The sequence below is a fragment of the Solanum dulcamara genome, chromosome 6 (genome assembly GCF_947179165.1).
Source record: "Solanum dulcamara chromosome 6, daSolDulc1.2, whole genome shotgun sequence".
In the NCBI taxonomy this organism is placed as follows: domain Eukaryota; kingdom Viridiplantae; phylum Streptophyta; class Magnoliopsida; order Solanales; family Solanaceae; genus Solanum; species Solanum dulcamara.
Genome location: NC_077242.1, coordinates 52273934 through 52346022, shown reverse-complemented (window position 1 = coordinate 52346022; position 72089 = coordinate 52273934). Strand labels below are relative to the sequence as shown.

Genomic DNA, 72089 nt, shown 5'->3' with positions numbered 1-72089 from the left:
TGAACCTTTTTAAGAGTGGAATATCAAGCCAACGGGAAAGTTTAATTAGGCTTTGGCTTGCTTTTCAATAAATTAAATTATTCATGCGTGTTATAAAGAGTTGAGTTTGTTTATATCTAAAACAATTATATCATAAACGATATAAGAAAATGATTTAAAGATTTTAGAGAGATTTGATCAATTTAAGGGAGAGTTCAGTGTTGTAGAACTTATAGATTTCAGGTCTAACATTCTTCACTTTGGTGTCCAATGGGTCTTTTGATTACTGATTTATAGGGTTGATTTTACAAATATGATCTTTCGATATCTAATTGCCTACTTTTATTGACAGCGTAACTACATCATTGAGCGGGGATAAACATGAACCAATAAAAATGTATTAAACTTATCATCCTGTTTAGTAACCTAAAATGGTGTATAGGTATATGTCACGGGCATCTTATACACGAATTATCCTAGGTAATTCTAGAACAAACATGCTCCCTATATTTTAGTGTTCTATCTTGTTTCTGTCTTTTGAGTTTTGGGTAGACAATAATTTGTTCTAATGGTGATCAAGCATTAAAACAATAAAAAAATAAGAATATAGGAGTAATCACATACAAAAACCCACTTTCAACAAAAGAAAATAAGATTTAAACCTTCATCTTATGGCTACAACCCAAGAACAAAGGGATTTAGCCACTCATAGTTTGTCATAATTACATAAACCATTAATGACATAAAACATGAATTTAATTAAAAGAAAAGAAGAAATATCACCAAAAAGTAGTTCTTCCTTCGTCTTCTTCCATCCAAATCCGACAATCTGATCTAGATCTATAATAAAATATGTAAAGGTGCTATTTATAGCATCTAAAAATGCAGAGTTAAAGTAATCGCACTAAAGTCCAAGATGCGGAATTGTTTTAGTTCAGTACAATTTTTCATTAACTTTGTCGGCGAAATTTGTTCTATCTAGAACCAGGTCCACGTGTCGCAGACCTGGCATACACCATCCTATTACGTCAAATAAATTCTAATTGTTGGAATTAAATCACTGAAGCTCAGTGCGTGATATGGACACACCCCAAGATGATGTATTTTCTCCGCATTTGTTCCCAACTTCTCCTTTGAGCTCCACTTTCTATCCGATCATGTTTTGAATGTCCATTCTTTCTCAATTAGCCTTGAAATGTCTAATCATGTTGGTTGGTTAAACAACACACAAATATGCTAAAATATGAACTAAACTCTAGGAATTTTGCTCTCAACTTGACTATGGATTATGGGTTTGATTTACTATTGGGCACATAAATGCACCCAGGATTACCGTGCATACAAATGAGATATGCTACCCTACCAAATTCGACATTTTAGACATAATGGCTCATTTGAAATTCTTATACGAGGTCATTTTAACAAAAATTGGGTCCCACACCCAAGTGTCATTTTGAGCCTATTTCCACAATGGACCTCGAGATTAGACCAGAAGCCTCGAGAAGTGAACGAAGAGTCATTCTAGACCAAACTCAACATTTTGGAGCTTACTGTGTTGTCAGAATTTTTATTCAAGTGCGTTTTCCAAGAATTTTGACAAGAGTCAACCATAGGCCAAGTTTCAAAGGCAAAAGCACCGATCTGCCTCAAGCTCGTACCGATTGTCTTGGTACTCATCCCAACCATGCCACTAGCCTTCATTCCGAAGTTGATGGAAATGTTAGAATTCTGTTGTAAAATCTTTTTCCTGAAGTTATGACCGAATTCTACTTTTCAAGTTATGAAAGCTCAAAAATAGGAAAATAGGGCTAAAACCCAAACGAACAACTAGCGACCGAACAGTATGTGCCAGTAAGTCATAAATGACTCGGGGTCATAAATGATCTAAACAAAAACACGAATACTTTAATTCATAAATGACCCAAAGAGTCATTACAACATCCACTACTAAAAGAACTTTAATCCTCAAAAGTAAGAGTCAAGAAGTACCTGAAGGCTCAAATAAGTCGGGGAACTGTGCCCGCATCTTATTCCTCTACCTCCCAGGTAGCCTCCTCAACTAGACGATGACTCCAATAGACCTTAACCAGAGGAATGGCTCTGGATCACAACTGCTTGATATCTCTGGCCAAAATAGCAACTAGCTCCTCAATATAGCTCAAATGATCATCCAAGTCAACCGCATCATACTGATGCACATGGGACTCATTTGGAAAATATCGGTGCAACATTGAAACATGAAAGAACAGGTGAATACCAAAAAAGGCTAGAGGAAAGGCTAACTCATATGCAACCTCACTGACCGCCCTCAATACCTCAAAATGGCCAATATACTTGGGTTAAGCTTACCCCACCTCTCAAATCTCATCATTCCCTTCATGGGCGATACACGGAGGAATACTTTGTCATCAAAGGCAAATCTCAATGGCTGACGGCTATGATCCGCCTAACTCTAGTGTCTACTTTGAGCTATGTGAACCTATCCTGAATCACACTCACATGATCTAAGACCTCCTGCATCAAATCTGTACCGCGCGGCCTAAACCAACCAATTGGAGATCGACAACGCCTATCATATAAGGCCTCAAATGGGGCCATCTGAATACTAGAGTGGTAGTTTTATTGTATGCAAACTCTACCAAGGGCAAAACTTGGTCCCATTGACCCCCAAAATCTATAACACAAGCCCGTAACATATCCTTGAGAACTTGAACCATGCACTCTGACTGGCCATCAATTTGCTGGTGGAAAGCTTTGCTAAGGTTCTCCTCCTGAAAAGTCCTCCAAAAGCTAGATGTGAACTGTGAGCCCTATTCTGAAATGATAGAAACCGGTACACTAAGAAGGCGAACCACCTCCCGAATGTAGATACAGGCCAACCTTTCAACACTGTAAAAAGTGTGAATAGGAAGGAAGTGTGCTGACTTCGTCAAGCAATCCACGATGAACCAAATACTATCAAGACCACAGGAAGTGTGAGGAAACCCCACAAGGAAATCCATGGTGATTTGGTCCCACTTCCACTCTGGAATGGGTAATCTTTGAAGCTCGCCACCAGACCTCAATTTCTCAGGCCTAACCTATTGACAACTCAATCAATGTGACATTAACCCACGATGTCTTTCCTCATGTCACTTCACCAGTAATGTTGTCTGAAGTTAAAATATATCTTAGAGGTGTCCGAATGGATAGAATATCTGGAATCATGGACCTCGCTAAGGATCACTGAATAAAACCCCCAACTCTTGAAACATAGAGATGACCACCAAATCTCAAAACCCAATCTAAATATAAAGTAGTAGGACAGCGTTGCCTCCAAAAACTAGATCTCTAAGTGTAACTACCTCCTCATCCTAAAACTTATGGATACAAATTCGATCCAACAGAGATGATTGAGCTCCTACATAAGATAACACATACTGAGTCGGAGATGTCGAGTCGAATCATCCGGCTAGCTAAGGACTGGATGTCCAAAGCTAATGATCTATCCATAATAGGAAGGAAGACTAGACTACCCATACTCACTGCCTTCCGGCTCAAGGTATTCGCTACTATATTTACCTTGCTCGAATAATAGATAATAAAAAGGTCGTAGTCCTTTAGAAGCTCAATCTAGCAGCACTGCCTCTAATAAAAGATCCCTCTAGCTCATAATGTACTGAAGACTCCTGTGATCAGTGTAAATCTCGCATAAACTCCATACAAATAGTTCCTCCAAATCCTTAGCATATAAACTACTGCCGCAAAATCCAAGTCGTAAGTGGTGTAGTTGCACTTTTGCAGCTTAAGTTGCCTCGATGCATAAGAAATAACCCGGCCCTGCTGTATTAGTACACAACACAACCAATGCCGGATGCATCATAATAAATGGTGAACTCCTCACCCTCAACTAGAAGAGTAAATATAGGAGTGGTGGTAAGCAATTATTTGAGCCTCAGAAAACTCCTCTCACACTCCTTCGACCATACAAACGGGACATCTTTGTAAGTCAACTGAATCATAGGTGCCACTATAATATAAAACCCCTCAAAAAATTGCCTGTAGTGCCCTACTAATCCGACAAAGCTATGAATCTCAGTCGCAGAGGTAGGCCTGGGCCAATCACAAATATCCTTAATCTTCGTCGGATCTACTATAATGCTATCCTTGGACACTACATGCCCCAAGAATTCCATGGATTCAAGATAAAACTTGCACTTTGAGAACTTAGCATAAAGCCTCTAGTCTCTCAAAGTCTGGAGCACTACGGTCTTAGGGACGTCCTCTTCCCTAATCCTCAACTAGTGGTAGCCAAATTTCAAATCAATCTTAGAAAACACTATGACAACTTGAAGCTGGTTAAATAGGTCAATGATCCTAGGCATGGGTAAAGGTTCTTCATTGTCACCTTGTTTAACTGCTACCTGTAATCGATACACATCCGCATAGTATTATCCTTCTTCTTAAGGATCAGGACTGGTTCACCCCAAGGCGATACATTAGACCGAATGAATCCCTTATCTAAGAGATCCTAAAGCTAAACACTAACCTCTTTGAGCTCTGCAGGGGCCATATGGTATGGTGCGATGGAGATAGGATGGGTACCCAACTCTATATCAATGGCAAAGTCAATATCCCAGTCAGGAAGGAGGCCAGGAAGATCAGTAGGAACACATTAGCAAACTCTTAAACTGTAGGTAATGAATCAAAAGTAGGGCCCTCCCTACTACGATATATAACACAAGCTAAGTATGCCAAACACCCGCTAGCCACTAGCCTCTGAGCCCGAACAAACAAAATCTTCCCAATCGGCGTGCGACTATGAGATTCTTGCCACACCATAGGCAGAATACCAGTCATGGCTAAGGTAATGGTCTGGGCATAGTAATCCAAGACCGCAAGGAGAGGAAATAACTAGTCCACACTGAGAATCAAATCAAAATCCACCATATAAAGGAAAATCAGATTAATGCTAGCATCACACCCCTGAATAGTCACCAAGCAAGATCTAAAGACCTGATTCACTACTAAAGAATCACCTAAAGGGGTCAAAACACACAACGACTCAACTAGGGGCTCCGAGCTCATACTCAGTTGAGGGAAAAATATATAGATATATAAGAATATGTGGAGCTTGGATAAAATACAGCGAAAGTAAGCTGATGACATAATAAAACTGTACATATGAGCACATAGTTCGAGGCCTCAGCCTCTACCCTAGCTGGCACTATATAGAATTGGGCCTGGGCTCCTCTACCCTATGCATCTACTCTTCTTTCTGACTTGCCTCTTCGAGGACCTCCTTATGCACCCTGATGACCACCTCTACGTTCCTGTACCCAACCTCTGCCTCTAACTAGAGGTGCTGGTTCTGGCAGAGTTCTAGCTGCCTATGGAGCTGGTAAGGCTAGCATATGGTGAGGGCACTCACGGGACCAGTAATCTAGCTCCCTGCACTCATATCACCCCTAGGACTATCGACTTAAAGATAGAGGTCGACCACCTTAATCGGAAAAACCTTTTGTGAACCACTTCAGCCCTGCCTCGGATCGGCACTAGAGCCACCCTAATGGTGCTGATCACCCTCTGAATTCTGAAAAGAGGCCTAGAAGGGGTGAATGGACCGACCCGGCTAAAATCTCTAGCGAGATCTTCTATAGGACTCTCGGGGTCTAAAGCGGCGCTCACCCTGACTATTATCCTGTTTAGCTCTCTTGTCACTTACCCCTTGGGCCTCGCAATGGAGCTGCTCAAGCATGTGGGCGTGGTCTACCACCTCTTGAAATGAGCAACCCACTGAGACTAAGGATTGAGTCTTGATCTGCAACTAGAGTCTTAATCCACTGTTGAAGCACCGAATACTCTCCTCCTCTATACGTAAGATCATAGTGTCATATCTGGAAAGCTCATGGAATTGGGCCTTGTACTATGACATTCATGGAGCCCCGCTCTAATAGGGAAAATTGATCTCAGAGCTGATCTCTAATGCCCTTAGGAACAAACTGGGCTAGAAAGGCCTTTAAAAACTCAACCCACATCATTGGTGAAGACCCAGTTGGCCTGGTCTCTAAGTATGAATGCCACAACTGTCGGGTGGGACCGTCTAGCTGATAAAAAGTGAAGTCGGCTAGTCTCGACTCCACTATACCCAAGTTGTGCAGTCTCTCTCAAAAAGTAAGTAGAAACTCGCGGTCATCCTAACCCATAGCCTCAAAAAATCTCGGCGATGATAGTCTAAGGAACACTTCGAGCATATTTTGTTCCCGAAGCAGTATGACACCCTCCAAACAATCCAGTAGAGCGACAGGTGCCGGTGTCTGTTGAACAACTAGTGCCTCTGGCGTAAGCTAGTCCTACGCACTAGAGTGGTGGGAGCTAAATGAACATTGCTTATAAGTAAGGAGATGTGACTGGCTCGAGCGGTGGCTGGGCTAGTCTCAGGCCCACTGGCTACTAATGTACTAGAACTACTAGTGGCTCCACCTATGGCTTTAAAGTCTACACTCGATCTTGGGCTAGTGCTACAGCCCTAGAATAACCCCGAGGTCGGCCTCTACCTTCAGTGTGTGTGCAAGCCATTCTGTAAAAGAGTGGAACAAGTGAGATTTCAAGAATCCAATAAGACACACACTGCACGACAGGATAATAAGAAGACACATTTCTAAAGATATCCTTTAGCCTCCCGAAGATAAGTCATAGATATGTCTGTGCCGATCTGCAAGACTCCACTAGATGTTAGCTCTGTATAAGTGAGACCAGTGAACCTAGGGATCTGATACCAACATGTCACAAACTGATATCTATGATCATAATAGAGCCTATTATGACCCAACAGTTGGCTAGCCGAACCATATCTCGGAACTACAAGTAATAGGATGTCAGGATAAAAGACCAATAATTAAATCTAAAACAGTAATGAAATAAGAGGGACATACATGAATGGGCGGAAGCAAACCTACATGTATACAACCAAAAAGATCCCTCCCAAAAGCTGGAAGTCACGTGTACAGATCTACTATCAAAAAGAGTACAAGTCCCAAAAGTAAACTACAGAAACAAAGTTGTCTCAAAAAGCAAAAGACTGGTAAAATATATCTACAGAGGAAGATGGGTAATTCTAGAATGCTATGTGCTCACTCTCTCCTCCGATCAAGACAGTTGCTGGCTTGAATCAACACCGATAGCTAGTACTCGTACCTGCATCACGAAAATAGATGTAGAGTGTATTATGTGTACCAAAACAACAGGTACCCAGTAGGCATCATAAGCCGACTGAGCAAGATAACAAAAGTAAACTGAAATGTGAGAAAGTAACCACAATCACATTTAGGTCAAGAAGTAAATATAGGTATGTACAAGAGCATACTAAACAAACAAAGAGAAAGAGTGTAGCTAAATCTATCGGGATCCCATAAATCCAATGGGTACGCTCATGCACAAGTCTAAGTTCACAACCTAACGGACACCCATAAGCCCAATAGGAGCAAGGATAGCTGAAGAAAAAAAATTATAGTCAATAGAATTCCAACAATACTACCATTTCTTGGAGTTGAACCTAACCATCCCCTAACTCTGAAACTTTAACCCAAAGCTGAGAGTAGATGAAGACTTAAATCAAAGATTTATCAGGAAATTAGATATTGAACAACTGTAGTCTAGAACACAAACTTCAATTGGGTAACCGCATCTAATGAGTCGACACGAGTAACCTACACCACGGACTTTAACTAGGTAACTATAGCTAAAGGTCGAACAAAGATAAGTTGGACCATGGACTTTCACTGGGTAACTTTAGCCAAGTGTCGGGCATAGGTAAGCTAGACCACGAAATTCAACTGGGTAACTGTATCCAAGGGTAGAACATAGGTAAGCTAGACCACAGAATTCAACTGGGTAATTATAGCCAAGGGACGGACACAGGTAAGCTAGACCACAGACTTCAACCGGGTAACTGTAGCTAAGAAGCCCAACACGATTAAGCTAGACCACAGACTTTAATCGGGTAATTGTAGCTTAAGATATCGGACCAAATTAGAATTAGGGACCAACCGGCCACCATGGGGAGTACCCCTAAATCGAGTGCCATCAATACCTCACTCTAGCCCAAACCACATACTACCAAAATTTTTGTGAAGAACCCAGAATCCATAACCAAGCGATACAGTACTGATAGGAGAATAGGATATTATAGAGGTAAGGTTACAAGATGGGTTACTACCTAGCTAAAGCTCAGACTATCAGACTTAAGTCAGCTACATCAGTCTTAGGGAGCTAACCATTTGTAATGACGTCAGAGAAGTTCTAAGGCCCAATGGCGCCAAAATCGCGCAAGTCTAAGGCAACACTAGTCTAATCCTAGACTAAGGCCAAATATTCTTCCAAACATATAACCACAGGCACAACATACATCACAAGGCATGGACGATCAATAATAACATGAGTCATGCTTAAGCATTCCAACAATTTCCCTAAGTAATGCCTAGGGTATGAATTCCAGGAATTTAGCATGCTCTACACCCCAACCCCTCTAACTCATACAATTCAATTTATAATTGCCTAAACATGCTTATTCTCACAATGGAAAAACTATAACCTATCTGTAGGCCGACCACGTGTGCTCTAACTCACATAACCGGAGCTTTTCCCTTTTGAATGGCCTTCGAATGCTGCCACGCTATCAATAATAGAGTAAAGTTTAACATATAGAAAGTTTGGAAAGTAAGTCAAATCTCCCCTCTTTTCTCTTTTTTCCCTTTTTAGAATAAGGGAGGAAAGAGAAAGAATAAAAAATGGATTTAACATTTGAGCTCTCTATTTTTCAGGCTTTTTCTCATTCTTCTTTGGCACCTATGGTAGAGATCGGAGGTATTTGGCCATTAGTAGAGTCATTTTGACACTAAAATTATCAAATCCAGGGATGGGCCAATTTTGGAGTCAAAAATCGGGAATTATGGGACCTGCTCCATAACTCATGAAATTGACTCCGAGAATAAGCCCCAACTACTACCTCAATCTCATCTTCCAAAAAGGAACACAATTCACACCCTAAAAACAGACTCAAACCATTCATGCATTCAGGATCAACTACGAAGCCCAAGAATACTAGAAACGCAGAAAAAAGGGGAAATTACCTCAAAGCCTCAACTTCTAATTCTGAACACACCACTAAGTTCCCCACAAAAATCTACACAGTTTAGCCTTTTGATCACCCAAATCGCCTAAGAATTGAAGAAGAAAACGAATTCTGAAGTTGGAGAGAAAATATGGAAATTTTGGACTTAACTTGCCTCACGTATTGCAAAAGCGAACACCCACTAGTCACTTAAGAGACCACCCCGAAGAGGCGGGCATCGCTTTAGAGACACCTAGTCACTTAAGCGACCAATCTCTTTAGAGATAGGTGTGTCTCTTAAGCGACACCTGCCCAAGAGGGCTGGTCGCTTTAGCGACGGCACCAAACTCAGCTAGTACAAAATGGACTTAGCATGTCAATTCCTCCGACAGGGTGCTTGGGATTCGTTTAGAACCCCGTACATTCAAACGAGATATGCTACCCCACAAATTTTATTTTTCCAGACTCAATGGCGCATTCAAAATTCCCATACGAGGTTATTTTAATAAAAAGTGTGTCCCATAACCAAGTGCCATTTTGAGACTACTTCCACACTAGGCCTCGAGATTAGACCAGAAGCCTCAGAAAAGAAAACGAAGAGTTGTTCTAGACCAAACTCAATATTTTAGAGCTAACTACACTGTCAGAATTTTCATCCGAGTTCATTTTCCAAGACTGTTGTCCAGAGTCAACCAGAAGTAAAGTTTCAAAGGCAAAAGCTCCAATCGGCCTCAAACTCATATTGATTGCATTGTTACTCATGCCGACCATGCCACTAGCCTAATTTGGCAATTCGTAGTTGATGGAACCATCAAAATTTCGTTCTGAGGTTATTTTTCTGAATTTATGACCAAAGTCAATTTTTAAAGTTATAAAAGCTCCAAAATAGAGAAACGGACTTAAAACCCAAATGAACGTCCAGGAAACCAAACAGTCAGTGTGAGTAAGTCATAAATGACTTCGAGTCACTTCAGAAATGCTCTATGCAATGAAACAAATAATTTAATTCAAAATGACCCAAAGGGTCATTACATTGTTAACCTGCAAAATATGGTAGGTTGACTGGTCACAACAAGTAAAAATATATCGATTGTTTAAAAATTCATATACACAATCGATATATATATATATATTAAAATAAATTACCCTCTTCGTCTTGAATGTGATATGGTTTGACTTGACATAAAATTTAAGAAACAAATAAATACTTTAAAATTTGTAGTCTTAAATATCATTGACTATTTGTGTGACTATAAATCATTTTACTGAGAGTAAAAAGAGATTTTTAAAGTTAATGTGTTTGTCAATAAAGAAAATTCATATTATAAAAGAATGAACAAAAGAAAAAAATTGATTATGGTATTAATTGAAAAGTATATGAAATGAGTCTTGTAAATTGAAAATTGCATGGACTATGGAGACGACCGCGCTACAGTAGGTGATGGGTTCGCTACTTTTTATATATATCATGCATTCCCTAAAACTAATTTTATAATGGAATAAAAACAACGTTTATCTTACTTCACCCTCTTTGTGTTTTGTACACAATAAAATTTCTACTTCCTCTACCTTTTATTTTTTTTATTCTCTATTGGAAGTAGATGTGATTTCTGTAGCAGGATAAGAAAGGAAGAAAAAAAAAATGTATAGTGAGCGGAAGATGGATAACATATGGGTCTTTATGGCTAAAATATCTTCATAAATCAATTTTTTCATCTAGATAATTGTTTATGTTCCTACTAAAATAATATCCATTTTCCAACAAAAGTTTCATATTAATGGACTCCTGCGACTCCTAAATGCCTTCACAAATCTTTCTGTCCAAGGCATTTTGAAATAATTAATTATTGTGTACGTATTGCAAGTGTGTATTATGTACATATACTCAAAAACAATTATTTAACAATATTAATTAATGTTGAAAAATACAATATTTATTTAAATCATGAAAATAAATTTTATTACATCTTCATAATAAATAAATTCAATATTTTCTAAACATGCGAAGATGATGACAATAGTTAAATTAGTTGTACAAATATTTGTAACTTGACACATTTGATCATATGAGACATTAATATGTTATGTTGTATCGAATGACATTTTTATACAAACGATATTATTGTACTTTAGTATGTTTGGATTATTACAAAGTGATTTGGCAAAACTAAGTGAGCTGCATTAAATGTATAATAAACATGAAACAATCATGTTATATCAAATGAACTAGGTAAACAATTTCATGGTCTATTCTAGAAGCCAGCTTGGAGTAAGACTTGAAATGAAGGACTCTCTTGATGTTGGAGTCTATAGTGTGCTTATTTTTTGATAAGCTATACAGAAAATTAGATTTCCTTAATGCATATTTATAACTGTGTGACTGCAAAGGAGTTGTCTCTGTCTTAAACACTATCATATTTTCTAGTCCTTCCCATAGTCTTTGTAAATAATTCATTTGTCTTAGTCGTTTGCTTTATATGGGTCTTTCATTGAAGTGACTCACACTGTTAAAAAGCACAAATCAAGCAAAGAAGCAAAATTATATTTGAGAGGAGTTTGTTTAGCTTTCCAAGTGAACCTTGATATGTCTTATATTTGAGAGAATTTTGTCTAGATTGAAGAATACCTTTCATATTTATGTCTTATAGTTTAAGTTTAGATAATTTTTATTAAGATTGTGATTGTTGTACCTATTTTTAGATTTCTTAAAAACATTATTTTAGGTAAAAGGTTAGAGATTTTCAATGCCAAATTAAGGATAACTCGGAGGGGACTCAACAGTCTAAGTAGATTGTTGTAAGTGGGATTAAAGTTGATTAGTTTTTAGATTGTATTTGTTTTAATCTGAGTTTTATTCAACAAATTTAGTAGATTATTGTAAGAGCGAATCGATTTAGTTCCTACGTTGCATTTCTTGTAATCTGAATTTTGTTTAGGCTCACAATTTTAGTTAAGTTGGGGATAAAATCAAAAAACAGTGTAGACCGTGATTTTTAATCCTTGTGAGTTGGGTTATTTTCATGTAAAAAATTATTTTTATTAATTTATTATTTATTACATTTTGCAAATTAATCTTAAGAAACAGATAAAGTAACATGGTCAAACACTTGCGAGAAAATAAGCAATAACTCAATTCACCCTCTCTTGTGTTATTAGTCCATGAAAATATATCAATTAGTATCAAAGAGAATTATCTTTTTAGAGACTAACACCTTAAAAAATGATCACGATGAATACTGCACCACAAACTAGATACATTGAAGGTCAATCTATCAATAGACTTTCATTGTTCAATGGAAAGTACTATGATGTGTCGCCAAGTTATGACACTTTTGACACTCAAAATATTGTATTAGCGTAGGTTCCAAGCATGTTTTTATAAATATGATATGTGTTTGTGTTTATTTTACAGGAAAATTCAGTTGCGCACGAGGATGGGCTGAGTGTTGAATTTTACTGAAGCCCTCCACGAGTCATGAAGGCTTATACGGCGCGTGGAGTTGGCCGTAAAAAGAGGCCATGTGAAAGAAAGTGCAAGAAATTTTATCCAAGTGAATTCTCACGAAACCCTTCATAGGACGTGGAAGATATCACATATCGTGAACCTTTATTGTGAAGGTGATGATTTGAAGTACCTGCAAGAAGTTAAAGTAAATCTCCATGAGCCTCACCACGGGACATTCAAAGTGCAACGGGTCGTTGATAATGCCCGTGAAGAAGGTGATGAGGATGACAGGAACTGCCCGAGTAAATCTTCAAAATATTCAGAACAGATCATTGTGTCCTGAATGGTCCGTGAAGCTTATCTGTGGATTGGTAAATAAAATATTGTGAATCCAAGTCAAAGACTATAGTGTACTTCTATGAGGCATGAATGTTATTACAGGATGTGAACTGTGAGCGTGGACTTGAGCGACTTAGTTTTTCTACTTTATTTAGGATCTGACATTGTTTTCCATAAGTAATCTACATAGGATTTATGTTTATGTTACTCACTTTACCAATTAATGAGCATAGAACATTGTGTGAGAGTACTTTGTGAATGACTTTTGGAGATTAAATTGTAATAAAAATTTTCGTTCTCTTTTTAATTCAATGTTCATCTATTAATTCAAGATTAAATACTTAATAAACATAGGAATTGTTACATGAATTCTACACCAATTCTGAACACTTTTCTTATGAGTATGAGTAGCTAAACTCCACAAATAGGGTTGTGAGAACCATGACAGAATAATGAAGTAGGCAAATGTATAGGTAATTATTTATCATTATCCTAGCATGAATTCTTGTTATCTTAAGTTTTTTTTCCTTTTAACTAGTGCACACGTCAAAACTTGCATGTATTCATTACTTTCTCGAGAGAGGGGTAGTGATTAAAAAAAGATAACTACAACGGGGTTTCAAAGTTACAAGATTTTGTCTAAGAACTTGAGCTCGGGATGGAATAGTTTTAGATCTGAAGTCAAAAGGAAGGGTTAGATAGACATACATTCTTAGACTAGAAGGTAAGGAGTGAAATTCACCTAATAGGACCGGAAGATGTTTAGATGTCCATAAGTTTCTAGATTTTGCATACGATGCATAAAAACAGAATCCTTAATACGAGATTTCTACTGAGTTACATGTCATGGGGAACACAGTCCTAGCTACATTCTCATACTGTTCAAAAATCTAAGTTTATTAAATTTATTACTGCAAAGCTTCTTACTCTTTACGCAATTGAAACAATAAACCCCAATTTACTTTATGTATTTTTACTTTCGGGAAATAATGACTACAACTGAACATAAGTTTTAGTAGACTTATTTCTTCTGCATTCCCTATGAGTTTGTCCCCAATCTAGTTGGGTTATATTCTTGACAATGACCACTTTATACTTCTTAATTAGAGTGTAAGTTTGGGCATATCAAATATTTACACCGTTACCAAGGAAAAGGAATTTGAAATAATATATTAGTAGTTATTTTGGTTTTTATCTTATTTCATAATTTTATTTTTGTTTTTTATTTTTGTTTGTGTAGGGTAAAGGTTTGTGCATGCCCAATACCCATAAGAAGGGTGAAACGCTGATCCCTTACGATCCTAAGCTACAACAGTCAATTCAAAAGATGAATGCACAAGAGCATGGAACACATAGGGTGAGAGAACTTACTGAGGCTCAAGCCAGATATAAAAATGATAATTTGGGGGATGATCAGAAAGATGTGGAAAATGAGTTGGAACCTCAAGATCGTAAGTCAGTGCCAAGAGGTATGGGGAAATAGTAGCCCATTGACTTTGCTTTGGATGATGATGATCCAAGTATGGATGGAGTCGGAGCCACTGGTGTTATAGTTCTCCCACTACTATCACTAGGCGTTAAGTTCACCATATCTAGAACTATGCTTCAACTTCTGAATTTGAGAGGACTATTTAGAGGACTGATTGGAGATGAGGCAAACTAGCATTTTATGATCTTCATCTCTACATGGAAGTCTTCTGAGATCCTTGGAGTTAGTCAAACAATGATTTGTCTAAGATTATTTCCATTGTCTCTTTATGGGGAGGCAATGAAGTGGTTGAATGAGCTCCTGCATGATTCGATCACTAACTGGAGAGAATTGAAAGAATCATTTTTGGAGCAATTATTTCTACCTTCAAAGAAGTTGTAGATCAAAGATGAGATCAATGGTCACAAGCAGATGCCTCATGAAACACTACGTGAATATTGGTTAAGATTTAGCAAAAAGTTGAAGTAGTGCTCGAATCATAATCTCATAGATGATCACTTGATGGAGTTATTCTACAGATCACGCTATTTTGTAACCAAGCCGATTGTTGATCAAGTTTGTGCTAGATTTTTCATGTCTGAGACTTTTGTTGAAGCTTCGGCTATCTTGGACAAGGTTTTAAAGAACAACAGGGCATAAAACACAAGATATTCTGGGTAGGAGGTCTGTATTACACACTTGAGATGTCAGAAGATCATAGAAAGAGATAAGAAGAGCGAGACCAGGACATGGCCCACATCAAAACTCAAATGGATTTTCTGACCAAGTGCTTACTATCTGGAGGTTTTGAGAAGTTAAATGCAGTTTGGGGTGCAAATCGATATGACTATCTAGAGCTCGACTATGATAAGGAAGAAAAGTATCCGGACAACCAAAGGTGTTTCAAGACTTACAACTCTAGAAACCAAGGTCAAAACTTTCAAAAGGATAGATATTATGACTGGACAGGAAACCGCGATGAAGGGAAGAATAAAGAAAACTTTAAGAATGATTAAAGCAGTATGTATGTACCTCCTGGTAACAGAGATCGAGTTTAGAATGGGTTAGGTAGTTCAATAATTGAAGAGATATTGGTTAAGGTACTGTAAAAGGTGGAGTCGATTGAAGCTAGTATCAAAAATCTTAAAGGGGACATGTCCAACATGAGTTAGTTGGTGAATTCACACTCCACTTCTATTAAATAGTTGGAGTATCAAATAGGGAAATTATCAATGATACTAAATCAAAGGAAAGACGGTACACTTCCTAGAGATATTGTACAAAACCTGAGGAAAGATAAGAAATGTATGGCAATGATGACTAGGAGCGGTAAAATGCTTTTGGGTGTAGCATCCACAAGTATTGAGCAGGAAAAGGATGTTAAGTCCGAAACTGATGAACATGTTTAGAGTGGAGCCAATTGTAAAGTTTTTTTTTGATGGTGATGAGACAGAGGATGTGATAGTAGATCCAAAGCCTGCTGACAAGGTAAAGGCAAAGAGTAATCTGACGTAGAGGTAGTACAACCATTGCCACAAATTCACAAACCACCTTCTCCATTCCCTCAGAGGTTGAAAAGGAAGGATGAGGATGGCTAGTACTTAAAATTCATTGTTATGTTGAAGGAACTATCTGTGAATATTTCGTTGGTTTAAGCATTGGAGAAAATGTCAGTCTATGCTATATTCATGAAGGACTTGGTTACTAAGAAGAGGACAATCACTTTCGAGCCAGCAGATAACTTACATCATTGTAGTTCTATTGCTCCAAAGTCTTTAGTTGAGAAAAAAGAGGATCCAGGTGCGTTCACCATTCCATGCACAATTAGTGCATTCAACTTTTCAAGGTCTTTGTGCAACTTGAGAGCTAGTATCAATCTCATGCCGCTAGTGATCTACAGATAGTTGGGCTTGGGATCCCCCAAATCGACTACAATGAGGTTGTCGATGGTTGAAGAATTAGTAAAGAGGCCCGTAGGAATTCTTTGTGATGTGTTGGTGCAAGTTGACCATTTCATCTTCCCTACTGATTATGTCATCTTAGACTTTAAGGTAGATTTTGAGGTTCTGATAATTTTGGAAAGGTTATTTTTGGCCACAGGTAGAACTTTGGTAGACATGGAAAGTGGAGAGCTCACCTTCAGGCTAAATAATGAAAAGGTTAAGTTCAATGTGTGTAAGTTAATGAAGCCTCCTCGATACATGATTGTGATGTCTGGGATCAACATAGATGACGAAGCGGCTATTGAGGTATCTTCATTGTTGAGACCTTAGTTGTTATGATTATGAACTTCGAGGGTGATGGCTTAGAGAAGTATGATGACATTATGAATGAATTACAGTGCTTGGGATAACACCCTTACTCCCATAAAAAGCTAGACCTTGATTTGAAGAATAGGCTAACTCCTCCCGCCAAACCATCCATTGAAGAGCCACTTGTACTAAAGCTGAAAGATTTGTTGTGTCATTTGAGGTACGTGTTTTTTGGTGAGGGTAACACTTTACCGGTCATTTTTGTTGCATAATTGAATGAGAAATGGGTTAGAGAACTTGTTCAGGTATTGCACAGGTATAAGAAAGCAATTGGATGGACCATTGCTGACATCATAGGTAAACCCCCTGGCATCTACACTCATAAAATTCAGTTGGAGGAAGATTGTATTCCCAGCATTGAGCATCAACAGAGATTGAACCCACCTATCCAAGAGGTGGTGAAAAAGGAGATTATCAAGTATTGACGCAGACTTTCTATATTTGATCTCAAACAGCAAGCAATTGGGTCAGCCCTGTGTAGTGTCCCTATGTTGTGTGTCCCCAAAAAGGAAGCTATGTCAATTTTTGCTTACAATAAGAATGAGTTGGTCCCCATAAGTCCAGTCACATGCTAGCAAGTCTGCATGGACTACAAAATGCTCAACACATGGACCTTGAAAGGCCATTTTCCAATGCCTTTCATAGACTGAATGCTAGACACAGGTAGAGGTTCGTATTGTTTCTTGGATGGATACTCTTTCTATAATTAGATTTCTATAGCGTTACAAGATCAAGATAAAACCACTTTTACATATCCATATGACACCTTTGCATTCAAGGACATTCCATTCGGACTATGTAATGCACCCACCACATTCCAGACGTGTATGATGTCTATCTTCTCAGATATAGTGGAGGATACTCTTGAGATATTCATGGATGACTTTTCTGTGGTAGGAGATACTTTTGATGAATGTTTGTTCAATCTTAAAAGGGTATTGTAGAGATGTGAGGAGGCCAACCATGTTCTTAACTGAGAAAAGTGCCACTTTATGGTCAAAGAAGGTATAGTGTTGGGACACAACATTTCTGAGAAAGGCATAGAGGTGGACAAGTAAAAATTTGAGATTATTGAGAAGTTCCCCCCTCCTATCTCTGTAAAGGGTATTTAAAGTTTCTTGGGGCATGCGGATTTTTGCAGGCATTTTATGAAGGACTTCTCTAAAATTGCCTTCTCATTGTGCAAGTTATTGGAGAAGAAGGTAAAATTCTACTGGCATTCAAGTGTATGAAAGAGAAGCCGATTTTAGCCCTAGTGATCATTGGTCTAGATTGGTCAAACCATTTGAGGTAATGTGTGATGCTAGTGATGTTGCTTTAGGGGTTGTGCTAGGGCAAAAGCGCGACAAAATCTACTATGCAAGCACTGAATGTGTCCCAGAAGAACTATATTTTCACTAAACAAGAGCTTCTAGCATTTATTTATACATTTGAGAAGTTTAGAGTGTACCTTCCGGGTAGAAAAGGCATAGCGCAAATGGACCATGCAGCTCTGAGGTACCTAATAGTGAAGAAAAATGCAAAGTTGAGGTTGATCAGATAGGTTCTTTTGCTGCAAGAATTCAACTTCGAAGTCAAGGATAGAAAGGGGTGGGAAAATCGGGTAGTAGACCATTTGTCGAGATTAGAAGCTGAAGAAAGAGATAGGAATAAGCTTGAGATAGATGATTCATTCCTAGGTGAGAAGGTATTAACCGCTACTATTGATCTCATTTCTTGGTATACTGACTTTGCCAGCTATATAGTTTACCATATGATGCCCGAAGACTTGACTTTCTAGAGGAAGAAGTTCTTACATGATGAATATGTATTTCTAGGATGAGCCTTACTTTTTTAGAATGTATGTGGACAATCTGAAGAGTAGATGTGTGCCAAAAGTTGAGATGCTGAGTATACTCGAGGCTTGTCATTCTTCTCCAGTAGGTGGACAATATAATGGAGCCTGCACTACTCAAAAGGTGCTCTAATATGGTTATTACTAGCCCACTATCTATAGAGATGCATATGATTTGGCAAAGAGTTATGATAAATGCCAAAGGTAAGGTGCAATATCAAGGTACCAAGAGTTGCCTATGACTCCAATCTTGGAGGTTGAACTTGATGTACTGTGGATTTACGATACTTTTAATACTTTAAACTTGAGAATTTGCATATTTTTAAGTGTTTGTTAATATATTTGATGTTAGTCATGTTTAATTTGTAGGAAACTAAGTCGGAGAATTAATTGAGGAATCACAACATTGATATCAGGATTGTTTGTTACACCCCGTACTTTTGTACCTTGGAACACGTTCTTAAGCTTTTTAAGCTTCTTAAGTGCTTAAGCTTCTTATGTTTCTTGAAAGGCTCTTAAACTTCTTAGAAGTCATCATGTGAGTCGGATAATCTATGACGTCATCAAATAACTCTAAGGTAGGGAGAATGAGATACCTTATAATAAAGAAGATTGGAAATAGGATCGTAAGAATCCGAAAGATGTTGGAGACCAAATATTGAGTTGTAAGACTTGACTTACTTAGTTAAGCTACCAACTTGGAAATTTTACGTACTCAAACTACTAGAGTACATACGAAGCTTACATAGCAAGGATTACACAGGTTCGTAAAGCAAGATGAGATTAAGAGCCCACGAGGAGAAGAAGAGAGAGACACGTGGAAGCATGGGAGAGTGACACATGGCAGCAGCTGGAGGTGCCATGTGGCAAAAGATGCAGCAATGGGGTAGGCCCCACCTGCCATGTGGCAGCCCCTAAGTGGAGGAGGTGGTGTGTTGGCCCTATGAGGGCTTGACATGTGTCACCACTTGGGGCTTGACATGTGTCACCTCCTAAAGGGGCCTATATATATAAAATTTATGACTTTAAGCTCATCTTTATCCAAAAAGTCTCATCTTCATCCAAATATAGTCTAGAAAAACAAAAAGAAGAGAAGAGAAAAGCTAGAGAGAAGAAAGAGCTACGGTTTTGGAAGGAGAAAAAGGTAAGTTATCCGATTCCGTTCCGTGAATTAATTATATGGGGTGTTAGTAGTGTAAATATATAGTTTGTAGCAGCCCCAAATGGACAACAAACAGCCACGATGTTTCAGTCGTGCTAGAAGAGCTTCCGAGATAAGTTTTGGCGAGCTTCGGATAAGGTAAGGCTTTCCCTTTCAAATTGAAGTTTATGATGTTTTTATGGGGTATATTACATGTCTTAAGTGAGGCTGGAAGTGGGAAAAGTGTATAAGGATGTTTGACGTTAGAAACAAACTAAATTGAAGTCATAGTAGGTAAATCGAAGTCGAGTAGTGTGTTGTTGTTGTGGTGCTGCAGGTTGGGGGTGTTTTAATTTCGTGTTTCAGGGATGGAAAGTACTCAAAAAGGGGTGTGGTTTCTTCTGGTTGCATCCACACGACCCTCTATTTCGTATGGTAAAAGATTTTACAAAATAAAGGCTAAGAACTCTATTTTGGTATCGTAGTTTTGAGCTAGTTATTTGGAATTGTATTGAGTAATGTTTAGGTGATTTTATTGTATATATAGTTGATGGTTGTTGTTGGTAATATGACTGCTAAGATTATCAGTTGGATAGGGCAAGTTATAGGGGTGATGCTGCCCGATTTTCGGTAGCTTCGGAACTAGTAACAAACTAGTCGAGGGTAATGGATAGGAAATGACTCCTATTAGTACTTGGTTGTAGAGTGAGATATTGGAAAATGAAAGGTTATTAACCTTAGTATTACTTTCATGTCAAATAGGTTAAGGAGGTATCAAGACAAGCCGGATTTCTATTAATCCTTGAAAAGGTATATGAAGCTTTCTCTTGGCATGTTTTGGCACAAGTAGGTAAAGCTACCCTTCTTATCTCTTGATATGTCTTTGACATAAGTACGATGTTATAATGCTATGATTACTCACCGAGTCCCATCATGGGTCGGGTACGTTATATGATGGTATGGTAAAGCAATGAAAAAGTTATGATACAGAGCTCATGGCGGACCGGGTATGATATATATATATATATATAGAATGACTCTATAAGGGAAAGTAGAGGGTATGTAAAGCTTATATTATTTCTTCTTTTGGAATGACCCATAAAAAGCCAACGGACCAAGAATGCACAAAGTCTACAAGAAGCTCTTATTCTTAAGTACACTAGGATGGCTAACGTTTTTAATTTCCTAGAACTTATGTCCTTTTTCCTCGATTCATGTGAAAGTGTCCGACCATCCTAAGTTGGTATAATTTATGTTGTGGTATAAAGCATGACTCTTATTAACTCCTTTAACCTAGAATGCTTCCAATAATTGAACTATGGCTTCTCAAGTTTTTCTATACCTTGGAAAGTAGTAAGTAGGTAAAGTTAATCTTCTTTTTTTTGGCATAAACTTTATGAAACATATAGACGAAGTATATATGATTCCAAGGAATCCCCCATTCTCAAAGACACTAATATGGCCTTTTTCTTGACTTCCAAAAGATATTTTATTACGCCTTGATACGAGTAGATGATTCCAAAAGTGCTACTTTGATGCAAACCATAATGACACTCCAAAGGTACTTGTTATGGCTATTGTCTTAGTTTTTGAATGATAGTTCATTTTGATTATTTCAGCAAGTCTCCAATGATGGTTTAAATTGCATATGGTTACTCACTACTCTACTCGTGTATACTATAACCCTTCTATCACTGATTCTTGGGTCGGGTATGTAATCGTGCGCAGTTTACTACATTATCCACTGAGTCTTTCACTAAAGGGCCGGGTACGCTATACGAGGACATGATAGTGCAATGACATGAATGACTCACCGAGTCCCTTACTAAAGGGTCGGGTATGCTATATGAGGAAATGATAATATAATGACATGAATAACTTACTGAGTCCCTCACTAGTGGGCCGGGTACATATGTATATATGTGTATGATGATGTGATGTGATAAGGTGGTGATAGCGCCGAACCCTATGATGGTCCTACAGTTATGATTCACCGAGTCCTTGAAAGGGCCGACTATATTGTATAATATGAGCATGCATGTTTTTATGATCCACAAGGTACAGGTACAGTGTTTCCTTAAATAAAGTATTTATCCCTCTAGCTCTTTTTATTTCAGATATGCTTCTAGTTATGCTTTGTATACTCAGTACATATATTGTACTGACCCTCTTTTCTCGGGGGGCTGCGTTTCATGCCCACAGGTTCAGATATACACTTTGGGGATCCGCCAGCATAGGAGTACCGCTCAGTAGTTTAGAAGCGCTTCATTGTGATGGAACCTAGATTTCGGTACTAACCCTCGATGTATATATTTATATGTTCACGGGTACGGCGGGGCCCTGTCCCGCCTTATGTTACTGTTCTTACTCTTGGAGGTCGGTGGACATGTATGTGGATTGTATATATATGTATGTGCAGTGGTGCCTATAAGGCGAATGTTTTGCGACGTCCCCTTTGCCACTATTGCCTTGTCGGCTCGTACGAGAATTTATTATGGGACGACCCTATATATTGTGATAGCCCGTCAGCTCATATGTTATCATGCCTGTCGATACATTATTGCATAAACAGGGTGTTTACTTATAGTTAGCAGGGGTATATGCGAGTGTCCAGTTCGGGTACCCATCATGGCCTACGGGGTTGGGTCGTGACATTGTTGGAGTTTACGAGTTTATACTATGACTCATAGTTACTTCTACGGGTCATTGGGCGCAGTCATCAACATAGAAGTAAGGAATAAATGCAAAGCTAAAGATTACTTGTCTAGTCTACGATTCGTTCAAAAGTCTACGAGTTGTCATTTGCAGTCGTCAAAGTGGTAGTGAAGAAGTGAAGTAGAGTTGAAGTTATGAGTCATATATACGACTCGTTCATATGCCTACGAGTCGTAAAAGACACTCGTAGAAGAGATTTGCAGAAGGTGAATCAGGACCTAATCTACGACTCAAGATTATGATTCGTCCTGGATGTTACAGTTCATAAAATTCTTTTGTGAAGAAGAAGAGTTCCTCAGTGCAAAGTGCTAGATTACGAGTTGGGTCTATGAATCGTCAAACTCATGACAATTCGTAGAAACTAGTCGTAGAACCCAACCGACTTAAAGTTTTCTTATTTTTCCAAATTCATATTTTCTTAGGATTATTTGTCTATAAATAGACTCTTTAGGTTTATTTTTACATTATGCATGCTTTTGGGTTTGAGAATATAGCTTGAACTACTTTTGGTCTTTTATTCTTGAATTCTGGTTTTCATTATCGATATTTACATTTAGATTTTATTTGAATATTTAAGATTCTCACATTCGGTATTGTAAGTGCATAATTTCTTTTATACCAAATATTCTTGATTGTGATCACATAATTATGAATGCAAATAAAAAAGATTGGTCAAGGAATCTTATTGACACTCTATAGGCCTACCGCACTTCATTCAATACTCCCATGGGTATGTCACCTTATCAACTTGTCTTTGGGAAATCTTGTCATCTTCCCGTAAAATTGCAACATAAAGCTATGTGGACATTGAAGAAATTAAATATGGATTGGGACGCCGCATCAATGCAAAGGATAAATCAAATAAACGAGCTTGATGAGTTCCGCCTAAATTCATATGAGAGCACAACCTTGTACAAAGAGCGAATGAAGAAGTACCACGACCCAAAGATCAAAAAGCAAACATTTGCACCCGGATATTTAGTCCCTATTTTCAATTCAAAGATGCATTTATTTCCTGGCAAACTCAATTCAAAATGGTTAGGACCACTCCGAGTGAGTCAAAGTTTTCCACATGGAATAGTCAAGATAGAGAAGAAGGATGGTACAAAGTTCAAAGTTAATGGTCAAAGAATCAATGCAAACATGAGGAACAGAGGATGAGATCAAAACTGTGGAAGTATGGAAGCTTAGTGAAGTATGAGTAACTAGGCATATCTACGTCGTGCCGCGATGTTAAATCAAGCTCTACTTGGGAGGAAACCCAAGCTATTTTTTTCATTTTATTGATTTGGTTTATTTAGTTTTGTCTCTTTTTATTCTCACTTGTTAGATTTTAGGATAGCATAGACTTTGTTAAGTTCCATGTCGTCACAAAAAGTATTAAAAAAATAGGCCAAACGATAAGTATGTGCCCATGTTGAAATGAAAATATTAGAAACTGATAAGGAATCAGAGAAGCATACGAGTCATTTTTACAGGTCATAGAAAATTCTATGGCTCGTAAACTTGACTTGTCAACTTTAAATTGTAAGACATGAAGCAGCTTAAGTCTATGAATGTACTCTCTGACTCGTAGCCTACACTCATGGGCTCCAGGTATGTTTTCTTTCATTCATCTAAGTGTTAAGTCAATCTACGATGCTAGTTTATGACTCTTAATATATATTACAAATCGTAACTAGCCATTATAGAGACTTAATAATGAAACCAACCCAACCCGCAATAAAAGAAATAAAAGGGCGGGATTTCAAAAACCACCTCCAGTTTCACTCCACACAAAACTACCCCTGTTCATCTTCTTCTCCAAAACAACCTCTCCAAATTCCATCTTCAAAATAACTATTTAAACTTAGTTCAAACTATTGAAGCCTAAACACAATTAAAAGCCTGTCTCCCTACGCATCTCGTAGTGCCAACCCTTAAATAAACACAAAGGATATAATACTAAATCATGGTAAGTTGATCTCCCCATGTTTTATTACATCTAGGACATGTTTTACTTAAACTCTATAATCTAATGGGACTGAAGGAATACACAGTAGGAAATTAGGGAATCTGAGATTTTGCAATTAACTTGTTGCACTGGCTTGTAAATTAGGCAACTGAAAAAATGCTTAATTTAAGGTAAAAATCAATGAATTGATGAATGGATGGGGTTATTGATCTTCTTGTTGTGCTGCCTCTATGAGGGAATCACTGAACTTGAGAATTTTTCAGTCGGGGGATTTCTACGAGTCCTAGTTATTCTCTGAGTCATAGTTACCCCTAGTAAACGAGACCTCAAGATCAGTGGTTAAACCCTCAGAAGCAACAAACTTTACGAGTCTAGTTACGAATCATAGACTATTCTACAGCTCATCAATTGGACTTATTAAAATAAGAGCTAGGTCTCCAGTAACTACAATTTTGGATACTTAACTTGTATGAGTAAACCCTACTAGTAGTATAGTTTTTTATGAATTGTAGGATTGACTCGTACAAAGCAAGTACCCAAACTCAATTGGCATAGAACTAAGTCTACTGATGAATTTATGATCCTTAGAAATTACTACGAATCATAGAGTCAATTCGTAGACTACAAAATTGCAGGCCTGATTCTATGAGTTAGGTCTATGAGTCATAGACTTGTATACGACTTGTAGACACCCACTCGTAGAACCAAAATCTAAGAGTTCCACTCTTTTTTTCCTTTATTGATTTTTTTGGCTACATTGATGTACTAACTCCTTCTCCATATGTACAATGCCTCCCAAAGGAACACCGAAGAAGGCTGCTGGAAAAGAAAAAGATGTCAAGAAAGGAAGCTGCAGAGATTTTAAAGAAATGGATATGAGATGAACCGATGGACATCGACAACAGTGGCCCATATCTAACCACTCCAAACAAATCATCTTAGTTTTGGAACAAACAAGAGGGTCTTCTTCTTCTCATACAGCAGCACCATCTGCATCCCTCCAGTCTAACGAGGGTGATTCAATTGAGGAAGGAGAGAGAAATGATGAGTCTGTATCCTATTCTACTTCATGATCAATGTCTGAGGTCAAGTCAATGACCAAGAATCCCTCCATACTATTCCACATCAAAGGGAAACCAAAGAGATGATATGTTTAAGGGCTGTTTGACTTCTACAAGATGGGAAAAGAAAGAAATGATCGCCAAAATATAAGAAGGCCCAATATTGAGGAGTCGTATGTTATCACACCCGATCTAAAGGCAGTCCTAGAGATTCGTTATCTTTTTCATCTCCATAGATTAGCGTGGGTGGTCAGGCATCTAGGTCGTTACAGTTATACCATGTTACGCGATTTGTATGCCTTGTATATAGCAATGATCAAGAAGAATGCTCCATCCAAGGCAAAAGAGTTGGAGCAGCCAATATTATTGACCACGCTAGTCCAGATTTTCCTAATTCATTTATCCGAGGAGACAGTCTGACGTATTATCTACATCCCAAACTTTCCACCAGCAGCCCCAACGGTCGAGTTTGATCACAACATAAAGGTGGTATGGGATAAAAATGCTATAAAGAATCCAGTGCAACATGGCGAACTACTTAGATGGGTTGCAGGTTACATAGCTGAGCAGGGAATAGCTGCGGATTGGGTATCTCACCCGACTCTAATAAACAGAGCTTCTTTAAATTTCAAAGTAATGTTTTGGTGGGCTATCATCAGACATCAACTTTGCCTAACCAATGCCGATAACCACTTAACTCCAGATTGAGTCGTGATCGTTGCTAGTTTGATGGAGGGATATGAGGTTGATGTTGTCAAGATCATCATTGCCTAAATAAATGAGTGGTCCATTCGGTGGAATACCATAATACCCTTTTCTCGCCTGGTGTTTACATTGTGTTGCGAGTCCATAGTCCCATTGATTATAGGGATCGACCCGCTAATCAAAGTGAATAGGACACAAGATGTTGGGCTCATTCGGGATGATACAAACCCTATTAGAAAGCAGCGTGCTCCGCATCCAGAGGTGAGGTTACATGGATTTGACAGTGACCAGCAGCCTACTCATGCTAATCTAGTAGTTATACTACATGATGATACACAATCCATGCACCCATTGAAGACTGCCCCGATTTTCTCTATAGTACCATCTACTAGCATGCTTCATCCACAGACCATAGGCTTGGTCACTATCTTAGATAAAGCACTATAGACTTTGATGCAGTGGCAGGCTCATATAGAGACCCAACTTGGACACTTGATTCAACAACACTCAAACCATGGATCCGAAAAGCTATCACTAAATCAGAGGAGCGCGTAGCAGCTAAGTTTTAGGTTACCTTGGTTGAGTGGGAGTAGTAGATTCATGTACGCAATCATACCTTCGAGCTTAGAGTGAATGAAAGGATGTATTCTTCTTTGAGTACTAACAACGTTTCCATCCGAGCAAAAGTTGGATTACTATGTGCTAAGGTCACATCTATAAACACACTAGCTCCTATAGCATTTATTGTGCCAGCTGTCCAGTCAGCAATATTGTTTGATTTGATTGAGAATGATGATTCAGAGGTGTCAAGAGAAAAAACACCTCATACTGATGATGATACTTCAGACATGGCTGAGGCTAGGAAGAGGAAGAAAAAGGAGTGCTATATCTAGATGAGGCCATATGGCATCTAGAGTAGTTGAGGAGATACGAAAAGAAGATGAGAGGTAGTGTACTATTAGATCCTTGAGCTTATGAGTCGACACTCATGATGACTCGCAGACTGCCATGGTACCACATGCTACTGCATTAGGATCCATACTGATGGACCTAGATGTCACTATATAGACTTTGCTGCTTATGCGCCACTGGTTCTTTTCCTCTCTCCCTTACATTTTACTTATTGTTGTATTGCATTGACTAAAATGAAAGGTTTTTTAATTAGGGGTGGGGTGGCTATTATTTAATAAGTATCTAGGCTAAGTCTGAGTACCCTAGACACTTGATTAAATCCTTAAAGTTTTCTTGCCTTTGTTCTTTTTCCACATAGGACCCTTTTTATTTATTTTAAATCGGCATATTTAGGATTTAAATGTGAGATAATAGTAGTGATCTATGGCATGATGGATAGAAGGTTTAAAACAAAAAAAATAGACACCTCCAAAATTGATTTTGAAATATTATGACGGTTTCTTTGATATATTAACTATGTATGATCTTTTTGTGACATGATGTAAACTGATATGATAATACATGACTTAGATGGAAACATGAAACAAAGATTGATAATTGATAATAAACTTGATGTCAAGTATGTGTGAGGTATTTTGCATGTTCTGACCATTTTGTGTAAATCTAGAACTTGCCCCATTGGTCATACTGTGATAATTGAATTGTTGATTAGGAAAGGATCATAGGCCATGTTGAATTAGTCCACTTAGCCTTAAAAGAACCAACCAAAGACTGTTTTACCCTTTGAACCTGAGATTTGAGCTTCTTAAAAGACCTTTTTGATTCAAAAAAGGCATATTTCAACTATCATTATCCCTAATGAAATTTCCTTTCTTTTGGCCTTGGTCCATCCTAGGACAATGTGCACCTCAACGCAGGCTAAAATTCTATGTTAATGGTGCCTACTATGAGAGGAAAGCGATAAGAGAAGGGGTATGAGAAAAGAAAAGCAAGAAAATAAAGGTATGCAAAGAGAGGTGTGATAAAGAAAAGCGAAAAGAAGAAAAATGGGTGAGTGGCTGAAATGAACAAATAACTTAGAAAGCATTAATAATAAAAAGTATGAATTATAAGAAAAGTCCTGAGAAATGATCAAATCAAAGCCACACCCAAACCCAAAGCAAAAGCAAAAAATAAGTGTAAAACATGTTGTAGGTTGTAAGATGTGAAATCAAAGTTTAAAGTAGTGTTTGAGGAGGGCCAAAAGTCAAGAAAATCCAAATACACCACACCTATCCCCTAGCCTACGTTACAAGATGAAAAAGTCCTATAGTGATCCTAATTCAACAGTTCAAGAGTCTAAGTATTGAAAATAAGGGCAAGCCTATGATATTATACATGAAGGTCTGAATTTCTTTTGTGAGCGTGAGTGTTTTCTGCATCCCTGAACTTTAAAGAAATATTAAAAAATATGTGAAGAAAGGGATCTCTTTTCAGTGAGGGCACAAGTAACATTGTCGAAATAGTCATGAAAATGGTGAATGTTGTTTTTTCATGTGAGTTTGTCTATAGGTGTTGAAGTGTCTAATATTGATCCACATAAGTTAGTTTGATTTAAAATAATGGTTTCAATGATATGATGGATGAAAATTGGAAGGGATGGGAGTCAATAGCCTTGTGATTGCTATAAATTCTTGATCTTATATTGCATTGTGTTATTTTAGTATAGTAGTGTCGCTGGAGGACAAGCAACCATTTTAAGTTGACGGTGTTGATATATCATGGATTTACGGTATTTTTAATACTTCAAACTTGGGAATTTGCATATTTTTTAAGTGTTTGTTAGTATATTTGATGTTGGTTGAGTTTAATTTGTAGGAAACAAAGTCGGAGAATTAATTGAGGAATCATAGTACTGATGGTAGGATTTTTAGAGTTTACGAGTCTATACTACGACTCGTAGTTACTTCTATGGGTAGTAGGGCACAATTGTCAACATAGAAGTTAGGAATAAATAAAAAGTTATATATTATGAGTCTATGACTCATTCAAAAGTCTACCAGTCATCGTCAAAGTGAAAGTGAAGAAGTGAAGTAGAGTTGAAGTTATGAGTATATATAGAACTCATTCATATACCTATGAGTCATAAAAGAAACTCGTAGAAGAGATATGCAGAAGCTGAATCAGGACCTGATCTACTACTCAAGATTATAAGTCATCCTGGATGTTACGATTTTGTGAAGAAGTAGAGTTCGTCAGTACAAAGTGCTGGATTACGAGTTGGGTCTACGACTCGTGAAACTCATGACGATTCATAGAAAATAATCATAGAACCCAATCAACTAATAGTTTTCTAATTTTTCCAAATTCATATTTACTTAGTATTATTTATCTATAAATACATTCTTTAGGTTTATTTTTACATTATGTACATTTTTGGGTTTGAAAATATAGCTTGAACTACTTTTGGGCTTTTATTCTTGAATTTTGATTTTTGTTATCGATATTAATGTTCAGATTTTATTTGAAGATTTTTGGATTCTCACATTCGGTATTGTAAGTGCATGATTTCTTTTACACCAAATATTCTTGGTTGTGATCATATAATTATGAGTAGCTAATTCCACAACTAGGGTTGTGGGAACCCTTCATTTTGATTTAATTTTCAATGGTGGCCAACGTTAGAACTCGCCTTATCCCTACTTGCTGGATCAAGGAGGTAACAGATGAGAAAAAGGGATTAAACAATGAGATTTGGGGCTAATCATCTTCATCTAATTAGCTTGAACAGATCAATGGATAGCTAAATTTGGGATCATTGGTAAGGGTTAGTAAAGCATACACTCATAGATAGATAAAGTCGCATAGTGAAATTCGCTTATTTACTAGATCAAGGACTTAGGTGAACTTAACTTACCGATTCTACATATAACACACTAGAAAAGGATTATTAATAAAAAGGGGTCTACATAGTTCAGAATTCGTGGGGAACACATAAACCCTAGTTGCACTTCATATTGATTTAAATGAAATTAAACCATTACTTTGTTAATTGGTGCTTGTTATTCGATTTATTATTTAGTTTTTATAAAAATCCCCCCTTTCTTTATGAAAATAAATTGATTACTAAAAAAATAAACACTTAATCTAAATCTAATCCATATTCTTCATTGGATCGACCCTAACCTTTGTTAGGTTCTATATTTTATCAATGATCACTTTATACTTATTTAGAGAGGTGTAATTTGAGCATATCAGAACTCTATGATATTTTGGGCATCCACTTCATGGGGCCATTTTTGAGTTCGTATGGGATGAAGTATATTTTAGTTGCAGTTGACTAGGTTTCCAAATAGGTCGAAGCAACCGCCTTTCTGACAATGATGGTAAAATTATTGCTGGCTTCCTGAAGAAGAATATATTTTTCAAGATTTGGCACACTGATAACGCTCAAACTATACTTTTTAGGATTCAGAGTGCAGGCAATCGCTAGAAATATAAACCCAACGTGTGAAGTCGGAGTCGAATCCTACAAGAAACAGTTAAGAGTGGAATTCACTTACGAAGTAAGAAAGTGCTCTAGATGTTTGTAGCATAAAAACAAGTAAATTACAACATAAATTAAATCTATAAATTTCATTATCAAAATTTTGAGAGTTATCAAGAGTCGATATAAAAACAATTTCAACAATTTAATTTGTAACAAGTTAACAAAGGCTTCTAGGGGAGGTACAAAGTAAAATTGATGTTCTAATAAGGAAAAATGTACAGCTCAACTTCTTTAATTTTCAATGGATAGACAAAGGTTAATCAATCGTATGAAATAGCATCAGTCGATCGCTATTCGTCTCTACATGCCAGCACTTTCGACCGTAAACATGCAATCTAACAAAACTAACCCGATCCTTAGAAAAACCTCCACTCAAGAGAGAGATTACAATTGATAAACATAAATCAACGGCTATTTGATAATTTGATTACTTCAAATCACTATTTCTAGCTAATAAAGAAGATATAACATAGAAATATGTTTGCAACCATAATTCATAATTGACTCCACACCAAATTAATAAAACTCATTTCAAATTAACAATGTATGAGCTGTAAAAAAAACTCAAATATAGAACAACAATCTAACTCATTAGAACCCCCCCCCCCCCTCTAGAAGTAGGAGACATAGCTAGACAGTACACATATTAAGGGAATTATACAAAAGTAATTATCATACATTTGATTCAGTAAAGTTTGAAATCCAAAATCCAAAGCCCAAGCTAAAATCTCCAAAACAAATTCCAAAACCCCAAGATAGCTTCAAGGTTTTTGTCTCTGAGTCTTAGCAGTGAAAAACATACATTATTTTCCTTTGAAAACTCTATTTATTCGAGTGCAAAACATCGGGAAAAATTGTCACTTGGAGGAACTTCGGCAATGTTAGTCGGGCTCGCCAAAGTGATCGGCCTATCACCGATTTGTTTGTTGTCTCGCCTACTGGAGATTTTCTTCTTCAGTCCATGACCTATGGTTAGGAAAGCTCGATCCAACTCGCCAAAAGGTTCGATGAGTTGCCATCATCATTTTTTCCTCTCACATGGGTCTTCGGTGTCTTTCTTTCCCAGAGGCTCTGACATTTTTGGTGAATTTATACTTGCTCGCCTTTCCTATCCGCGAATCATTAAGTTGCCTATACGCTCACCTTTTTGAGATTTCTTTGAAGCCTTTCTTTTATTGGCACTTAGGCGATCGCGATGCAACTCACTTAAATAAACTTGGCGAATCACTGAATTTTGTTCTTCCAGCCAAAATATTCAAGCTTTAAGCCTTGATTTCTAATGAGATTAGTGAGCTAGTGAAGCTTTTGGTGACTCACAAAAAGCTCTTTGCGAGCTTCAGCATCTAATTTGCTCAATTTTGTCCCTTTTTACTTCTTTTCTTTGGCAATTAACTCATGATTGATCCTCAACACCTTTCACCTATAAATAATCATTTTGAAGTCAGTTTTGGACACAACAAGGCAAAGAGGACACTAATTTCTTATGTTTTGAGCTATAAGTGCGTCCAAATTTCGGACTCATCACCTCTAACTTAAACTTTTTCTTGTCCTCAGATAAATCAAGAGGTCAATCAGCTCAAAACCTAGGACTACAAATTATGCTATATGAGACTCAACACAAAAAGTGCACACGAGGTTTTAGCCTGCAATGTTCAATCGTGCACTTAAGGCTTCAAATGATGACTAATCAATTCCCAATGCGAGTTCATACTTTCAATTGTTCGCTCCCAAGTGCAGATTTATGTCCAATGCTCAAATTAGAATGCCCTCACATCCAAGAAATGATTCCATTACACACCCTCAATATTTTAATCACATGTTATAGCATCAGAATCACACACTGCTCTCGCACTCAAAATGACAAAAACATGCAGAATTCCACCCATAGGATTGCCCTTATTTTCCAATCACTCAATTGAATAGATCATGTAAGTTAAAAAAGGACTTTTCAGGCTTGTAATGGGGCTGAGTGCAAGGTATGATCATTCTGGTTCTAGTGACTTAATTTCCTAGGAGCATGGATCAATTTTGTAAATATCTCCCTTTTCCCTTTCTTTTCCTCTTTTGGCAGCACATATCACCCTTTTCCATTCATGTACTCTTCTATATTTGCTTTGTTCATTTTGCCTCCTTCCCTTTTCTTTTATTCATTTGAAAAGGCTAACCCGAGGTTCATTTGTTTCTCTATTTTATGTAAGGAGTATGTGGAGGTTTCCATTTTTCTTTTATTGATCATCGAAGGGTAAACCTTCATAAACTACTTTACCAATTTCCTTCTCAATCTTACCACACCCCTAACTTAGGCTTTTGGCCTAAGTTGTCTAATAAACACATCCGATGCTCCAAGGAATTTATGGGTAGGTAGAAATACTGGACTTCAAAGGTTGATTTTCGAGGTAAGAGTTGTATCCAAGGAGAAAGAATGAAAAATTTAGGCTCAAACGGTGCAAAGTTGGGTTCACATGCTCAAAAAGTCATCACAATAGATTAAGGTTATTTCGGGCTCACTCATCGAAATTATTCCTAAGATCATTTCCCCAATCACCGATCAGAATCAATTGGACTAACGGGGCAAGTTCTAGGTGTTCTCATGCATGTCTTTCTGGTAGACCTCACCACTCATGGCATTCCAATCAAAAACATCAAACATAATTTTACAAAATTAACTCAGATGCAAAGATCATTACAAGACTCACACTTGAAATTCGATCAGTCACAACAAGATGCCAAGAGTTCACACAAGACTTATGCATTCTCTTTGACTCATTAGATTCACACAAAATATGTCATTCATCACAAACACTATTTAAGTCATCGATATTGATCAAAACCGATTCTCGATTATGTAAATAAACACTGGACACAGCCACAGCAATTTAAGTAGAGGTGCAAAGTAAATGTTTCCAAGACCAAATATATAAAAATGACTGAATTAATAAAACATTATTTACAAACCACAATGAAATAAAAACTATTGGTTTTAGGTACTTAGGTACCCTCACCCTACCAAAAGAAATAAGCAGTGTCCTCAATGCAAAAAGTAAAACAAAAAGTAAAAGAGAGTGAGAAAAGTGTCCCCTTCTATCAAGCTAAGCCTGAGAAGATCTCTGGATCGCAGCAGCATCCTCAACTAGGGCATTAGTGCCCGACAGCTCACTCATATCAGCAAACGGTGGTGGTGGCACCATAGAAGGCACCTGAGACGGTGCCTCAGAAGAAGGATCATCACAGGGCCGAGCAGAATCAGCAATAGAATGCTCCACAGCTACCTGTAACTGCTTTTCAAAATTGACTAAGACTTCATAAATATCCTCAGCCCACAACTCAATTTATTCCAAGTCCTATTCATCAGTCTTGTAAAACTCCTCATCATCAATACCAACCATAAAATCATCTCCAGTCTTAGTAGCTGGAGGAACAGTATCAGCAATAACAGGCACAAAACCAGCCAAAGGAACTGGAAGATCAAAGCACGAACAGTATCATGTGAAAGAGAAGGCACAGAACTAGGTTTCTCATGAGCGTCAACCTCACCACACAACATCAAAATATCTATAGACCTCAACTCTTCGACATCCCTTCTCAGACCAACAATATCAGTATGAATGGACTGTAAATCAGCAAAGGGGCCCTCAACTTTTTCATGCTCCTTAACTTGAGTGCTGAGAGTGGCTAGCTTTTCAGCTATCACAGTTAATGTGGCCTGCTGGCCTGCTACATCAGCTCGTAATCATGCAAGAGCAGCCTCAATAGTAGTGGAGATTATGAAAGGAAAAGTCATCTCCAATCTTGAGGCTCGTACATCAACCGAATGAGCTAGATTGCCCATTTTATAAATGATAGCCTGTGTCAATGGAGGTCTAGGTGTAGAACCAGTTGTAGGAGAAGTAGAAATGAATGAGGTTAAAGACGAACCCAGTATAACAGAAGCGGGAGGCACAGTACCAGTCTCAAAGACTCTATATCAACAACCGGCGTAGTATCAATCAGTGGAGGCCTTCTTCTAGCCTCAACATCAAGTAAATAACCCGCATTAATCCAGTGGATGCCATTAGATGATGCAGGTGCCACTCTCACATCTGTAGACTCAATAAAAGGTACCCCTTCACGTTCACACAAGTCAGTAATCAGAACAGGAAAAGGCAGCGATGTTTGCTACTGCTTGACCCTCAAGAAGATCTCTAGAACAATAATAAAGCCTAAGTTTAGACCCTCTCTAGCCATGATGCTACCCAATAATGCGAATTTGGGATGTTTTATTCTGACTAGGCATTAATATACTACTAATGAACCCAAATCAATACCTACCAGCCACATTTATATCCTTCTTTTCAATCACAGCCCCTACATCAATCCACGATAGAGTAACATCCGAAATCAATGAGACTACCCATCCTTTCAAATCATACAAAGTGAAGGTTTTGTGTTTATCCGCTAGAGAATGACGACACCGGTAAGTGCAGACCAAAGCATCATTTATATCGATTTAACTGCATTTTACTTTTTTACCCTGAATAGTTACAACTTCCAGTGGCCCTCTACAATCACCTTTTTCTTGCCCTTTGGAAGGGCATTTGCATAAGCTTCATAGAAGTCACAAAACCAAGAGGGAACATATGGAGTTCGAGCTCTAGTGAACCACTTGAATTGGTGGAATTGAATCGTTCTCCAAATGTTTGAGTACATGTCCACTACTTCATCAGTAGAGAGTCATTTCTCCTCTAAGATTTTACGAAGGCCAGAAGATTTTAAACGGTTCATTGAGCAAGGTGCAACCACAAGGACTACCCTATTCGATGCTGGGTCATGAGCTGCCTTGGAGAGAATTTTAATACGGGCATGCTTGTGGCCTTGCTCTGTAGCTGGCGGAGCGTGCTGAGTTTCAACAATGGGTGCATGTACTGGGGTTGTGGGCCTCTCACCTCGATATGGTGGCATTTCCTCATCAAAAGCAAACTCATAAGAACTAGATTCGGCAACCACTTGACATTTTCCTTTCCCCTGGTTTTTGTTATTCACACATCGAGGAAGCCGTTGAGTGGATCGGCGAGGCACGGATGGTTTATTAATAATGATACCTCGAGCCCTTTTTTGAGGTTGTGGATCAATTTATCTATAAGACGATGTGTCAGATATTTGTATCGGTCCATAACAATATACTAGAGACACACTAGCAAAGCACATAAAGATATAGGTGAGTGCGAAAATAAGCCAAAACAAAAATAATCAATCACGTGGGTGTAACATAGCTGATGCTCGCCAAAGAAGAAGGGTGAGTCACCTAATTAATAAAGGTGGGATCACTCGATCTCGCCAAACATAGAAAGAAAAAAAATACCTCATTATGCAAGATTCCAAAAAAATTAGTGAGCTGCCGAACTTCATCGGCGGCCAGGGTCAGCTCGCCGAAAATGACAAAAAGATTTTTCCCTAAAACTCAACTTGGCATGCAAAAAAGGTGAGTTAAAGCCAAGAATGGCAAGTCAATGATGCATGTCACTGAGCCATAACTAGCTCGCTGAATCGTTCAAAGTAAACTAGCACATGAAATCAAAAAGGGCGAGTAAAATTGTCCTTTGCGACTCGCCAAACAACAAGGTTTACTCTCTTGAGCTCGCAAAGCAACTCACATATATAAATTTCAAAAATTTTGAGTATCATTCTCCCCCACAAGCATTTCAACCATACCCAAATACAATTCGCACAAAAAAATGGAATTCCCCTATTACCCAACAACATAATCACTCCAAGTCTTTTCGGAACTAAGCAATGCACCATGAATTTGACAAAATTTGCCCTTAAGAATGATGTCACCCATCTATCATTGGGCAAAATTAGGAATTCATGGAGTTGGGGTTACTCAGACTTTATCTCCAAACAGGCTATTAAACCTACGCCCTAACATTTAACATTGAAAGATCCCCACATGCAATTTAGGCCAAAGTTGTCAACATGATTCTCAAGCAATGAACAATTACAAGTTTGAACATTCAAGACAAAAATGACTTCATATCCTCATGCCCAATCAACATACAGTTAGGAAAATCTAAGCTATTCAAAGTATCAACACAATGATAAAAGCAATAAACAATATTAACCAAAGAAACACACCTTGAAAATGGAAAATGGGGAACAAGATAAAGGCGATTGAGAGCATAAGTTTAATCAAAACAAATGCATAGAAGATTGACAAAATAAGAGAAATATAGAAGGTGAATAGTGTAAGAAGATTAAGGAGAAAAATTTGAAGATTTGGAAGTGTAAATGAAAGAGGGACCTTTTAATTCCAGGTGGCCATTCAAGTCGGCGAAGAGCAACTAACGTTGCCAATTAGATCGGCGAGTCTCCAATCATCCCCGTGCTCGTTGAATATGCCATATTTCATAGGTTCCTGGTAGATTAAATTAGAGAGGATAATGGAGCTTGCCAACACACATAGGTGAGGCGCCAAAGGGTATATCAGTTCACCAATAGTTCCAGAACACCTGGGACTTTTAAGGTCATTCAGAGAATAGAAAGGCGATATGAATCGGGATTTCTTTATTACGTCGGTGAGTCGTCAAATAGAACTATGGCTCTCTTAAATATTCAGAACCTCTAGGGATAAATTTTTCATCTTGATGCCTAAAAGATGATCCCCAATAAGCTCGCCTACCATGTTTGGTGGCTTGCCAATTAGGCTCCGTTACTCACCCACTAAGACACTTCGATGGAGTCCAACTTCAACCTACACAATGAACACACAATTATTGAAAACACTAAAATCTAATTTTCCTCCCAAGAAGCGCCTTAGTTAACGTTGTGGCATGATGTAGACATGCATGTAAGCATCATCCAAATACACAACTTCAATCATTCCAAGACTAGGGCCTTCGCCAAAATACAACTTGAGACGCTGCCCATTAACTTTGAACGTCGACCCGTCTTTGTCTTTAACCTCAATAGCACTAATTTCAAACACACTTATGACTTTAAAGGACCCAGACTATTTACACTTCAACTTCCTGGGATATAATCAGAGACTAAAGTTGAAAAGTAATACAAAATCACCGACTCTAAAATCCTGTTTCAAGATGTGAGCATCATGCCATTTCTTCATCCTTACCTTGTAAATAGCTAAAATTTCATAAGCTCATAGCCTAAATTCCTCTAGAGCATGAAGTTGGTCAACTCGATCTTTGGATACCGACTCCTAGTTCAAGTTCATACTTTCCAAGGAATATAAAGCCTTATGTTCCAATTTCACCGACAAGTGACATGCTTTTCCAAACACCAATTAGTATGGGGACATGCCAATCGGTGTCTTGTAAGTACTATGGTAGGCCCATTAGGCATCCTCTAACTTCTGGGACCAATATGATCTATTGATATTCACCGTCTTGGCCAAGATCGCTTTAATCTCCTGATTAGATACTTCAACTTGCCCACTTGTTTGAAGATGGTAGGCTATGGAAAACTTTTGAGTGACACCATACCTGCTCAATAGGGATGCGAACATGCAGTTGCAATTATGAGATCCCCCATCACTAATGATAACACGGGGGGTGCCAAATCTTGTGAAGATGTATCTCTTGAGAAATTGAGCCACGCTTCAGGCCTCATTGTTAGGTAAGGTCACCGCCTCTACCCACTTTGACACATAATCAACAGCCATAAGAATATACTTATTCCTATATGAACTCACAAAAGGACCCGTAAAGTCGATACCCCACAAATCAAAAAAATTGACTTCAAAAATTGGGTTAACAGGTAACTCATGTTGCCTTGCCTTTGACACTAATCACAAATTTTCACAAACACATTGGCGTCATGATACAAGAAAGGCCAATAGTATCCACTTTGCAAGACCTTAGCAGCAGTCCTGATCCTACTATAATGGCCACCAACTAGTGACGAATGATAAGCATTAAGGATTGCTTCACTTTCCACCTCTGGAACACATCTCCGGATCATGTGATCTGGACATTCTCTAAACAAATAAGGTTCATCACAATAATATTTCATTACATCGAACAAGAACCATTTTCATTGGTGAGAACTCAAATTAACTAGGATACTCCCACATGCAATGAAATTGGTGACATATGCATACCATAGGAGTAAAGTATGGGAAATCCTCATTACTGGTTCATCTGGAAAGGCTTTATCAATTACTTGATCTCCGGACACAGTCACTTCTGATTTGAATATTGACAAGTGATCAGCTACCTGACTTTTACACCCTTTATGATCTTTCATCTCGAAGTTGAATTCTTGCAAAACCAACACCCAATGGATCAATCGAGGTTTAGCATCTTTATTTGCCATTAAATAATAGATTATAGCATGATCACTATGAACCACTATCTTCGTACCCAAGAGATAAGCACGAAACATTTTGAATGCACAAAGGACTTCTAACAATTGTTTCTCAGTAACAGTGTAGTTCTTTTGGGCTATATTGAACGTCTTGCTAGCATAGTAGATAGGGTGAAATAAATTTTCCTTTATCTTGCAAAGAAAAGCCCTAATGCTACACCACTTTCATCACACATAAGTTTGAAAGGAATACTCCAATTCGGAGCCACAATAATAGGAGCTGAAATAAGCTTCTCTTTCAAGCATAAAAAGGCCCTGATGCAAGCGTCATCAAACTCGAAAACACTATCTTTCTCAAACGATTTTCACAAAGGATAAGGCATTTTAGAGAAATCCTTGATAAGCCTTCGATAGAACTCGACATGTCCCAAAAAGCTTCAGACACCCTTTACCGATATAAGATGAGGCAAACATGCAATCACTTCCACTTTCACTTGGTCCACTTGAACACCATGTCCTGAAAATTTGTGGCCCAATAAAATACCTTCTTTTACCATAAAGTGGCACTTCTCCCAATTCATCACAAGGTTAATTTTGACACATATTGTCAATACTTGACTAAGATGTTCAAGGCATGCATAAAATGTGTCCCACACCATCGAGAAATCATCCATAAAAACTTCCATGGTATCTTCTACCATATCGGAAAAAATAGACATCATACACCTTTGAAAATTTATGGGGCATTATATAATCCGAAAGGCATCCGCCTAACAGCAAAAGTGTCATACGGGCATATGAAAGTTGTCTTCTCTTGATCCTCAGAGGAAATAGAAATCTAATTATACTCGAAGAGCCCATCTAAAAGGAAATACCAACCCCTACCTGCAAGACGATCCAACATTTGGTCCATGAACGGCATAGGGAAATGGAATTTCTCTATGCAAGTATTCAGCTTCCGATAATCCATGCACACTCTCCAACCAGTAACAGGTCGCATTAAGATAATTCATTCTTTTCATTTGGCACGACAATCATTCCACCCTTCTTAGGAACACATTGCACTAGGCTCACCCATTTACTATTGGCAATGGGATACGCAACACCCGCATCAAGCCACTTGATTGTTTCTTTCTTCACAACTTCTTGTATTAGAGGGTTTAATCTTCTTTGGTGCTCAATGCTAGTCCTGCTATCGGTGACCAGCTGAATTTTATTTGTACACACACTGAGAGGAATGCCTATAATGTTAGCAATCATACCCCCAATAGCTTTGATAAATTTCCGTAACATACTCATAAGAGCATGCACTTGTTCCTCAACTAAATCAGTAGCTATTCTGATGGGCAAAGTAGAAGTTGCCCCCAAGAACACATACTTAAGATGAGATGCAAGTACTTTAAGCTCAATCTTGGGTGGTTTATCTATCGAAGGATTGGCGGGTGGTGAATCCCTATTTTTCAGATCAATCTCTAACTGCACAGGGTTTTTAGGGTAAAAACCAATACTTGTAAGTGTTTCTACCACTTCATCATAGTCGGAGATTTCTTCCCCATTATAGCTCAGCAACACCACCGCTAACGACTCCCCAACATTAGAAACTTCTTACACATTTGCCACATCTTCATCTATAACATCGATCACTAAGATGACATGAAGATCACTAGGTTGTTTCATCGACTTACAAATAATAAAAGTGGCTTCCTCACCATTTACCCAAAATTTCAATTCACCACTCTCTACATCAACCAAAGCTCATTCGGTATCCAAGAATGGCCTACCAAGAATAATGGGAACCTCTACATCAATTTCACAATCAAGAACCACAAAATTCGCGGGAAAGATGAATTTTTCAACCTTTACCAAGATATCATAGAGTATATCAATGGGGCGCTTAATCATTCGGTTAGCCATGAGTAACCACATAGTCATTGGTTTAGGTTCACCCAACCCGATCTGCTTGAAAATGGCATTGGGCATCAAATTTATGCTTGCACCCAAATCACAAAGTGCCTTCGTAAATTGGTACAATCCTATAGTTCTTAGAATTATGAACGCTCCAGGATCATCCTTTTTCACCACGATATTGCTTGATATAATTATACTACAGCTGTGAGACACTTTGATAGTTTCAAAGTCCATATTATATTTTTTTTTGTGACAAGATCCTTCATGAACTTCGCATAATAGGGCATCTCCAATAGTTCTTCAATCAAGGGTAAATTTATTGAAAGAGTCTTGAACACCTAGAGGAACTTTTGAAACTTGATATCCTTGTCCTTCTTTTTCAAGCGTTGTGGGAAAGAAGGTTTCACTTTTGGAAATGGCTATGTAGGTACCACCGGTGGGACAACACCCATATTGGACTTAGGAGATGCACCAAAATCAATCTCTATCGGTACATCTTTCACTTGATTGGAATGATCATTATTGAATTATTCCTCTCGCTCATCACTTTCAAATATTTTGGTCTTCCCTTTGGCTGAACTTGGAGCTTCATTAGTTGGCACATCCTCAGAAACCACTTTGCCTCTTCTTGTCAAAATAGGCATGCATTGTGCATTGTCATTCTTAGATTGGCAACGGTATCACTTGGGACACCTCCATTTGGTCCTAGGTTAAGAGGAGCTGAGATTTGACCCATTTGAGCTTCCAATTACATAATTGATACTGAATATGAGGTAACTGTTTGATTTAAAGAAGAGAAATCAGATTTCATCTCTTTCAACACCTAATCCGACCCTTTAACTTTATACAAAATTCTGGCAAACATTTCCTCCGTATGAAAACTTTCCGGGTCAGCACTCACCTCCTTAGGCTTATGATGAGGAGGAACGTATCTCTCACGGTCAACATGACCATCTATCCAAGAATTTCCTCTATTGCGCCAGTCCCTATCTCGCCAACCATTATCGTATTCTTTGTTCCAACCTTGGTTCCTACTCGGCCTTGGAAAGGTTGGTCGAGAACCCCCCGACTGATTTGCTAAATATTGAACCTATTTATTATACATGGCATCAAATTTGGCATATCTTGGTTTTTCTCCAACATTAGCATCCATCACGGCTTTGCAACCTCCCCTATAATATATTTAGATAGAAAATCTAGTTGGGTCATTATTTTAGCCATGTTTTCGTCCTTTGAATGATCCTTCACAAGCTGCTCTTTAGTCATCTCAACATGAAGAGGAGATACATTATTCTATCAAGTGTTCCAAGCATGATTAATCTTTGTCATTTCATCAAGCAAAGTTGTGGCAATGGTAAAAGGTTGGTGCATAATACCACCCATAATAAGATGATCCGCTAGACCCTTGTTTACCATATCAAGACTATGGTAAAAGTACGGTAAAAGCACAATGTCAGGCAGCCCTTGTGTTGGGCATTGCAGCAGCAACTTCTAAAATCTGAGCCACGTTTCATGTAGTGGTTCTCCATCAATCCTTTTGAAGTTTTGAATAATGTCCCTAAAGCTTCAACATCTTGGACGGCAGGAAGAAAATGCTACAGTGAGCTCATCCCATGAGGTAATCGAATCACATGGTAATTCTACTAGCCATTTGGTTGCCTCCCCCATAAGAGAAAAGGGAAACAACCGTAATCGAATAGACTCCTGCGATACATTTTTTGAATGAGAAGGGGTTGCATACATCCATAAAATTCCTAATGTGATCATGAGTATCCTCATGAGCAAGGCTTCAAAAGAACTCTTTCATTTACAATAGCTGCAACATAATACCAGTGACATGGAAGATAGTGTTACCCAAAGTAAGGGGTAATCTTATAGCTCCAGCACTACCCATTTGATCAACATTCACATCATGCAAATTTTCAATGTCATCATTCAAGTCTGTAGCATTACTTTCATTAACACTCACTTATTCACCTATCATAGACATAACGAACAAACAGTAGTAAAATAGTCCAATTACAAATAACTAGATCACAAACCACTTCACTAAAAAAATCTAATCACTATTCCCCGACAACAGCACCATTTTTGATAACTCTCAAACTACACTTCTTACAATTCAAAGTATAGGCGATCGCTAGCAATATAAACCCAACGTGTGAGGTCATGGTCAAATCCCACAAGAAACGATTAAGAATAGACTTCAATTATGAAGTAAGAACATTCTTTAGACGTTTGTAGAATAAAAACAAGTAAATTAAAACATAAATTAAATATGTAAATTTCATTATCAAAATTTTAAGAGTTATGAAGAGTCAATATTAAAACGATTTCAACAATTTGATTTGAAATAAGTTAACAAAGGCTTCTAGGGGATGTGCAAAGTAAAATTGTGGTTCTAATAAGGGTAAATATACAACTCAACTTCATTAATTCTCAATGGATAGGCAAAGTTTAATCAATCGTTCAAAATAGCATCTGTCTATTTATTTCTACATGCCAGCACTTTTGTGCCTAAACATGCAATCTAATAAAACTAACCCAATCCTTAGCAACACCTCCTCTCGAGAGAGAGAGATTATAATTGATAAATATAAATCAATGGATATTTGATAATTTGATCACTTCACATCACTATTTCATAGTTGATTCCACACCAAATTAACAAAACCCATTTCAAATTAACACTGTATGAGTTGTAACAAAAACCCAAATTTAGAACAACAATGTAACTCATTAGCACCCCCTAGAAGTAGGGTATTTAGCAACACATTACAAAAATTAAAGAAACTATACCAAATTAATTATCATCTATTTGATTCAGCAAAATTTGAAATTCAAAATTCAAAGCCCAAGCTAAAATTTCCAAAACAAATTCCAAAACCCTAAGAGAGCTTCAAGGTTTCTATCTCTGAGTCTTAGCAGTAAAAAACATACATTATTTGCCTTTGAAAACTCTATTTATACGAGTGCAAAATGTCAGGCAAAATTGTCACTTGGAGGCACTTTGGCGACGTTAGTCTGGCTCGCCAAAGTGATCAGCGTATCGCTGACTTGTTCGTTGCCTCGCCAACTATAGATTTTCTCCTTTAATCCATGACTTCTAGTTAGGCGAGCTCATTCTATCTCACTGAAAGGTTCGGCAAGATGCCATTTTCGCCTCTCACATGGGTCTTCAGTCGCTTTCTTTCCCGGAGGCTTTGACATTTCCAGTGAGTTTATACTTGCTTTCCTTTCGTATCCGCAAATCATCAAGTTGCCTATCCACTCGACTTTCTGAGATTTCTTTTAAGCCTTTCTTTTATTGGCACTTAGGCAATCGTGATGCAACTCGCTCAAATAAACTCGGTAAATCGCCAAATTTCATTCTTCTTGCCTAATGTTCAAGCTTTAAGCCTTGATTTCTGATGAGATTAGCGAGCAGGTGAACCTTTTGGCGACTCACAAAAAGCTATTTGCGAGCTTCAGCATCCAATTTGGTCAAATTTTGTCCCTTTTTACTTCTTTTGTTTGGCATTTAACTCATGATTGACCTCAACATCTTTCACTTACAACTAATCACTATGGAGTCAGTTTTGAACACAAAAAGGCAAAGAGGATACTAATTTCTCGTATTTTAAGCTATAAATTAGTCCAAATTCTCGACTCATCACACACCCAGTGCAATCATCAGTGATGGGGATCCCATTTTTACAACTATATCTTGCGGTCTCTACTAGTTAAATACGGCGTGAATCAGCACAAAGTTTCTACCCCAAATCATTCTCAAACAAGTAGGCAAGTTGAAATGTCCAACCAAGAGATTAAGGGGATATTGGCCAAGTTCATAAATCCAAATAGAACTGACTGGTCGGGAAAGGTTCATAATGAAATATGGGCATATTGTACAAGTTTCAAAACACCCATTATTATGTCTCCATATCAGTTAGTATTTGGAAAGGCATGTCATTTGCCTGTAGAGTTAGAGCACAAAGCACTTTGGGCGCCCAAGAAGCTGAATTTGAGTTTGACAAAAGCGGCAAACATGAGGTTAGAGTAGATCACTCAGATGGATAAGTTTCAATAAAGGGAATATAAGAGAGCATCCTTCTACAAAGAACAAATAAAGATATATCATGATTTGTGTATGGAGAAGAGAGAGTTTAGACCTAGGACTTGGTGTTGTTGTGCAACTCTAGACTCAAATTGTTTTTGGGAAAGTTGAAGTCAAAATGATCCGAACTCTTCATGATAGTATGAGTATTTCCACATGGGGAAATTGAACTCAAGGCACAATATGGGCCCAATTTCAAGGTGAACGAACAATATGTGAAGTTGTACTTAAGAGCAAAAGAAGAGCCAAAGATAGTTGAAGAGCTCCAACTTGATGAAGTCTGAGTAATCAAGGAACCTGCGTCGTGCCGCAATGTTAAATCATGCACTTCATGAGAGGCAACCCATGTGGAAGCTTGATGAAGTTTGAGTAGTCGAGTGACCTTCGTCGGGCTGCGACATTAAAGCAGGCACTGCTTGGGAGGCAACCTAAGGATTGTACTTTTAAAAGTCAGCGTTAATTTTGTTTTTCAAAGTTATTATAGTGTCACAGTGTGTTCTGTGAGTGTAAAAATAAATAAAAGTAGAAAAAAATGAAAATAGACCCGTCACTCCTCCACGGACCCCTACAGATTTTATAGTGCACCACGGCCCCTGGTGTGGAGGCATGCAGGCAACAGGAACTCATGCTATAAGTTCACAAAAGGGTTTACGGCTCATGAATATTTTAATGGACTATTTAGCCTTCTGTGAAGCCTAATTAAGTCTTTCACTGTTTTCTCTATGTCCCATACCACGAAGGGGTCATCGTCCCATCGTGCTCTTCATGAGTAGCTTCACGAGCAGTGAAACCCAATGGTTATATTTAAATAGCCCCAACCTGGTCCAACCCAAATTCAAACTCCCCAAATAGTAAATGGGTTTTTACCCTATGTTCACGCAGAATTGATTTAATTTTTCTCCTCCTTCCCAAAATGAATTGTACCTCCTTCAAAACTCCCAAACTGCCAAAATTCTACAAATCATCCCAATCATAGAATTCTCCAACTTCTAAGAAATCCTAGCACTGTGTCGTCATTGAACTTTCCCACTCTTCATTTAAGTCCCATTCGCGTCTCACCTCATCCAAATTCAAGTGTAAAATTAAGTTCCATGTGAATTCACTGAAGCAGCTTGACAGTGTGCAATTAGTGTTCGATTTGTATTATACAAATTTATATTAGGATTGGGTTTGTATGTTATCGTGCTTATTGCGACTAAAGTGGTGGGGTTGAATTCCCCTTGTTTGGAGTTTGGGTTGAACTGAATGATGTAATGACCCTCAAGGTCAATTTCATGTTTTTCCATTCTTTTCAATGTTTAGAGCCTTCTTGAAGCGACCCCAAGTCAGTTATGACTTTCTTGCACTGATAGTCAGTCGCCTCATCATTCATTTGGGTTTTATACTCGATTCCCTAATCTGGAAGTTTTAGATTTAAGTGGTTGACTTCGGTCAAAACTATAGGAAAATGACCTCAGAATAGAATTTTGATAATTCCATCAGCTTTGAAATGGCCAAATTAGGCTAGTAGCAAGGCCGGCACAAGTATAAAGGCAATCAGTGCGAGTTTAAGGCCATTTGACGCTTTATTCTTTGAAATTCGATATAAGATTGACTTTGGTCAATATTCTTGATAAACGTGCTTGGATTGAAATTCCATCAGTGTGATAAGCTCTAAAATATCAAGTTTTATAGATTGTGCTAAATTGTATATTTATTTGTAGGATTAATCTGGCGCGAAAATGAAGAAATTTGGAGCGAAAACGAATTAAAGATGGAAAATTAAAAAAAGGAAAATCAAGCAGGCAGCTTAATGGATTGAATTGAGTACTATAATATATTTATATATACATTCAATCTTGCAAAAGAAAAGAAGTAACTGCCACGTGGTAATCACTGGCAGCAATTCAGCGCACAAAAGGACTACTTATTTGCAGGCACTGTGTACCTCACGCGGGATTCAATTCTTTTGGATTTTGGTTTTTCAATTAGTTTTGGACTCAGTTATTTTATTTGGAGTTTTGCCTACACTTATAAATATTCCATAAAATTAGTTTTTAGGAGAATTAACTTTTAACTTTTTGCCCTACGGTTCTTTTCTTCTTCTTCTTTTCTTAAGACATTAGTAGCTAAAGATCCTTGTTCTGGGGTTGCGGCTACGAATGATTGCTGAACATTAATTTTATGGATGAAGTTGGTTATCATTTATATTACTCCTATACTCTTGCTTCGACTATTTTAATGTCTGATCATCATTAGAATAAATTTGTTGTCTACCTGGAACTCGAGAGACGGAAAGGAGATAGAACACTAGAATATAGGAAATATGTTTGTTCTAGAATTCCCTAGGATAATTCATGTATAGAATGCCCGTGACACATACCTTACACCATATTTGGTTACTAGATAGGATGATAGGATTAATGCATCTTTATTGGTTCATGCTTATCCTCACTCAATGATGTAATAAGGTTGTCAACAAAGGTAGGCAATTAGAGGTCGAGAGACCACGATTGTAATATCAATCCTGTAAATCAGTAACTTAATAACCTTCTGAAATCTATGAAAGAGATGTGAAACATGAATTTTTAGTACGCTGCAACCCTGGAATTTTCCCAATAATATTGTAAGTTTACTTTATTATTTAATTCTTGCAATTTATAGTATAAAAATATTAATGGTATTATTTTTATTTCTATTAAATAAATAATTAGATTTAGTATAATTTAGAGAAAATAGTTAATTGACAAGTTCTTGTGGATTCGACAATGCGGTTTTGAAAAGAGCCATTGTATTACTTGTGAGACCGCGTGCACTTACGTGTGCTTTGATAGCAACAGAGGGGTTCGATTTGATCTTTCAGAGGCCACTCTCCTCCGATTTATACATGGCGCAAACTATGTTGCACCTCCGATCGGGCTATACAAGCACCATCACCATTTGGTTACGAATGAGAAGCAAATGAAGGATCCCACCTCCAGTTCTAATATTCTGTGATGGAAAGCACAACATATTGCTATCTGGGGTGTCGATGCATCTTGGGTGATGAAGCCACGATAATTGATTACTAAGGCATCCTTGACCTTTGCGGCCAAATTCTGGTGGACCATTGTTCGTGCTCGCCTGCGGCCAACAGTAAATGATAATACTCTTCTACCATCTCAGACATCATTTGTTACGTGCATCATGGCTCGGTATGCGCTTAATTTGGGTCGGTTGATAGTGACTAAAATCCGATATTGAGCCCTTAATGAAAAGTTGGGTTGTCTTTCCCTTGTTTTATATGGAGGTAGTATGAGAGGCTGGAGTTTCTATCAGCTATTTCCTAGATCGACAGACAACAATTACAAAAGCCACCAATATTGCATTGATCAAGGATGTCGATAACCCACTCTACAAGGTTAGGACATCCTAGGCTGAAATTCTAGTGACTATTACATTGGTTCCACCGCCAACCACTCTATATTTGGAGGGGGTCTCTATTGACCCACCTATAGGCGAGGCTTTTGAATATCCCAAGGTGAGAGCCGACCTCCTCCTTCAATAGCAACAGGAACTGGGATTTTGGTTACTGTTTCTTACAAGTTTTTCACCAGATTGGTTGTTAATCAGCATTAGATTAGGGTGTTATTGGACAAGGTTATTGAGAGACTACCACAGGTAGTCTAGACTTGGGTTAAGCAAGCAGAAGACAGACTTCGCACCAAACTTAGGAGGGATATCAGTGTCTTGTAAGGTAAAGTTGATGGCCTACAGGCACACCCTACTAAGAGGATTGATAGCCTGTGTAGTTTGGAGGTCTAGTATGTAAAAGCATAGTTGGTGTCACTACATCATGATTTGGCTAAGATAAAAGAAAAGTCTGCAGTGTTGCCCCTCTGATTTTAGCTAATGCATTGATGTAGTTGTTTGCTTCCCCTCTGAAAACCACAATATTAGATGAGGTGTAGGGCACTATGCTAGCGTTTGAGTGCGATAAAAAGGGAAAGGGCAAGAATTGCCACAATAGGTCAAGTCCTCCTACTGACACACCGGAGGCAGAGGCAAGGCGATTGAGGAGAGAGCAAAGGGTTGCAAAGAGGGAAGCTAGGGAGAAGGAGGAAAGAGAGAAGTAGGAGATTGAAGCCGCATGACTTGGAGCTTCAGCTGGTGGAGTCACTCTAGCCTAGTCTTTAGAGTTCCCTACTGTTAAGACCACCACTGAAGGGATGCCTTCAGGCACGTCCACTCCTGCTATAGGTAATGACCCTTTGGGCGAGCGCACATCATTTAGCGTACCAACCACTACTAGTGCCACTTTTGAGACACAAACTAACGCATAGGGATTTATAGGTATGATCACCTTGTTTTACTTTTGAGAGTGTTGACGTGCATTGAGGACAATACACAACTTTTTGATGAAGGATGGGGTATCCTGGCCACTTTGGAGTTTTTTTTCGCTCAAGTGTATTATCTAGTAGAACTGGCATATTTAGATTGTTTGATTCTGTGTAAATACAATGTATATATAAAAGTATGCATGTAGCTTTTGCTTTGAAACATATGCTTCGATTTGATAAAATGACCCCTATTTGAAAATTTTGAAACATGTTATTTATTTGTACCTGGACTGTGAAAATTTACTTGCTAGGATTTTGTATGACATTTTACTTATTAATGTGTCGATCAAGTGATAACTAGAATATGAATATGTTGATTGGTGCTGGATAGTGTAGGTTATGTGCCATGTGTGTGTGACCGACATTCCCAAGTTCGAACTTTGCATATGTAAGCTAGAACTTGTCTGGTTAGTCCATTGAAATGATTGAATATCTTGATTAGGAAGGGATCATAGGCCATTGTTGAAAATAGTCCACTTAGCCTAAAAAAACCAACCAAATAAAATTGTACCCTTTGAACCAAAAGTTTGAACCTAAAAAAGATCTTTTCTTTGAAATAACACAATTCACCTTCCCCATTTAATAGCTAACCTTTATCTTTGCTCTGGTCCATCCTAGAACAATATGCACCACAACTCAGGCTAAAATCCTAAGTTGAGAGTGGCTACTATAGAAGAAAGCGGAAAAGGTTGGGGTATGAAAAGAAATGTGTAACGAGAGGAAAAATAATAGAAATGGGTTGTGGCTACAATGAAATAGAAAAATTAGAGTAAATGAGCAGAAAAAAATGCAATGAGAAAACATTTAGAAAAATAAAGAAAAAAGAGAGTGGAAGCCATACCTGGGCATAAATAAAAGAAAAAAGTTGGGTGACATAAGTATGGGTTGTGAAATGTGTACTTAAGTCAATGTAGTATCTAGGAGGAGAAAAAAGGCACATATATCGTAAATACACCCTATCCTACCCGAGCCCGAGCCTATGTTACAAAATTATAATCCTAAACGAGCTTTTCAAAAGTTAAAGTGTAGAAAATAAAGGCAAGCCTATGATATGTATATGTGCATAGATTGAAATTCATTTGAAAGTATGAGTGAAATCGTTTAAGACTCTGTTTTTCTTATATACATTGTGAGAGAGACTTCTTTGTGGTAAGGGAACTATGATTGCACTGTTTGGTTGCTAATTTAACTACAATATTGTTTTTTGCATTAGTTTAGCTGACTGTGAATAGTAAAATGTTGTAAATTGACCCTTCTAAATTAGTTGGAATGGTTGATGTATGACATAGTCGATTTGATTGAAAATGAAAAAGGGTTAAGAACATGATTGTGTGTGGGCTGTTGTGCATCTTCTAGAGTCTCTTGTAATTGTGTGTCGTTGTTCTTTTTTTTAGTTCTCATTTCTTGAAGACAAACAATTATTCTAAGTTGAGAGTGTTGATGTGTCACGAATTTATGACACTTTCGATGCTCGAAACATTGAATTAGACTGGGTTCCAAGCATGCTTTTGTAAATATGATGTGCATTTGTGTTTATTTTTCAGGAAAATTAAGTCGTGCATGAGGATGGGCTGAATTGTTGATTTTTGCTGAAGTTGTGGTTTTATGAGGTCCTCCATGATTCATGAGGGCTTATACGGCCCGTGAAGATGGTCGTGAAAAATGATGCTATGAAAGAAAGTGCAAGAACTTTTGTCCAAGTGAATTTCCATGAAACCCTTTACGGAATGTGGAAGATATCACATATCATGAAGGTGATAATGTAAAGTGCCTGCAAGGAGTTAAAGTAAATCTCTACGAGCCTCACCATGGGATGTTCAAAGTGCAATGGGTTATTGGCAATGCCCGTGAAGAAGGTGTTGAGGAAGACAGGAACTTCCCAAGTAAATCTTTACGAGACTTAGAACGGACCATTGTGTCCTAACGATACATGAAGCTTGTCTGTGGAGTCCTAAAATTAGAAGTTGTGAAGCCAAGTCAAAGACCACTGCGTACTAGTACGAGGCGTGAAGGGTCGTGAACTGTGAGTGTGGACCTGGCCGACTTAGTTTTCCTACTTTGTGTAGAATTTGTTTTTGTTTTCTATAAATAGTCTACATAGAATTTATGTCTATGTTACACACTTTTACCAGTTTTTGAGCATAGAATAACGTGTGAGAGTACTTCGTGAATGCCTTTTGGAGATCAAACGTTAATACGAATTTTCATTCTCTTCTTAATTTGTTGTTCATCTATTACTTCGAGACTAACTACTTCATAAATATAAGTATTGTTACATGAATTCTACACCAATTCTTAATGCTTTTCTTATGAATATGAGTAGCTAAACTCCATAATTAGGGTTGTGAGAACCATGACGGAATAATAAAGTAGGTAAATGTATAGGTGATTTTTATCGATGTCTGAGCATGCATTGTTGTTATCTTTGGTCTGTTTTCCTTTTAATGAGTGCACGCATTCAAACTCGCTGGTATTCATTACTTTCTCGAGAGAGGGGTAGTGATTAGAAAAAGATAACTGCAACAAAGATTTGAAGCTACAAGCTTTCGTCTAAGAACTTGAGCTCGGGAGGGAATAGTTTTCTGAGGTCAAAAATAAGGTTTAGATAGACATACATTCTAAGACCGGAAGGTAAGGAGTGAAATTCATCTAATAGGACCAGAAAGAGTATAGATGTCCATAGCTTTCTAGATTTTGCATGCAACGCCTTTAAATAGATTAACTGATACAAGAAGTCAATTGAGTTACATGTCATGGGAATACAGTCCTATCTACATTCTCATGCTGTTCAAAATTCGTTACTCAATTGAACCAATAAACCCCAATTTACTTTATGTATTATTACTTTCGAGAAATAGTGACTACAACTGAACATAAGTGCTAGTAGACTTATTTCCTACACACTCCTTGTGGGTTCGACCCCAACCTAATTGGGTTCTATATTTGGCAGCGGTTGCTCTATACTTCTTAATTGGAGTGTAATTTTTGGTGTATCATACTACAATTGGTGAAAAGCTTATATGGGGGACTTTCTACAAGCTAAAGATTATGAACTACATCACATGGTTATTGATGGACCAAAATTTTCAATGGAGAAGTATCCTAAAGGTAATGATGTGTTGAAGAAAAAATAAGTACATGAGGCAGATTTCAAAATGCTTGGGAAAAAATGCTAAGGTCAGATACTTTTTTGTGCATGGTCTTAGACTTCTATAGGATCTTTGATTGTAAGACGACAAAGAAAATTTGGGATTATTTGATAAATTTTCATGAAGTAACGAATCAGGTAAAAAGATTTAGAATTTCTATGCTTTCTACTGATTATGAAATGTTCAAAATAAAATCAGGTGAATTACTTCAACACAAGATCACTAGGTAACATCTACTGTGAATGAAAATATCTCAAGGGAAGAGGCTAACCATTGAATACCTAGTGGATAAAGTTTTCAAGTTGTCTTAGTATGTGAAGGTCAATGCAATCAGAGATGCTAAAGACCTAACAATCATAATATTGGATGACTTGGTTGGGAACCTAAAGACTGATGAAATAAACATGAAAAACTTAAAAAAGAATGAAGTAAATATAAAATAGAACTCTAGCTAGAAAAGATACTAATAGTGCTTGCTCTAACCTTGATGATGATGAGATGGATCTTGTCACAAAAAATTTTAAAAACTCTTCAAAAAGGGTAGACGTTATTGAAAATTGGATATCTTTGGTAAGCGCAAGAATTTTGATAAATAATACTTATGGTGTTTCAAATGAGGAGAAGAGTGATCACGTGATTAAGGATTATCCTTTATAGCAAATCAAATGGAAAAAAGTTGAGAGCTAAAAGGAACAGAACGGGAAGGAACATGTTCATGTCAAGAGGAAGGGTTCTTCCATGTCTATGATTGCATCTTTCAGTAAAATATTCTGATGACGAATGATAAAGATTTGATGAGATTGATCCAATGATTGTAATGAACTGTTCCATTGTTATAGTTATTTAAGACCATAGTACCTTTGCATAGGTCCCCACTGATTGACAATTGAAAAAAAAATCAATTAAGTAAAAAACAATTGTCAGGCTTCGCTATAGCGAGTAGAGATTTGCTATGTGAAGGAAAATAAGTTGCGAGACTTCTCTACAGCGAACGATCTGGTTACTATAGAGACCTTCTCTACAGCGAAGGTCGGGACTTTTTTTTTCGTCTTTAAGTCTGATTTTCACCCAAGTCTTGACATAACTTATAATGTTAGACTAGAAAACACCTAGGGCAACCTTTTAAAGACTTAGGGCTATTCCCTCTTGCTATAACTAATTTTTATCCATCTTTCCCAACTAAATTCTATTTTCTTCATATAATCGAAGGGTGAGTTCTTTGTAGAACCTTGTGGGTTAAAATCTGGGTTATAATTGTTGGGGCAGAATATAAAGTTAGAGTATTAATGCATGCTTCCAATTTTTTCCATTAAATTTGGTCATCTATCATGTAATTATTAATCTAGGCTTAAATTTTGATATTGATGAATCTAAAAATCCTATAAAAATGGATAATTGAGCATATAAAATATCCAAAAGATGTTAGTGGGATCAAAAATCCATGAATGGAATTAAATTGATCATGGAAAACTTCCAGTTGGATAAATAATCCGTTAATTATTCGTTAGACTTTCTAAAATGGTAGAATTAAATGGGTTTGACTACCTAAGACCTTTGTTTGAGTAAATAGGGTATTAAAGTGACCTTATAATTTGTTCTGTTAGACTTTGAGCATTCTGAGGCATTGAGAAAAGAAAAAACTCCGACAATCTAGCTTGTTCACTTTCAATTCGTCGATTAAGGTAGGTTACAAATTACTTGGAGTTACATTTTGCTTAGTTATTAATATATAATGTGAGTTATATTGCATGTTGATTGATCTTCAAACATAGTTGTTGTTGTTGCGATGAGAATAAAGAGTTGCCGGTAAGATTTAGCTTGCAAACCGATGAATTGACTATTCATTGATAATATGGACTGTGAACTTGTAGTTACTTTAAAATGTGATGATAATATGAATAATGATATTGTGTCTATGTATGTTTGATGCGTTACCTTGATAGAGAATTGGAGAAGATAGTTGAGGTTGCCTAAACTACATCTTTTTTACGGAGTTAAAGCGATCGATGTAAAAGACAATAACCCAACTAGGTTGAGGTCGAATCCCACAAAGAACGTACTAGAGTTTGCTTATAATTTACTATTCAGATTCAAGAAAGTAAGTATTATGAGACAATTGGGGTTGTGATTATGATCTACTAACTACTTCAACTACTTGTGTTTTATCAGAAGAAGTTGAAATAGGGTTATAGTTCTTAGATATTGAAACTCCAATAAATATTTTACTATTCATTCATTTAGATGTGTTTATTGTACACAACTTAAAAATCTATAAGTCTCCTTAAGTCTCTTGGCCTAACTAAAAGAATATCACCCTAAGTCCTTGCCAGGAATTTGAGTGACGAATTAATTTATTCGTCCGTCAAAAGCCTCAAGTTAACTATCTCTTCTCAGTCTCAAGTTATTAGATGGAGGTTAATAGCACAAAACCCTTGTTAATGAATATTTTTTCTAGTATGTACCTCTATGGTCAAGCATGTCAGAATATAGGAGATCTTGAAGTTTGGTTCACAGATAGGTGCAGTGCGAGGATCATCTCATGATCCTTCCAAGGATGTAGAATTATAGGCTCAAAAAGTATTAACTAGGGATAATGTATGGGTAGGAGCCCGTTTGGATTGACTTAAAAAAAAAAATTATGTATGAAGTGCTTTTAGAACTTTGAAGTGCTGAAAGTTATTTTTATAAATAAGCAGTTGAGTGTTTGGATAAAAGTGCTTATGATGTGAATTTTAGGGTTAAAAGAATAAAAAAAGGTAGTTTGGGAATTTAGTTAAAATATAAGGGATATAAAAGTAATTTTCATGGTCAAAGAAAATGACTTTAAGCACTTTGAAAAAAAAAAGTTAGGAATCCTAACTTTTCATTTTTGACTGACTTTAAGAACTTTATGGCTTAAAGTCAGCATTAGGCAAACACGTCCAAAAGCTAAAAAGGGGTTTTAAGTTGGTTTTGACCAACTTAAAGCCAATCCAAACGGACTCTAAGTATCACAATAGAGTCAGAAAGGGTTTAAACAAGAAATGCTTTGATCACCTCAAATAATTTCACAACAAGTTCATCATTTCACACACATATGACAAGTTCTAGATGTATTAGCATAAATGAATGCACAAGCACTCACCACACATGGCACATTAATATTGTTGAACTTTGTTACTTAATACTTCAGTCTTTACAACTAACACCTTGAATGCTATGAATTATTAAGCCCTATTTTATTTTTAGAGTTTTATTCTAGATAGTATGTGAGCCTATACTTAAGTACTTTTATTTAGTTATGCTTTTTTGAAGTATACACTCTCATGAGATCTAATGAAATCTACTTATGTAGAGCACCTTATTAGTAGTGACAGACTTCATTGCTCTACGATTTCTATGTCTAAAGAGATCTAAACTACGCTACTCCCAAAAAAATCTAAAAATAAGATCCTAGTTAGTTCAAAGGAACTATGCTCAGAAAAAGTATCGAAAATAAAGGTTGAGGGACCAAAAATAAAAATCCATAACGAAAATAGAAGAAAAATACAACAACATAACAAATAGCAAATAATATTGGAATAATTCAACCCATAAGCATTTAAACCAAACAGAAGGACAATTACAACCCAATTCATCATTATAATGAGTAATACAACTCGATAATGAAAAAACATACAAGGATGGAGATGAAAAAACCCTACGACCTCTAAAAATGCAAAATACATGAAATATGACATGTTTTCATGAGAACATAGCTTGGATAAATATGACCAGTCAACACCTCATCTTAGACATAATTTAATCGTCCATATAAACTAGTATATTTATCTGCATGTTACCCCTGCACAAGGCCAAAAATTCTCTTACTCTTCAAACATTGAATAGCTCAACTGACTCATCTATGAAGCCTCTAATATACTAGCGATAGGTTATCGGGATAAGATCCCAAGCTACCTGAATACTCTACTAACGACATGTACTAACTACTAACACTTTAGATAAACTGGATACCTCCGCAAGCAAGGAGGTCTCACCTAAGCTGGATGAAAGTGAAATTCTAGTGATGCGTTAGTTATCGATCCTAAATACCTAAATCAGTATTATTTAAAGATGCAGAATCGAATGACATCATTAAATAAAATGTACAATATGTAAAATAGCTTAATGAAGCAACTAGCTAAACTAAACATATTGAGCTGAATGAACAACTCTAACAATAGAATGAAATTAAGTCAACTGAGTAATATAAAATAAGATTTTCAACTAAAAAGTTGGGACATGTTCTAAAACGAATTAACTGAAATTGAAATCATATTGTGAGTCTTGCCACAAAATCTATAAAAATGTACTATTGTTGAGCCTATGCTCACTACCATCTAAACCATACTGATGTTTTGAGTTTTCATGATGAATAATAATTTTCTTTGAAAATCATATTTATGTTTGTAAGGAAACTTTGTAAATTTTCGTAAGGAATCTTTCAAGTGACTAAACTTTCATTAAAATATCATCTACCAAATAGATATAAAATAATTTCATAAAAATATATTTTACTCATGAAAACAATGCATATGAATACTATAACCAGGTTTCTAAATAAATTTAGTTAAAAATAATCTACGTGGGAGGATAAGCATGAACCATCAATCAAGAATCATCGATGAATATGAAATACACTAGTTTCTATAATAGAATTCAACAATAACAAGTTTGAATTAGAAGGAATTTGAAATGATAGACTCTGAGTGAAAATCCTAACTTTGATCTAACTAACTGAAAATGTATATATAGGGGATGAGGAAGAATTGTGTTCCTCATTATGATAGTCGTACATACATGTAGAAGACCATAAACTGGAAGGAAGAACTTTTGATAAACTTGCTTGAACAAAACCTTAGGTGTTTATCTTGTTTTAAAGAACTTACTCTCGACTACGATTGGAGAGAAAGATGAGAAAATTGACTTAGGATCTGATATTTAAGATTTTTGGAAGTCAAAAAGTAATGGGATGGGTAATAGGGTCGATAAAAGTCAAAAATACCCTTGGTAACATGTTTGAAAAAGTTTGAAAATAGTGACTATAAGTTATTATACGACTCGCACTTTGATACCACGACTCGTGGTTGCTTGGATGGATTTGGGACTCTCTAAATCTTTTCACGGGTCAAAGTATGGATCGTACTATTAAACCACAAGTTGTACTTTGACTCATGGTACCTGAGGCTAAAAATTTCATACTGGAGCATCTCTAGTAAAACGATCTCAATATTTACTCCAAATTCGAATTTACGAACGGTGGGTGGCCTTGGAAAAAAGACTTAAAGACCTTTAATTTGGTGGGTAATGGGACACATAAATCTTCATATTCTAAGAGATATGATCATTTGAAGTTGACTCATGCATGATCATATGCAAAAACTTAATCAGTGACTTAGTGCTAGAGGTTCCTAATGACCATAATTCACATTCAATACACTTCCCAAACTTAGGAATACGAAATCATCGATTTCGAGCCTATACACATACAAAGAATGGTTCAGATATTAGCTTAAAATTTGTGGGGTTTTACTTTCTCTTCAACTCCTATTGATGCACTTGTCACGAACTTCCAATATGTTGAAGCACTTTCTCTTCAACATTAAATTATTGGAGCACATTCTCTCCAAAATTTCAATTGTTGATGTACTTTCTCATCAACCTTCAACACCTTTCTCGTTAATATTCCAATTGCTAATACAATTTTTCATCAACATTCAATTACTGAAGCACTTTCTCTTCAACCTTCAATTGTTAGAACACTTTCTCTCCAACACTCTAGTTTTGTTGATGCACTTTCTCACCAACCTTCGATTTCGTTTATTCACTTATAATCAACTTTCAACCTCCCCCCTCCCCCCTCCCCCCCCCCCCCATTTTCTCTAACTTTTAGAGAAAAGTTTCTTGCTCTTATTTTACAGTTGTTTGCACCTATTTAAATTTGCAATACGTTTTGCACAATCCTCTTACCATGATTATTTTTCATACATTGGCCAAACGAGCGACACAAATTGGTTGGCGTCGCCCGCCTTCATTTGATTCTCTATCAAGATCGTGGGAGCTTTAACATCATGTTAAAAATACATTTGCGACCCCGCCTGCCTATGAAGAACTTCAAGTCTATCGGGAAAGATTTTCTCTTTCTATTAAGAAATTCTAAAGAAAAAGTCCCTCGGACGAGGAAAGAATAAGAGGCAGTTTTTTCCTCTTCCTTCTTTTTTCTTTTCCAATATTCATAATATCACCTCCTTTTATAGCTTAGATTTGGTTTTCCATTCTAATAGAATTACAATAGTTTCTTCTATGTCCCAATAGGACTACAATCATAACCATTCCATGATTATTACAATTACAGAGTTTACCATAACTTTATTAACTAAGAAGAAAATTTTAAGTGTTGTTATATATGTTAGAACAACCACAACTAAGAGGCAAAGAGTTAATTAAAGAAAGGTCGAGATGTGGGAGGGATAGTAGCTAGTAAAGAAGATTAGGCTTGGTCTTAGACAATTAATCCAATAACAAAACATGCAATCTTGGCGTATAATACAGAGGGAAGTCATAATTTTCGATTACCACAACCTAGCAACATGAAGAAAAGAGAAGTGTTTCTTTTCAAATTTACCAGTTATGTAAATAATCATTTCCCATTGAAGTGCACGTTTTTATACTAGCAAAGAAAGCAAGTAATCATGTTTAGAAACCGATCCGATTTCAATTTGGATGTCATCAAATTAATCAACTTGTGCAATTCATTAGAATTTCAAACTCACATCTTATAAAATCTAAAAGTCTCAAGGAATACCAGTACTAGTAAAATAGCATTTTTTTTATCTGAAACGCTCGAGATGGGTTGAAATGAATCATCCTGGTGTACTATGCCGTGCCGAAAACGACATGACAACAATTTCTTTCAATTGATTTTCAACATATGAACCAGACGACATTATAAAATGTACAAAACTGCAATTATGACATTTAATATTTTGAAAGGATAGGACTACATTTGAGACTTTTGACAAGCAACTCCATATGACAAGGGAGAGGGAACTTACTAGGTAAAAAGGGCCACTTGCCTGCTGGGATTGGAGATTGGGAGAATGGAGTTTACCATATCAAAAGAAATATCATGCTGGCATACATGAGTTGCAATACAACAAATCCTCTGTTTCTTCATTTCAACATAAAGGGACCTTCAATATCTAAAATAATAAGTATAGCTGAATATTCTATGAATAACCAACTAGAGGAGAACCCCAAAAATCCGAATTGTGAACTCATAATAGGCTCTGTTTGGGAACTTAAGGATCATGATCAAACTAAACTAATTGAGTTTGGTTGATGCATTTTCAAATGGAGGCAAACCCCAATCGGCTGGGCTGAAATCAAGTAAAGACTTCAAAACCTGATCAGCGACTTTATGATACGTACTATCCAACCTTGCATCTGGAATCATAACTACTGACCTGCATGCAGTAACATAAACCCAAGGCAGTAGACGATAGCGCAATCAGAGCTTTTATACATTCCTATCACAACTGTATATCTGTACCTTCACTTTTCTCATAAGAAATTTTTTTTAATGAATGGGGGATAAAAGAGACCAAAATGCAACCAAGTGATCTTCTATATCAATGAAAATTATAATGCAACTTCAGGACCCACTTGGCATACGTTGTTACATTAACCAGAAGAAACTCTTATCAATGAACAGTTTTAGGGATTTTAGTAGCTAAAGCATGTTATTGGCGTTTAATCATGCCTCATAGGACCCAAAAAATGCAGTAATAATAGTAGCAAACAAAAATGAGGAAGTTCAAAACTCATGAAAACGGCTAACATTCCCAAAACACATCTGAAGAAATTAAATTAAGGAAAAAATAAACAAAGCAGGAAAACTATGAGGAAAACACAAGAAACCAGAGCAAACACCAAAAAGGAACCATGTTACAAGGACTCTAATGATTACTACTAGCAAAAGATTTGGGTCTGCATATGTAAGGACCCAAACAAGGAATATCGTCTATCCATCCCAGGCAAAAAAACTGGTATTTGTGTGGGTGTCATAGAAAATTCAGGTTCCTGGTAAAGCAGCAAACTGAGGCAAGTTGAGGACGGAATAATAATATGTATCTTTTAGATTATCGGATGATCCCATAGGGACCGAAGAAGATTATAAATCAGACAGAAAATAAGAACACCAGGAAGCACCTGCAATGTTGATAGGTTGAAAGAGATTCTTTAAAGTCAAGACAAAACCCCAAAATAGGAGGAAGAAAAAAGCAAGATCCTGAAGGAGTGCTCTGAGACCAAGAACCAGACCAAAATCATATTGCTTTCTCAATTACTAGGTGTAATCTTCAAGAGATTTACTACACCTACGAGTTGATCAACTAAACATAGTCTTAGTGCCAAATTGTTGAGACTATATCTAGACGAAACATAAAGGTAAACTATTTACATGTTGAAACCAATCAGTGTAACCTTTTGCACAGGATGTCAAGTACATAAGACTGCTGCCGGAGGGCAAAATATTCATAGTAATAACTAAGATGAAAAAACATGCAGTGACAATAACACAATAAAAGATATGCGGTTGTGCAAGCATTTACTGGAAAGTACAAGGAGAGTTACTGGAAAATGAAATTCTATAAAGTGAAATTTCACTCAACCAAAGAGGCACTTAGTTCGAAAGTAATCATGTAGTTCTCTCAAGTTATTCTACTTGAAGAAAATCAAAAAAAGATAAGCAGACATTAAAATTTTTGGGTGATAAGACTTACATTCCAGCATTCTTGGCTGCAAGAACACCAGAGGGCGCATCTTCAAATACAAGAATCCTCAGCGGATCTACTGGTCCACCCTGTCCATATTAAACATAAAGAATACAGCTCATGCATCCGTGACATTTCATACTTGACTACATATAGTGACCACATTTATACTTTTCCATTATCTGAAGGATCTCCATTCTAGTTTTATAAATTACACCTAACTTTCTCAGATTTGGTAACCAAAATAATGATAACTTACATTTTTTGCCCAAAAGGCTTGTACATTAAGAAAAAGTAGTCTCTCACTGAACAATTTGGGAACAGATTTTGCCTTTCTGTAGTAAAACATTCTAAAAGTTTTAGGTGTTATTTACTCTCCGTTTCAAATTGAATGCTCACCTTCCAATTTTAGTTTATCCCAAATAGTGTCCTTCCTAAAAAGATAACTTCTTAAACATACTATACCATATAAAAATCACATGGGACCAGTTTTTCTCTTTTAAATACACTGTATATCCATAAAAGTTTCCATGCTGAGTTTTGACTAATCAAAATACATTTTGTTCAAACATAACTTTGGATTAACTTTTATATACATAAGGAGAGTGACAATCCAAGTAAGGAGGAAAAGACAAATAATAGTCTCGTGTTCAAGGATAACTACGGATGGGTTGACTTAGCTTGAAAGATTCAGAGGTTTGCTGAAAACGGGAGTAAACAGACTCATGAGGTAGTTCCTGTCACCCGGTGATCATTGCGGAGGTTGTAAGATTCATAAATGATCAGATACAGATATCTTATTAAAGGCTGATAATGAAGATACGGTAATGACGGTGTATGGGGAGTCTTTAATGCAATGTAAAAAGTACATATTCACATGCTTAATAGAAAATGTAGAAGGGAAATTAGAGATGAAGTTGAACACAAGTGACTATATCTTGGCCCAGAAGAAGCTGGGAGCTAGCATCAAAGCTTGGGGTAGTTGAAATGATCAATGAAAGATTTCTTTTGGAATTTCCATGTGATATAGAAGGTTCCAAGGTTAAGATTGGTGAATGGATAGGGAAGGGATAGAAAATTAATCTTGTAAACCAGACTTCACTAACATCAATGTCCGGAAAATACAAGTTCTGGCGACTCAAGATGGGTTAGGCTTAACAATTTTCCGACACAACTCTGTGTGCCATGATGCTAACGCTCACTTGATTAGTTTATATTGGGGAAAGGAGCAAGGAAGGGATATCATACTCCCTCTATCCCAATTTATATTACTCACTTTCCTTTTTAGTCAGTCCCAGAAAGAATGACACATTTCTATATACAGTAACAATTTTAACTTTAAAATGCCCATATTACCCTTAATGAAATGAAATGATTTATAACCACACATATATCTATTACTTATTTTAGACCACAAGTTTCAAAACCCTTTCTTTCTTTCTTAAATTCCGTGTCAAATCAAATTACATCACATAATGTATATTTATATGTAGAACTTTTTTATATATTTTTTTTCTGATACGTTACAATATTGTGCAGCACCTTGATTAGTTGAAGTTGAAGATGCAAGACACCTGTAGAATATGCAGAGGAGGATTGGATTGACATGAGCGAGTCAGATTCATAAATTTCACTTCTGAGATCGCAAAATAATGCAACATCCTAACAAAAATTATTGACTTTATATTTTTTATTTGGAAGCTGAAAATTAAAGATGACTAATGTGTTTGATCACTGCATCACCATAAATAGCTCACAGAGAAAAAATTATATATCTAAAAAATAATATTATTGAAATTTGGTATAAAAACCAAGCCAACAGAAACAGGCATATTTGAGAAGTCTAGTAGGTAAATTATCAGTTAGACCCTCCTAAGGGAGGTCTATGTAATAGAAGATTGACCAAGAGAAGGATTTGCATCATAGCTGCGAGATCTCTCAGGATATACCAATCTAGAGAAACAAAAATCAGAGAATTACCTCAAATCTGTTTGCAGCTGCAAGGAATATATCAGGTGATGGCTTCCCTTGTTTGACTTCTGGATCATCACCACGAATGATATGATGCATCAGTGAAAAAAGTTCACTGTGTCTTTGAGTTTTCAAATCAAAGTGCCGCGTGTGGGTACTGAAAAATGCATTTATATTAGTTCACTTTTGCCTCTTACTTCATAAACATTATCATAGCTTATGTTAATTCTTACACTTCTACTTGCTATACTAATTATGCCACCAATGGTAAACTTTCTGGTGAACAAAACTAAAGGAAGATGACATACCCCGTAGCAACACAAATTGGTATCCCATTTTCATGAAGGTGATGAATCAGGCGGCTGGCCCCTATAACAGGACAAAAAGTTAAAACAAGCAAAGAAATTTGTGTATACTAATCCAGTTTTGCATTAAATGTAATCAAAAGATTGAAATGAGCAATATGTAGAATTTATATGCTAGTCTTCATACTTAATATCCAGTCTACTTTAGAAACAACTGTTCTAACTAACGTTACTGGATGCAAAGAACTTGAAAACATAATCATCCAAGAAGTTGTTGGATAGGATTTACAGGTAAGGAGAATAAGGAATTAGATTTATGATCATGCTGTAATTCTTGCAAGAGATAGTCAAGTTGATAGGTAACCTCTTGGATACTTATGTTTTCAAGTTCATTGCATCTAGTAATGTTAGTTTAGAACAGTTGTTTCTAAATTAGAGTGGATATTAAGTATGAAGATTAGCATATACATTCTACATATTGTTCACTTCAATCTTTATGCATAGCGACCTCTCGAATGGTGAAATTTTGGCAACGAGTTAAAAGAAGCACAATACACATAAAGAACAGTCAGACTAATCATTTACCAATGCGATGGTAAGAGCAAAAAAATTCCTCTGAAAATCATTTCTCATGTGCTCAGCAAAAGGTGTTCCAACTCTGAAGAGTATACCACAAGAGGTTGATGAAGGTGTTTTCCTTGATATCTAGGAAATCATATGTTCCAAGATGCTTAAAAATAAGCTTTCTTTTCTCTAGTTTCAAGGTTTAAACTTTTTTTTATAACAAGTCAGTTGAGGCTAGCTTGCAGTACACCTCGACTAAAATTCTTCTGGTACCTGTTACCTCCCACTACACAGGTGCCGGATAACTCTACACACCAAAACTTAGACAAATTGGAAGTTTAATCTAGGGCCTCTGGTGAGATGTGAATATTAATTGATCAAGGTTGTTACTTTGGCACTCAACAGCTAGGCCATCCCCAGGGACAGTTTCAAGGCTTTAATATGCAAAATATAGCATAAATGTTATGGAGGAACCTTTTATTATGCATCTAGAGAAGTAGAGATTACATGTACCTGCTTATACTTTGGGTGAAGAAAGAAAACTGAGCTATTTCCATCAAGTAAAGCATAGCCCCTCCAAAACTTTAAAACCAGTTAAAGTTATCCTCTATTGGTAGTTCTTAGTCAAATGCCGTATAAGCTAGGCTCTATTAGAAGGCAAATATGGAGATAAAGAGTAAGGATTGAAATCCCATTAGCAGCTTGTATGTTCACTACAATATGTGTGTCTCATCCTTAAGAACTGGTTACTTCCTAAGCAAAATTTGGAATGTTGAATAATTAAAATCTTGTTTCAACAGAAATTCATGAGAACGTATCCACCACCTCCACCGCTCTTTTCTTTTTCAAGAATTTCATAAATAGGAAGTTTAGAATCCAACTTGAATATTGAAAGGATTGCCAGATATAACACAAAAATGTTCCACCTGTCCCTGCATGTCTATTTAAAACTATTCAGAATTTAATCCAACATCTACTGGATCAATTATTCTTCCCCAATGCTTTTTGCACAAGTTATGGAGGTAAAAGTATATCTGGGAGTTGAATACTCCAACACAGAAAGTAATAGGTAAAACTAGTATGATTGATCACAGATTTTTCTGGACCTAAAATTCATCATACAACCAAAAAAATTGATCTTGTTGAAAAACTGATGTCTTACTTCATAACTTTGAGGAAACAATAGCCCGACACAGCCCAATTTGCATGCCTATAATATATATATATATATATATATATATATACGTTGTGATATCTATCCATGTATATAATATGCAAATCGGAGCTCTCTTTTAAAGGGAAATCATATATAGTATGGTTAAGTCTTCAGTCAAAAAGGTTATATAGAAAGTGAAGAAATTGATTCTGATATTTGATCAAGATCCACAAATTAATGCCATTTTAAGACAAATGATCAATTCCATAAGTTTTACATCATGTGCAAATGTTTGCTCCTCTTATGTACAGAACTGAGGAAGGGTGAGAAAGCTGAAACTTGAGAAATGAATAAACAAAAATAATCTGTCTCTTGTGCTTATTAAAATTGTACCAGGCATGAGGTCACTTGTTGGGAACATTTTCTGCAACATTTCCTCTCTCTCTTCAAGAAAATCTTCAGCTGTAAGTGAATCACTTATTCCTGTCTCTTCAACAAAGACCCTGGCAGCCTCTATTGCCTTCTTCCCCATCATTTTTGCCTTGAGTGACCAATCAAAATTCTTATTATACCTAGCAAGTATAATCTCCTGGACCTCCGTATAAAATTTCTCAGTGTCTGATACACAAAAGAAAAGGAACAAAGAAGCTAGTCAACCAAGATTCGTCTTCAAGTAGAATCTATTCAACCACACAAAGATTCACCTGTTTCTTTCCGATAGAATCTAACAAACGGGAAAGGCCTGGTAAATATAAATCTTCCCTTTGATCCCCTATGTTAACAATCTACCCTCACACCTTCTTCCCGTTACTTATTTGCTTGCATCCTTAGAAGCTCTTTTATTTTCTAAAACAGACTGGAGTGTCTTACTGTATAACGTGATGGGATAAGTCCATATCAAATAATGTCTGATGTGGTGAAACCATATATGTATACCCAAGGGGCATAACAGATTTGGCTGTGTGAACTTCTTTGGTGGTTACTTAAGCTACATAACTTGGGTAACAACAGAAAATCCAAATAACAAAACACTTGAGTAAAACACTAAATGACGTCACAAAAATCAAATGGACCAGTCCATGTATCCTTTTCCTAAACTTTAAGATCCTCTATAATAAATCAGCATCAATCTTACTGTTGCTTTGAGAGAACAAGGAAACTACATTTTTTTTCCTTTCTGGTTGATAAAGAGGGAACTAGATTTCTCTTGAATACTACAAATGTTAAGGGAGCACAACAAGCTGTCTTAGGTATAAGAGTTGATTGTAGTTTTGTACATCTCTAAAAAAGAATTCGTAAAAGATAAGACAATGCACGGTGGAAGGAACTTTCTTTAACTGTCCTAATGCTAACTTTTCCTCTACAGACGCACACCGGTATAAGGTTTATACTGAATAAAAATCATAACCGAGTACAGGCAATGAGTAATATATCATTTACAAAAAATAAAATGCAATACTCTGCTATGGTGACATGCTTTAGAACAACCAATCCTCCGTAATTTATTGATTTATTCATTTAGGGGAATATATAATCAAAGCACTTATATTGTTTACAGAAAGAATGCAATTCTCTGCTATGGTGACATGCTTACAGAACCCCCAATCTTCTGTAATACTTTTAAATCCTCTTGATTAGGAAAAAATATAATAAAAAAATTAAGAAATGCACTGTGTTTTCTTTGATAGGAGAGAAATGTCTTAGTTCTTGAGTAGCTTATGCGCCAGATATGTGATGTTAGATCAGAAAGACAGACATACAAACGTGTACACGTGCTTGAGGAACACACTTATCATACCATCACTACTGGAATGTGGAGTGGCATAGTCTATTGATAAATAAAAGTATAACAGAATATATCCCAAGACTCTTCCTCTACATAAGAAATGGTCTAATGGTCATAGGGACTGACTTAAAGAGACAAGAATTATGGAGTTGTTCACCTATCAACTATAATTGACAACATGTGGTATCACTAACAAAGGCAACTTCAAATTCCAAGTCAGATAATTCCTTCACGCAGCAGCTGATTTTTTATTTTATTTTTTGGCACGCTGCACGCACCCAACCATTTTACAAGAATGCTATTTCACCCTTCAAAAAAAAATTCTAAATTTTGAAAATGCCGTTCATAATTACTTCAGTCGCCAATCATTACAAATCTTAAATCGGCACTGATTTCAAGGTATATCATCAAAACTCTTCATTTTCAATCATAATCATTCATTCATCTCCTCGGAAGGAACACATCACACAAATTTTGAATTAGCAAATGATTGCATACCAAGATTACATCAATCCTTGAGAAACTACTTATAGTCAATTCCCACGTGCACATTCCAGTTGAGTCACAAAGAGGGTGGCATTGCATTCTCAGTTCATTGAGATTCGTGAAATAAACTAAAGTAAAGGAAAGAGAGTAGGAGAGCAAAATCCAAGAGAGATGTTATACATACTGATACCTAAAAGAAGGCCGTCCATGTCAAAGATTACATGAGTGATTGAGCCTTTTCTTGCAGATGAAGCATCATTCATGCCTTGATTCGCCATATTTGAACAATCTGAATGCTTATTTTCGTTAGTCATCACTGTCGCAAAGGAAATCAGCTAGCCGTCGGTGGCGAACAAAAAGACGTTCTCTTTTACGGACAGGGGGGGGAAAATTGCGTCGGAGGTGACAAAAAGGTCTTCAATTAAAAACAATATGATAATTTTGACTAGTTAAAGTTAAGCCTTTATTAATTAGGGATTAAGTTAGGTAGGGTTAAAATATATTTTTTTTAAACTTTTAAACTTTGATAAAATACAAAATATTCCAACTCTTATTATTGGACCCTCAACTAACCCAATTTAAATTAGTTTTTAAATCTAAAATTTTTATGTCTTTTTGTCACGATTCGGACTAGGCTATAGACATGACACGGCGATCGAAACCCCGAAGAAAGCTTCAACCAAGCCTCTTGACATATCGTAAATATACACAAGGTAAAGTAAAGCGAAAATGACATAAGAAAAGTCTCAAAACATGAATCATAAAAGTATAGGAGTATGACAACATAGACTCTACATAGTGTGTCCAACAAATGTCTCTACTAATCAAAAAGAGCGGGGGCTAAGACATGTCCCTAACTCATCCTCAACATGAATATAACAAAAGACTTTAAAATGGAACAAACTCATAATTTGTCCTCGATAGATGAGGACTCGTCAATCTTCCTAGGATAGCAACTCAACTAGCCACGTGTGGAAGGAATGTGATCCTCGACCCATACATTATGAGACAATATAGTCACCAAAATATGTGTAAGTACGTTTGAATGTACTGTGTATGTGGGCATGTCATGCGCTATAAATCATAGAATGCAATGATCAAATAACGTACATGATAAAAGAGGATAAGTAAAGTCCTGAGAAAACCATAATGATCAAAGCATTCAGAGACATAATTGAAATCATAAAAGAACATAAAGAGAGTATACCTATGTGGGATAGAATCATACCCGACAATAAGACCAACCATGGAAAGATCTAGATCCATTTGACATCACCCATGACATCAATAATCATCCATTTGACATCACCAATGACATCACAATCTTCCATTAAATTTTTAGATTTTTCTATATAATTATTTTAATTATTGTTAAATCCCTCCTTCACACCTATAAATACTCATCTTATTTCATCATTTTGTTCATCAAACTTTCTCAAGCAACTCTTCTCTCTATACACTTCTTTATTCATTCTCAAAATATAGTTTTAGTTCTTAGTAGTGTAGAAATACTATTTCGGTGATTCATATACTTCGGGTAGTACACAAAGCTCCGGCGAGGAGAAAATGCTAGGATTCAAGAATGTTTATTAAATCCTTCGTTTCAGAGTAATGCTTTGGATTCCAGGTATGTAAGGCTTCAATGAGAGTATTTCTTCCACTCTCATGCCTAAATTATTTTAATTATATGATAAATTATGTTTATTTTCTTTAAGTTTTACTCTAAGTTATGTGGGTGTTTATCCATGGGTTCTTTCACCCATGTAGTTCAAAACTCTTTCAACTAAATCTCTTTATTTCAAGTAAGATTTTCTTATGGGTAATTCTTATTTCTACTTAATAGAATGAATCATGATTAAACTAATGATTATTGATCTATTTTGATGCAAAATGATTTCATATATATGAATTGATGGTTTGCAAGTATTTTCTTTATTTAGCTCTTTAAAGGTTCTTGAAATTTATGGTGGATTATTTAAAACATGATTTTTAATTGATGGTTTTCAAAGTATTTATTTATAATTTCATTTACATTCATGTTTGAAAGTTGAAGTAATTTGAACCCACCTAGTTTTACTATATTTTCAATGAAGTTTGACTTGAAAGCTTTGACTCCAAATGAATATTTATGAAAGCAATATCTATGATCAAAAGGGAGTCTTATGAAATGAAAGAATGATGAAATGATATAAATGATGAATTCTTTATTCAATAAGAACAATTCTTGCATATTTGAATTACCAAAGGTTTTAATGATCTATTCTACCAAATATGATGTTTTGAATTCTGAAGCTATATGCTATGACTATTTTGAAGTATTACACTATTCCGTGGGATTGACTTAGCACCGAATGGATCATTGAGGTGGGATTCAGTAAGGGAATCCTAGTAGCATCCCTTTGTTTCATTAACTATGTGTCAACATAGGAGCCCTTGTAGGCTTAGGCTAATGGGTCCACAAATAGCCCTTAAAGTTAAAGTTAAAGAAATGAATGAAGTTGACGGAGTTCTACCTGGCAAGTAGTCTCCTTGGCCAACGTAGGGGCTATGTTGGATTCCATGTAATAGCTCGCATGGTCTTAAATGTCGGTTATGGTCATTTTTCCACAAAATGAATATTTTAAAGGATATCTATATGATTGATTATGCATGCATTGCATTATGTTTCATATTACTTAAATGTTTTAATGTTTCCTCAATGTTCATGCATGCTTACATACTTAGTACATTCAAAGTTCTAATGCATACTCTTTTACCTACATGATATCACCATGTAGGGACCGATGCTCCTCCTCGTTCTCCTCCACGTGGCTAGTTGAGATTTCGTTTGAAGACTACTTTTGGTGAGTACCCATATTTCGGGAATAATACTCTTTTATCTTTCTAACTTATAATATGTTGAGATCTTTAGACACTTACTATGGCATTTCTTTCTATTATGATTGAGGGTGAGCTAGGGACTTCTCTTAGCCCCGTTAAATTTAAAAGTTAGAGGTATTGTTGGAAATATGTAAGTTGAAGATTTACTATTATGACTTCTGCTTGTTTATTTATTGTCATTACCTATGAATGGTTAAAAGAATGCTAAGAGGCTTGATTGAGGTACTTTTAGGTTCCTCATTCGTCATGTCACGTCTAGGCCCTAGGCTTGAGTTATGACATTGTTGAATTTGAAAACCTAGCTTGGAATTGTGGGAGTAACTTGAGAGAGATCTTGGCGATCTTTCCTTAGGGAATTTAAGAGAATACATTAGAATATGAGGGGAATTTAAAAGGTTGGGTAATTATAGGCTTTGAACTTGCCCATATAAGTGTCTAGGTTCGTTAAACCGAGCTTGGAAAAAAACCCTTATACCCTTCATTAATCTTGGTCGAAAGAGTCCACCAATGTCTTTTAACAGGTCGTAGACATGTTAAGAGTCATAGAAATAACTCGTCCTGTAGGTCTTGAAAACCTTGAGATTCTGCCTCTCTGAACTTCCTCTCTAAACTTTCTGTATGACTCATCTTCACGAGTTGTAATCCTCTCTATGGCTCGTCCTTTTGAGTCGTTGAAGAGGTCTTGAAACTTAATAGTTGCAGGAGTTCAGATCCTGCACTACGACTGACTTCTACGAGTCTTAGACTCCTTCGCTAGTCGTCAAATGAATCGTAGACCCACACATTTCACTTATCAAATTTTTCAGCCTTTCACTCACTTCCATGAATCATCTCTACAACTCGTAAGAGTCCCTACGAGTCGTAGACCCACTCGTAGACTCAGGGATAGTCCAAGTTTTCCTCGAATTCTCTTTTGTTTCAACTAGTCAACTTTCGGGATCTTACACTTCTTCTCTTTCATTATTTCTTCTTCAAATTCTCCAGTTCTTCTCTAGCAATGTCTATTCTTCAAGTTCTTTTGCTTCAAGTTCTCTTCTTTTCTTCTAATTTTCTTCATCGTGTGTCTCCTTCTCACGTTGTTATGGTCTATAAGACCCCAAAAGTTGGAAAGTCAGAAAATAAGGAACAAAAGATGAAATCCCAGAAAAATACAAATTTTGGCTCCAAGTGATGACCAGGAATGCATCATAGTAACCTGTGTAGTCCCATCCATAAAGTGGTATTAATCCCACTCAAAATCCTTAACAACCATGTAGAACTATATCTTATCCTGTAGTATATTCATAAGTCACATACCATCATATTAGCAATCCAGCCCCACCTAAAACACACAATCTTTGATACCGTTACTATTTGTTACCCAAACTAAAACCAAACCAAACCTTTAGAAAGTTGTTGATGACTCATCATACATCCGTGTGAAATCAACCCACCTTGCATTGTCATGTCTGAGCTCAAAGTCAAACCCATATAACCTTTAACTTTGAACTAAGGGATCTATACCTAAGGTCTTATTCCTTCATATTTCTTAGCTTGTATCCACCCGTAATATTTCCAGGACATTCAGACTCTTAACTCATACTCATGACTGAATACCAAATGCTTGAACTCTTTGACGCACTCGTATTCCTTTACTTAACTTATTTATCATCATTATTTGTTGGCAAAACATCCATAGTATGTTACCTTTTACCTTAAATCAAACTTCTCAAATGAAGGATTCATCGAACTCTTTTACAATAAAAAGTAATAAACTCCACAACTCGACCATGCACAAGTTCTTCCAAATGCTCAACAATCAACACAAATAATTCCTCCTTACCTTGCCAATTTGTACCTTGACAAAACCAACCAC

At 36.8% G+C, this 72089-nt stretch overlaps 1 protein-coding gene across 2 annotated transcripts; it reads right to left on the bottom strand.

The window, feature by feature from the left end:
• Positions 1–59266: 59266 nt before the first annotated feature.
• Positions 59267–67770, bottom strand: LOC129891155 ((DL)-glycerol-3-phosphatase 2-like). Of its 2 annotated transcripts, none has more exons than XM_055966424.1 (6): positions 67539–67770; positions 65476–65700; positions 63366–63426; positions 63067–63214; positions 61096–61175; positions 59267–59778 (listed from the first exon to the last, which is right to left on the bottom strand). In XM_055966424.1, the coding sequence occupies exons 1-6, from the start codon at positions 67666–67668 to the stop codon at positions 59637–59639; spliced, it is 786 nt and encodes a 261-aa protein (XP_055822399.1). In that variant the 5' UTR covers positions 67669–67770; the 3' UTR covers positions 59267–59636. The 2 variants fall into 2 exon arrangements, with proteins under 2 accessions (XP_055822399.1, XP_055822400.1); XM_055966425.1 differs by having other exon boundaries at positions 67545–67770.
• Positions 67771–72089: the final 4319 nt, after the last annotated feature.

Bases quoted from the DNA above. Each gene is read 5' to 3' on its own strand.
- LOC129891155 (XM_055966424.1), bottom strand. From the start codon at position 67,668: ATGACTAACGAAAATAAGCATTCAGATTGTTCAAATATGGCGAATCAA. The intron at 65,701-67,538 runs GTATGTATAACA...TTTGTGTATCAG, and splicing joins CGGCCTTCTTTTAGGTATCA to ACACTGAGAAATTTTATACG. The intron at 63,215-63,365 runs GTATGTCATCTT...TGCATTTTTCAG, and splicing joins CCAATTTGTGTTGCTACGGG to TACCCACACGCGGCACTTTG.